This window comes from Clytia hemisphaerica, unplaced genomic scaffold, assembly GCF_902728285.1.
Source record: "Clytia hemisphaerica strain Z4C2 unplaced genomic scaffold, Clytia hemisphaerica genome assembly, whole genome shotgun sequence".
Lineage (NCBI taxonomy): Eukaryota > Metazoa > Cnidaria > Hydrozoa > Leptothecata > Clytiidae > Clytia > Clytia hemisphaerica.
In genome coordinates this window covers 384,564-456,244 of record NW_027104412.1, presented here as the reverse complement: position 1 = coordinate 456,244, position 71,681 = coordinate 384,564, and the positions used below count along the sequence as shown (strand labels likewise).

Here is a 71,681-nt window from a genome sequence, read left to right as displayed (position 1 = left end):
GCTTACATTAAACGTCAGGTGAACGCTGAAAAAATATTTTGTGACAGTTGGCAGAGCAACGAATACAAAGTGAAAAGGACACTAATTTCTTATTCGCCACTGGGATCCTTAGAATCCGGAGATTTTCCACCATTCTCAAGTGCCAATCTTTCACATTTTCTCAACTTGTTGGCGAAGTAATCCTCATCACGGCCGTGTTAGATATGAGTATCTAAAGCCATAATACTACAAACGCATATCATAAGATTTTTCTTCCGGAATTTAAAAATTTAGCAATTTAGCCAAAAAAACTCCGCTAAATCCATGTTCCACTTTTGTCACACAAAACGATTTACTTTCCGTTCAAAATAATACCACCGTTTTAAAAATATAAAATCGAAGAAGTTAACAGGAAGCTCAAATCGTTAAAATCCATTGCCTTTACTCAAAGAAAAAATAATGCTCTAAAAGTCATACCACAATATAAAATAAATCATCCATAATCAGTCAGCGCAGAAAGGAAAACTATTTTGCAACATTTCTTTATCAGTAGTTTGTTAAAAAAAAGATAAAACACTACAAAGGGACACGGACACTAGCGCAAAAAAAACTATAATAATTGAGTGAGTGAAAGAGAATTGAAAGAAAAAATATATAAGTTTGTAACAACTTAAACTCAGTAGATAATATATAGTAACAAATGACTTTTTAGTAAGTAGCGCTCGTCTCCAGCTGTAGTTAGAGGTAGGGTTCCATTTAACGTTAAAACATCTTCGCAGTCATTCCTCTATGTCTACTATATACTCTCTCTTTTACAAGTCAAGTTAAACCAGAAGACTTTGTCCAAATGTTTGTCTCTTTCCAATTTGAAATTTCTGAATGACAAGATCGCTATCATTTATATAATATGTACTTTTTAACGTCCATGAAGTATAGACAGTCTCTTGTAACCTCTCTTCCTATTAAAGATCAATTTGTAGTTAATTGCATTCCTTTTTAAAAGAATGCCTGACAGATTATGCATCAATACATTTTGAAGTGATTTCTGAGGCTCCCTAAGGGAGTATTTGATTTAATAAAGTAAACATTGAAATGCATCTTAATTTAATTAATCTGCTGCATCGAATTTCTTACACGCATGATTTGGTGGCATTAACAGTATTAACAGTAACTTCCAATTTTCAAATATTTCTTCTTTTTAAATGCGCGTACACACCCCAACTAAGAAAAGAATACCAATCTCGACTTAGTATTTTATTCGGGTGAGGTATAAAAAAGGGGACATTAATTGCGGCGCTCCCAAAGTCTGTGCGGATACTTTAATCTATGAACCATTTATGTTATGTTAACGATAAACACCGTTGGAAAGATATTCCCGTGGAGAATTATCTAATAGATTGAGATTTTTTAAAAGATCGAAAAATAAAAATGAAAAAAAAGAGGTTTTCCTACTGGTTCAAAAACCATGTCATAACACTTTTGAGAACATTTGAATCTCGCTGATTTCATGATCAGATTTTTCGTATTTCATAAAAACTCCATGTGATGACATCGCCAAAACAAACAAAAAAGACCAAAAATAATCAAAATACCTGCAGTTTAAGATTTAATATTTAATATTTGCGGGAACTTAATTTTGCGGATTTCTCACTTGAAAGAAAATTAGAGCCGTACTGTGAATTATTCGACCTTTGTTTTTCGTATTTGAAAAATTTTGCGGGAACTTAATTTTGCGGTTTGGGCCTAAATCCGCAAAAACCGCAAAATTTAGTTCCTGCAAAAATTAGTTCCCTTAAGGTAATCAAAATAGACCTAAGAATTTATTGAACAAATGGCAATGCTAAGGGACGATTACCTCTGTTACTCCGACCCTAATTTTTGTTTCTAATGCCACCCCTTTTTATATTAATAGAAAGACCAGCAGGCATGCTCGGTATACCTTTTAGAAGCTTATTCGTTCTTAAAAAAATACTGCTGTGTCAAACATAAGTTCATGCTGCGCTTAAAGTATTTTTTGATAGAAAAATCTTTGTGAAGGTATTTTTGTTGAGACACATGCATGCTTTGTCAATTGTCGAGCTTATGATGTCATCAAAGGCTTTTGTTGTGCGTCTAGAGCGAAAAGTTTTGTTTAGTAGTGTAGTTTAGATGTTGGTTCCTCTTTTAGGTTGTCACAGTCTTACGACAGGCTCTAAGCTAACTATAGCTATAGTTATACATGCTCTTTAGGATCATTAGGAACCAGCTTAGACGGTTCTGATTGAGCCTAGAATAAAGCTCTTGTACAGCAACCTAAGCTTATAGCTTAAGCCTAAATAGTCTTAAATGCAGACCTATACAAAACTACAGTTAGTATATCTAAGAGTAGCACAAATTTGCTAGAGGATACAAGAAACCTTAAACCTAGACGGCTCTGGAGAACTAAATGCCGGTTTACTTGCCAAACCACATACCAGCCGGTTCTAACTAGAACCTTGAAAGTGTCCAAGTGATTGATAAAGTACCCCTGTCTCTTTGGACATTTTTTGTTTCGAAGATTATAGATTTACATTTAAAGTTCCATAATATATCGTTGCAATGCAACAACTTGTGTTATAATCACTTAGCCGGGCCAGTCCACCTTCACATAGACAGCCTAACTGCTCCAGTAGTAAAACTTTGTATAACTTTTATATTCAACTATACCTTTTATCAGTCACCTGTATAACTTTTTAACCAAAATTCAAGTTATAAAATCTAGTTTAAGATATTATGGCATGCATAAAAGATCAAAACAAAATCTACGTATACCATTTAAAGAAAGTCTTACGTCATCAATTATCATAAGTAAGTGAGCAAATGCTCCTCCTAACTGGTCCGCCTCGCGCCAGCCCTTTCGCGCTTTGAACTTGACCTATAGCATAGCGTGATGACTTTTCCTCATTCATATCAACATTATAAACAGGAATACAAATTGAATGAATTATTATCAGGTAATAAAAAACGTGTATCCGCTAATAATAAAATAATTTTATTGAAATACGGTAGACTTCTATTATTCATATCTCGCTAGAATCGAACTAAAGGGTTGTTCCTCTCAGCTAGTTAAGTCTTGCGAAGGACGCTCTCTATAATTTGAATTTTCTCTCTACCTAGAAGAGGTTTACCATTCTTTCGAGGATCGAATTAGAGAGGGTCATCTTTAGTTTCACATAGTCTTCATACTTATACTTTATACTCGATATGAATATTTTGTCTAGAATTAACTTTGATTTGACTGAATTGGCTTATTTGTTATTAACTAAGGCAAATCGAAAACAAGCCATCGGACGGCTTCATTCGGCCTATGAAAAAGTAGTCTCTGGGCTCATTAATACCTTGTCTGTACACAGACCAAAATTTATTGCCGTAGAGGGTCTGTTGTCATTGTCTTTTCTCATTTGAGATTTTTCAAACCGACCGCTGCGATGGAGTGCTGGTTAGAGAGGGGAAACGATGAGAGAAATATAAACCATACTTCATCGCAGAGGTCTCCGTACGGGAATTTCTTTATCAAACAGACAATGCGCACAGAGTGTACTACGAAGCGATAAGATACACTCTGGTACAGAGTAATTAATACCATGATTGATATATCTCAGTATTTTCACCAATTCGGAAATCAACCATACTCGAAAGTATCAAGCTTTCGAAAGTTTTCGACTGATAACAGGGCCGAATTTCTTTCAAAATTACTGCGCATGACTTCAAATTGACAACCATTAGTAGTCATGACGAGTAACCCTTTGATATTGTTCGCACTATAATTTGATTTTCCCACCAAAAAGGTTTTCCGAGTGACTATTTTTGATTGAACTTAAACTGTTCCAAATTAAGATCGTTATTGCGATTAATTGCAATAAAATTGCTGAAAAATACCATTCAGAAATCAAGGAGGTTTAAAGACCTCCTAAATACGTGTATAAACGAATTCAAATTCTTTCAGTTAAATAATTAAAATGCTTTAGTTTTTATGTTTTGCTCGATTCAATATAAAAAAAACCAACGTTGAACAGGATTAGCATGCGTTTATTGCCCGAATGAATGCCGATGCATTAACTTTTCACGAAATATTGCGATTGTGATTCTAATTTCAATCCGGGGAAGCAACAAGTGGACTGTTTAACGGCTTCATTTCCTCATTCCCTGTTTATGCAAGATCCCTTTCAATGAAACACCGCGAAATAACAACATGATTTTCGCGGAAAACAAAAAAAAAACATTGTAATACCAGAAAAGCAGAAACAAGAAACATACAGTCCAAAAAATGGTCCACTACCATATTTTTCAGCTCGTCAAAAAAAAAACAATAATCAAAAACCCCAAAACAGAAGGGATCAAATTAATCAGGGGTCTAACATATTGTCATAACGAAACACAACAAGCGAACGAGAAAAGAGAAGTAATTTTAAGAAGAAACCTTGAGAAGAAAAACAAGAAGAATTAGACTCCTTTCGTGAAAAACCAACAATCCATCTACGATATATGATAAATTTTAATCATGATTCATGAAAACGAAAGTGATAAGGATCTTTATACAGGGCTATATACCGAAAAGAAAGAGGGCCCATTCAACACAATATATTCAGACCGTCCACGCACTATCTACTACAAAATATCATATTCATAAAAATAGAAAATTTGTGTAAACATTTGAACTTGAGTTTTCAAAATGATAATAAATATGAACATTTTTCCCGTGAGTGTTGATTTCAAATTTTGAAAGAAAGTTTGTTCATTTTTATTTAAAAATTCACGAAAAAATAATTTTATACTTACTGCTATATTTTTCCTCTTCTCAAAATCGCTGTTTAACTTTAATATGGGAGAGCTATAGCAGACAAAAAACCTAATTAAATCTTAATTTATATTCAAATGTAAGATACCAAATAATTCATACACTATAGAGTCTGCATTGACGTGTCTATCAGAAAGCTTACAAACTTTCGATGTATGTTTGAGGGACCCTCCTTGGACACCCTATTGAGTTAACCCACAAACTGTTACAAAAAGGGAATTTTTCATTCGTTGAAGCTATAAGAAACCATGTTTTATTGGGAATAAGGTTTTTAAGAACACATCTGTTTCTTGAACAATAGAAAGATACATTGTAACAAAAGAACAACAATCTGTTTCATTTCCACTGCGGCTACGGGTGCGGCTACTATTTCAATTCTCATAATAAGGAAACGTTTTTTCATAAGAACATATAAATTTTTGAAACTTTCTGATGTTCTTAGCTTTTTAAATTTTAAGCCTAAAGAGTTCTTAAAATGTCCTCTATCTTCACTACTTTGTGAGAATTGTTACGTGCAATTTTCTAAGAAATCAGGTGTTATAGAGTCTGGAAAGCCTTAAAATATTCTTAATTCATCGGCCATTGAAGTTTTATATTCTTATCTCGTTTGTTCTTATAAAAAATCGGTTAATCAAATACAGTCAACATTTTCTAATCCAGATTTCAATGATTCGAACTTTTCTGTGTTGTAGTTGAAATGACTTAAAACTTAGTCAACTCAGCTTGCAAATTCTCCGATAGGTAAAAACCCTTCTTTGGGCGTTTGGTTGTATGTACTAAATTTTAAAACAGTTTAAACCAATGCTTTAAATAATTGTCTTTCAATACGATTTTTAGAGTGGCTCAGTCACTTTATTGCTAAACATTTCATCAAAAGTCATCAAATTTGATCAAATTTCCATCTTCTATCCAACGAGGCAACCAAATTTTTTATTTCTCAAGCTTCTCAAGCAAAAACGCTCTGTGGGTTTTGAGACAAATTTCATATCCAATTCTTCTAAGACTTGTATTTTCGAAACATCCAATTGGTTTAAATCTAAGCAGTAATTTTTATTTTTTGCATTTTATTGTGAAAAGTGACATATGTTTTTACTTTACTATTGTCTATTTTTTCTTTTTATTGTTGTGATATTTTTTATTCTTGAAATATTTATTGAAGCGTACTGAGTAGAAAGTTTCGAAATAAGATTAAAATTTTGGAGAACAATGTATAATCCCTTTTTGAATGAGAACAAGTAGATTTAGGGTGATGCTCGTCTGTTCTTACTTTTTAGGCACTTTGAGCCTCAAATTGTTCTTATCGTGTTTCCATTTTCTAGTCAAAATTGAGTTATCGCGGCTTTATACCAAATTTTTACACTTTTTTATGCTTTAAAAGCTTAAACTCAGCAATTCCAGTCTCAGCATTGATCCTAAATTGTTCATATCTTGTGTTAATTTTGCGCCACACTATTGTTCTTATAAAATTGTTCTAAATAAAGAGTGTACAGTTGATAAGTCCTGAAAAAGTCAATTCGTTCGAAAAACAGAGAGATTCGCGTATTGTATTGCGGAGGTTTGACCTTAAATAATGAAACGTGAATTTCGAAATATAGAATGGGTCAAGTAATAGAAAATTAGAGTAACGTAGAAAGTCGGATTTGTAGATCACCCAAACTTGCGTCAAAGGTATCATATTCGAATTTGATTAAAAAACCTTTGAGATGGGAATGACCACTTAGCTCTTTCCACCTAGAAAGTTTGCTATTGAAAATGATTTTAGAGTCTGTTGTCGTGGTGCGCCAGCCGGTTACTAAGGCTGGGCCCACGGCAACAACATTTTTATTTAAAAGTTTTTCCCCGGATTTCGGCCTGACTGCCGTTAGAAGACAGGAGATGGAGTTCATGGAGTAGATCAAGGAAGTGGGAGACACAAAATGTTGAAGTCTAATTTCATTCGATAACTCATTATACAATATCCAAACATACAGTTCCATAAAGCATAAAAATTCAATAACGTTCAACACTTCGAGAAGACGGGAACGCACGATCGACTCTGCCTGGCCGGTGTCATTTCCGAACGAACTCTTTACTCCTCCTGGTACCTGGATCTCTTCTCTCATGTTGATACTCCCCGACGGGAGGACTTGCCTCGCCCGAGGCTAAAAGCGAAGTGTTTTTTCTCCTAATAGAATTCCTATCTAACGTACTCAAGGTGAGCTTCCATTCAATGGTTACCATAACTACGAACATAAACAATAAAATTGCGGAACTTTGTCCTCATGACAACACTCCCTCGACAATGGAGATTGGTCCCCAATCTTTCGAATAGTTTTCTTAAAATGGATCTATATCGTTTTCATTTTTTTTTGTTATATTTTTGCATTGCTCGTAATGTTCTTTTTGAAAAAGCGTTCTTTGAACCAACAGTTAATCGCTAAATGGCCAGGTTCTTGACAAACGTAACAAAGTTGGTCATTGCCCATGGTTTTGGACTGGTGTGCTTTATTTTCGGACATTTCTCGATCTCTCGTAAAGGGTTTTTTCGATTTTGACGATTTTCTCTTTTCGATTGACAACTTCAGCTTCAGTCTTCTAACAGCTTTTTCGTACGAATCAATCTCGTTCAGGAACAAATCATTTTGAGTGTTTTCGTCTAAACCAGCCATAAAGAAATCTAACTTTTCATCTGGTTTAACATTCAGCTCGGTAAACATTTGTTCCATTTTCTCAACATATTCATCTAACGTAGACTGTCCCTGTTTGATAGAATAGGGGTCCTTTTTCAAAAGAGATTCATTGTCAAACTCAGTAGTCAGACTTTCAATGGCTTTATCATACGTATTCTTTCGCTCGTTGCTTAGTCCTCGAAAATACCATTTTGGTCTTCGTCTCAAACGGGTTGGTAGTAGAGTCAGCTTCTGGTTGTCACTCAGTTCAGCAACGGAAGACAGTTCATTAAAATCAGCTAAGAAAGATCTAAAAGTCTTATCATACTCATCGAAAATCGGAAAGTCATCGTGGTCAACGTTTAGGTGATTCATATGATCTCAATACAAATAGTTTGTACGATAAACATCAATGTGATTGGCTCATAAACAAAAGAGGAGCAGTCGTGGACGTTTTCAATAGTCACATCGTATCCGACACAAGGTTGGTGGTTATCTGAAGAGCGGCCATCGGTTTAAAAATCGATTGAATCCATGTTGGACGCTGCTATAGACGTTTGGTTTCCACAAATAATCAAATCAGAGCATTAGTAATTAAGTTGCTTGGGTTTGATTTAACATGTGGTTTCTATACAACGTTTGTTCATTATTGTTCATGATTCGGGGCGTGGCTGACGGTAATTTGGGTATCAATAAATCATAAGTTATAGTTTGAAAAATGGGTAAGCAATCAAATTTTAATTTGATGAAAGGCTGCTCGCAAGCAGGTGTATCAAGTTTCAGTGAAAGGTGCATACATTTGAAGAGTTTGAAATCAGCTACAGTTTGTTTTCAATTCACAAAGATTGTTTGTTATTGTTATAATTTATGTCCATTGTACCGTCGATAGTGCGGCAACTAACTAAACGAGGAAATAATTGTCGTAGTTTTTCAAGTAAATCGTGGATTAATGCCTCAGCTGCCACTCGCCCAATGTCCGAACGTCCCGAGAGGAAAATTGATTCGATAAATACGGTCGAAATAGTTGGTTTCTTGTCGTACATCGCTGCCAGACGTTCATTTTAGATTCTTAAGGCGATAATTTGAACTTCTAGGTTTGTCTGAGCTTGGAATTGTGCGAAGGTAAACGCAACTAGGCAAGCTAAGACAAAATGCAGAGTTTGTATATCGCTGAAAGAACTTGTAAGTGGACTTGAGGTATTGAACTATGTCAAACTGTTCTAACAAGAACCACACCCACCATAGCGATTAAACAATTCTCCAACAATACAGAAAGTGTTTCATATTCTATTCAAGTACTCAGCATTCAAACAATTCGGTTCGATTTTCAGCTGTTGTATGTTGTAAATGTTGAAATTGTCGTTGTATTTTTTAAAAAGTTCGGTTTTTGAATTTTTCCATTTTTTCATAGTACCTCTCCCTTATAATCTATCTCTCCATCAGGCTCATCATCTAAAGTTGAGCCCCCAGATGTCGTGGTGCGCCAGCCGGTTACTAATGCTGGGCCCACGGCAACAACATTTTTATTTAAAAGTTTTTCCCCGGATTTCGGCCTGACTGCCGTTAGAAGACAGGAGATGGAGTTCATGGAGTAGATCAAGGAGGGAGACACAAAATGTTGAAGTCTAATTTCATTCGATAACTCATTATACAATATCCAAACATACAGTTCCATAAAGCATAAAAATTCAATAACGTTCAACACTTCGAGAAGACGGGAACGCACGATCGACTCTGCCTAGCCGGTGTCATTTCCGAACGAACTCTTTACTCTTCCTGGTACCTGGATCTCTTCTCTCATGTTGATAACTCCCCGACGGGAGGACTTGCCTCGCCCGAGGCTAAAAGCGAAGTGTTTTTTCTCCTAATAGAATTCCTATCTAACGTACTCAAGGTGAGCTTCCATTCAATGGTTACCATAACTACGAACATAAACAATAAAATTGCGGAACTATGTCCTCATGACACTGTTTTAGCCACTGCATATATTAATCCTTACAGCTTTCACCCTTCCCAAAGTTTTTCATTGTAGTTAGATATTCACCCAACTTAAAAATTTACAAAAGTTTAGTCTAAAGATAGTTAAAAAAAGTAATGTCTCTAGACAGAAGACCTGCATTAAAATTTGAAGTGAAAAAATGATTAAGAGCTGCATCCTATCTTATAAAAATGCAATTCACAAAAATATGGGTAAACGGACCCAAAAGATCGGATAGAGCTTTCTTTGCCTTTCTTCTTTATCGCACTGACATCTCTAAATGCTAAAAATCTTCCCTTAAGCTTTTTTCACATGCACGTAAAACTTTACTTAAGACCTTAGAGAATGGGAAATTCCCTAAAGCTTACGTAGTATTTTAAAATTCCAAAAAGACAAGCTTGCGCGCGATCTTTCGTAAGACTTTGTGTAAGATTTTACGTACATGTGAAAAAAGCTTTAGGGTTATTTTGAAGCAAAACCTAATATAAAAGTATGGAAAACATAACTTTTGCAAAAAATATCATACTTTAATAAACCATAGCCAAATTCTTGCTCTCAATTAATATTTGAATCTTTGATAATATTTTCTCTCCTTCCTATTCAGTCGTTAAAAATGGCTAACACTACAATTTGTCTGTTCCAAGATTTTCGAACACAAAAGAAAATACAGTATAAGTCGTATAATCTTATCTGATGGGATTTTTAATCATAATAAAATTTCGTACCCCTAATACGATAAAACCTCCCCTCTTTACTTCCTTTAAAAGCTTAAAACTTTTGTAATCTTATAATGTTTTTTTGCTATCACTGCAACACATGTTTCTGTCAAAAATCGAAAGCACTTTTATGAAGGCTGGATTTAGCCTTGGATATATATTCATCCTGATAAATTGTTACACTCCCTTCTCACAGACCCACTGGGACCCCTTCCCACTGGAACAGTTGTCCAAAATATCGTCCCTGGCGGAAAATTATCTTCCAATTTTTGTCCCCCACTGAAAATAATCAAATAAACCAATCCTCACTGCAAAATATTCTGCTATTTTCCCCACTAAATTTTCTGACTCAAAAATGAAATAATAGAGATCCTCAGCCATAAAATTATGGGAATATCGATCCCCATCGAGTTTCAGTCCGTTATTTTTACCCCCACTGGCTGAAAAAATCCTACCGGGTCTGAGAAGGGGGTGTATTGTTAGATCGGGGGACTTTTGAAATCTCGAAAATTAAATATAGAGACAGCCAAACAACCAAAGAACATGCTTTTAATAAGAACCAGATAATTTTGGCTCAACCTCTAGTTTTTTCCATATTTCTAACACCCCCTTCTCACAGAGCAAATAGTATTTTTTCAGCCGTAGGGCTAATAAATAACGGACCAAAACTCGCTTGGGATTGATATACCCAAGATTTTTATGGCTGGAGATTCGAATTCCATTGTTTGGAGCCAGAAATTCAGCGAGGATGGAAATAATAGCACAACATTTTACAGTGAGGATTGGCTTATCTGATTATTTTCATTGGGGATAAAAATTAGAGTATAATTTTTCATTGGGGACGATATTTTGGCCAATTTTCTCAGTGGGAAGGGGTCCCAATGGGTCTGTTTTCTTGGCTTACATTCTCTCAAGATCTGAATATGCTCAGCTCCTTTTGACAAAAATTATACGAAAGCTCATAATATTACTCATACAACTAAAAAGTCACAGAGATGATAATTCTATGAGGATCCTGAAACCCTTTCATAAAATCTCGAAACGATTTACCAGCTAAACGATGTGACTAGCCGTCGTGTAAAAAATTCAAAAGTTGGTGCATCTCTTGATTTACCCCAAATTTAAGATTATTTACGAATCCAGTCGCCTTTTGATTCAGAACTACAAAGTCTAGCTTTTTTTAAACAACAAGATTATCGTTGCTGACCCCTGTAAACTCTTACGAATTAGCAAGACAATTATGCTCTGACAAGGGGATCAGGTTAAACCGTAGCCCCCCTGTAATAAATCCTTTGTAATAAATCATGAACACCAAATCAAAAATTTCTCTACTATCCAAGTATTAACGCCACAAGTTCTGTTATTTTACAAAGAAAAGTTGCAAGTTCTTTGATTTAAACATATGATCAAAATCTGATTCACTTTATCTATCTATAACTCGTTCACTATCCATATTTTTTGTTCATCGATACCAAACGAACAATACCTTGTCTTCAATTAGTATGCTATTATAACCCAAAGCAGCTGAAAATTAAAGTGAAATTACGCTTATTGATACCACAACATAAAAGATATCTGATTAGCTTGTAATAGCCTGGTCATTAATCAGCATTAAGGGGTTTTTAATGATTTTGTTCGTTATTAAGAAGTCTTATATGAAGATTAATGAATCATACAGAATGAGAATATATTTAAGAATTTCGAAATAGAACTTAGAAAGCCTAGATAATATCCAGGTGGGTATAATGCAGGTCACCCCAAAAATATCTGTGTATGCTATGGTAATCACGTGACCTATTAGAATCAAACTATCCAATCTATCGTAATTTTTTTTCGAAAGGGAAAACAGGGGGACTCTTTTCTAATCAGAATGCTGAGTTGAGGGTTAGAGCCCCATTGCATTGCTGATTGCCTCGGGTCACATAGGAACCAACTATTAGGCACTTCCAGAAAAAATTTGGGGTGGAGGATATAACATTTTTTTAAAACTTACTCCCTCTGACATTGTGACTTTTGACCCCCGGACAAGCATTAGTTGACCCCCTGGACATTCTTAATTATCCCTAAACAGAGCAGTTTTGCCCCCCAAACAAGACAAATTTTGTAGATTTTTTACCATCCCCCGGACAATATATCCAATATATTCTCCACCCCCTACCCCCCATGTACAAAATTTTTCTGGAAGAGCCCATTTGAAAGTAATTAAGATCGTATTGTTTTTAATAAGATTTCCCAATATCAAAAGGTCCTTTCAAGACTTCGCACCAGAATTAAACCGATGAAAATGTGAAAAAACAAGTCGATTAAAGAAGAGCAATTTTCTGCCTAAAATTTGAAAATCAAGTCAACCAAACCAAAACTAAGTCTAAGAGCAATTTCATTTAAACTTTCGCTTCTCCATCCATTCATAAAAAGTCTTGACAAAACGTCAAAAACCAACTTCAACCCTTCTAAAACATATTAAATACATGCTAACTCTTTTAAATAAAAGTTCAACATTAAAACACTAAAACATCGCTATTAGATACTAAAAACTGAAAAATTTTCACATTTGTGTTTCATACTTAAAGCCCTATTGACCTTCGGTTAAAATTCTCCCATTGACATAATTTGACAGATCCATGACATTATCTCACTTTCAAACAAGAAAAAAGTCTATAGTGATCCTATCTTTAAATTATACACACACGTCCAAGATGACCTTTTTATGCAAATTCAGCAAATTTCACATACAAATCGACTTTAAAATAACCGATAATGTTTTTGATCACTACATGACTACTATCATTGACTTTTTGAATGTTTATCCTGAGTTTGAATCTCTAGAAATATTTTCATAAGAATGAGTGCGTTGAGTTTTAGAAAGAAAATGACGAATGCTTGATCTTATGAAACAAAAATTTAGTAGACTTCCGGGAAATTTGTGGCAAATTCTCAACGCTTCTATTCCATCTGAAACGTGGATTCAGTACTCTACGAATTCTAAAAATCCTAACCCATCTGACAAACCCCAAGGGACCAATTTCATTTAGACTAACGTCAATCACAGTTTTCTTATAACTTAAGGGTCGGGGAAGTTTAGTTGAACTCATAACAAACGAAATATTATTTTTGTATCAGCACTTCAAAAATCGTTCATTAAGTACGTCATTTTGTCAACATTTTTAAAGATCCTAAACATTACGTCATCAAATTGTGGTTTTAAAGTATGTTCAGAACTCGGTAGAAAATACAGTTAAAAACAGAAACTAGAGTTGGCGCATGGGCTCTGGCGAGCCGTTTGAAGTGAGGGGCCGAAATTCGTGGCAAAATTGCCGTCAACCGACGGTTTAGGATTTTTTTAACTTTTTGTTTGCACCAAACGCTAATTTATATGATTGATTTTAAAAAGAATTTAGACTGCAAAAACCCTGAGGGGGTATTGCCCCCGACACTCTTTTTAAGAATGAGGGGAAGTTTATTTCCCATGTGACGAATTTCCAACCTGATAAGATCACTATACCTACAAGTTCAAATTACAATTACATCAATTGAGGCTCCACATTAGACTCTGGTCCAACTGCCTGCTGAAAATTGATTCGCTGATGAATATTTTTTTGATGACCTCAATTGTTTTCAAAATTCAAATCGAACCCAGACAGCTTGGGCAAGACAAAATAAATCAGGTTCATCAAATACAAAAATAGTTTTTAATATTTTTCCTTTCTGATCTAAAATTTTGAACATTTGGTTCATTATCTTGCCGCCAGAAAGGTCGCGGTTTTTTTTTATTTTCCCCTAATGTTTGATTCTATTTCGTTTTATGTTAAGCGACTAAAATGGTCATCAAACTTTAACATTAACAAATGATAGAGTTGCATAATGCATCAAAGTCCCTCGTACATTGCAATAAGGGGTTGAATACTGTCCTGACTTAAATCAACGAGTGAAAAAAATTAATCATGGCGGGACGAGAATTTGTTCAGAAAACCTAAAATATTCGAAGCAGGGAAGATAGTTTAATAACCTTTCCTTAAGCTGAATTGAAGCTGTGTTCGAAAATATTGGAATTATAAAAACTTTATGAAACAACTAAAATGTTAATTTAGTAATTAATTAAAACAAATAAACCACCCACTATCCAAATCAGCACGAGTTAGCTTTTTAGTTCATCAAATATGATTGGGTATATTGGTTTTCAGGGGATATTTATTTAATGGACTTGATTAAGTAATTACAGATATTAAAATTTTAAGATTTAGTCAATATTCCAAATCTTACAAGAAAAAATTACGTATTTTCTACTACCAAGGACCAAATACTTGATTTTTTTCAAAGTCACAACCTATTCGGAAAAAAATTCTGCGAAAATTTTCCATCAATTAGAGCCAATCCTGGCCAATCAGAATTATTTATGTTATAAATTTTGTGCAAACCTAACAAAACAAAGAATAAAGTCAATAAAAAGTTATTTGAAATTCGTTATTTTGAAATTTAAATTTTTTTTAACTTTTCGGTATACCCTAGTTGGTTTCAAAGGAGTGCTTCCTTAGAATTTCAAATTTTTGGCAGTTATCGTTTGAAATCTTTTCGGTTAAATAAACCCTTTTTAAAAACGGCTGAGCACAGATGAATACTAAACGTTTTCAAGTCTATATAAGATGCTTAGCTGTACCTGGTTTAGGGAATTATATTTGACATATAGCGAAACATTAATTTTCGAGGATAAAACGTTTGGTCTGAAAATTCAAGTGAATACTCTTTCATATATAAAACTTACTTCTTAAGCAAACAGTTAAGTTTCGAATATCTTATTTCACGAATATTACTAGTCATTTTATTAACACGAATTGAAACATTTCGTGATGATATAAAACCAGCCGCTGTTTCCTTGAAAAAGTAGAAGAGTTCGTGTTAAGACTTGGGGACACTTTCTCCCGTCTCCGCCCCATTTTTCTTTAAATAACATTTCTGCTTTTCTCACTTTTGTTCCTATGACAATGGAGCAAAATTGATTCGAATCAATTTTGCTCCATTGTCCCAGGGACAAAATCAACGTGTCTTTTGGGTATTTCCCTCACTTTTTGTCCCATGAAACAAAAAAAAGAAACCACGAGACACGCAATTTTTTTTCTTATGTTGGTGGCATGGAGAATGTTGCATTGCACCAACGGGAAAAAACTTCTCGTTTCCCCAAGCCTTTACGAGTAGGATGAGAAAAAGCCATGTTGAATGCCACTGACAGTGCGGCAAAATTCTTGAAAAAAGATTTAAAATAATTTTTCGAAATGTCATCAATATACAACAGTAAAGCATCATTGGTATAAATTATTCGATTTCTTCGACAATAATACCAAAAAACATTTAAAATAGAGAAAAACTATTCGAAAATCTGCTTCTTCTACTTCTCCAACAACCTTTCGGTCAAATTCAATCATTTTTCCCGAAGAAGAATCAATTGATTCACCTTTTCCGACCAATTATATCATAAAATAAAGCAAAATATAAAATAGGAACGAATTTGTGTCTCCAAGTCGCCATACTTTTTTGAGGACCCTAATAAAATCGATATTGACCGACACAAAAACAAAAACACACATAAAACATATGCCATAATGAAGCAAACACAAAAGAAATCGTTCATAAAAATATACTCCTTAATTTTTTTTGCCTTTCTATAAATCTTTGTTTCTACTTTATATATAGTTATTTATTTTCCCCAAAACCCTTAAAAAAGAAGGGGTTTTTTAATAATTGATTTTTTATTTGTAAGTCCTAAAAAAAGTTCCCCTCCGTATATTTTTCTTCTTAAACCAAGTTAAGTTTCCAACATTAGAGAAAAATAGTCGAATATTTCTTTAACCTACCGAGAAAAAATTAGGACAAAAAAGGGTAAAGGGTTCCTAATAAAGAGCTCAGAAAAGGAAAAAAATCTTTCGTAACTCTGTGACTTGGAATATAAGGGATTCTTTTTTTCTCCGAAGCTCACGAAAAGTTGAAACGCTGTTATTTTCATGTAAAAAACTCCCCCTGATTTTGTTTATAAAATTCACTCCCAGTTTTAAAGGTTTTAAACCGAAATTGGGAGGGTCAAAAAAAATTGTTCTCCGTTCTTTTGATTTATGGCCTAGAGCGACTTGTAACCGCATCTTCGTATTATAAGAAAAATTAGAAAATGTTTTTCTGTACAGTTATCATTATATTCAATCATGGACATATAAACGACTGGACATCCATCTCCTTTGTATTTTTGTAGAAAAGGCTGCTAGCTTCGTTGCCGCCTCGTTAAAAGCATAAAATAAAACAATAGATTTTGATGATATACCACTTGGGAATAGCTTGCTAACAACGTCAAAACTTCGACAAAAGTCTCTGTTGTTCTATTCTTCTCAAAGTCGTTGTATGTATATCACAACAAAAATAACAGAGGCAAAATCCTCGTCAGCTTGTCAAAACTCCGACTAATATTTCTAAATTTTGACTTAAAAGTGTCTAATAATTTTAGAGAGTGTCACATTCTAATTTCGATATTCTTATGAAACAGGCTCTCAACTTTGGCAAGCTATTTTTTTCAAGTCATAAAAAAAATTATTGGAGTGACAAAAGGGATTCAAAAGTATACACGCAGTCGAAATTCTGCATTTTAGAGTTGAAAATGTTGATAAAATATATTGCAAACTTGTGAAAAAAATTCATAAATGATTTTTTTGTGCATTAGGAGTAATGTTCAAGCTCTATCAATCCTTTTACTTAAATAATTCAAAGAAATAAAATTGACGGAATATTGTCGGATTTTTCATACCAATTTTGAAATACAGGCGGCAACGAAGCTCGCTTCAAAGAGACAATAAAAGATAGACGTCCAGTCGTTTATATGTTCATGATTCAATCAAATGATGAGTTTTTCCAGTGTGCTAAAAACAAACAGGAATTTTTAAACGACCGTCACGAAAATGAAGCTGACTCATTCATTATTAGGCCATATAGACTCATGGGGAACTTTGCTTTTTTTACTTATTCATTCAACTAGAGCTCCCTGAGCTTGAAGTTGTAGTCGGCTCCGAGTCGGCCTGAAGATTTAAGAGTACAAACCTAAGACCTCTCCGGCTGGCAGAAGATTTCGCACTTTTGACTTAATTCATTCTTGAGTGATACATGACTATGAGTTGCTACAATTGTATTTTAAGTCAACAAAAATCTAAAAAATGTATTTGAAAAATATTAAATTTGCCGCACAAAAAATTTATCATTACGTACTTACAGTGTTGTTTTTAGGAACTGGATTTTCGGATACTTTAAATCTCGGACACAACTTAGGTTCGAAAAGCTGTCGTTATATAATATAAGCCAAGCTGAAAATGACTAAACTTTCGAAAAATATTAGCTTCCCCATTAAACTAGTCAGGTAACATCAGTGAAACGTGAAAAATCATTTAACAAATTCCGTGTAGAAACTCCTTGTTTCCGACAGAATATCAATTTCCAATCTCAAGAAAATTTAGAAATTATGAAATCCGTTTTACGTGAGTGAAATTTTTCTCACGTTGACATACCCTCTATGTGTTGAAAACATTCTTCTTTCATTCGAATACTTAAGCAGTCTTAAATTAAACAGTAATACTATGGGGAAAATTGAAAACTTAACGCTTGCATAACATTTACATCTTGAAACTTTCTTCGCCGATCAGAAAAAGAATTCCATTACCGGAAACTAATTTGCTATATCGATCTTAAAACTCAGAACTAGATTGAGCTAAAAACACCACCCAATACTTACACCAGCGGCCGCATAAAGGATGACTGGGTTTAATGTTGCCATGGGCAAATGGCATTAAAAGTCTGAAATTTTCAATTGACGCATTCTCATATACAAACTGTTCACCTCAATCAACCCTTGTCAATTCGGGCCCAACGAATATGACGTAATTTACCTTTGAACAGTTTTTATCTTCCTCTGTAGGCTTTAATGTTCTTGATACATAAATGAAGTACAGCAGCAAGCCTAAGAACTGTTTAAGTTTTAAGGAATTTCTTTATAAATAAGATTTCTGTATGTGATATCATCAACACCGCTAACATTCCAAAAACGTTTTACGAACGTCAGATCTATTCGCACAAAGTCTGTTACCATTGAGTATCATTTACAGTCTTACTGTGTGTGGATTCGTACCACTGTTTTAGCTGTCAGCATGTTTATAAGTTTTTACAATGTCTTGTTACCACTGACTTGTCACTGCACTGAAACACTTGTTTTGAACCTGTGAAGAGATAATCCATAGCTTAATCTCATCTGCATATAATTGGTGTCGATTGTGACAAATACATAACAAACTGAGCTTAAAAATGTAAAACATGCTCAGCTTATCGACTCAGGAAGCTTTTTATTAGAAATACTACCCTGAAGCTGGATCTTTTGTATCTTTTATAAATCTTTAAATAATACACCCCTTATTTCATAAACCCGTCATCGGTGATTTTAGACCATGTCGAACTTATGAGATGAAGTGATTTGTAATTGTAATTTCGTTGTCTTTTAACGAGCGTTGTATTTCCGACATACTTGCTCTATCGTCTTAAATCCGTCACTGCCCGAGGCAGGGAGACCAACCCTTAGGAATTGTAGCATCTATCGTGGGGCGCAACCATGCGAGGCCGGTTCAAAAAAGTGATTTGATTTTGAGACGTTACCGGCCAAACTGCTAACCCCAAAAATGAGTAAAATATTGGTAACTTTTCAAAAAAGTTAAAAAGAAATGATTGATTAACGATACCTTCTTGAATAGAACATGATTATTGGTGCTACAAAGTACAAGGGTCCTATGCTCAAACATACATAGAGAAACAATTAGATATTCTGATTGAACACCCCTTCCTCTGTAGCCCAGTGGGATCCATAAATTCTTTCAAAAATGGCCTATTTGAAAATGATAAATCTATATACATATTCTCTCATTCTAATGTTATGCTTACAGTGTCACCAAGAAATGTGTCAGATTTTCGACTATTTGGACCATTATCTTCATTATGGGGACCTGATTGACGGCATCTGAAAAAAACAACACACTATTTTCATCATTTTCCTTTTATGATCTTTTAGATGAAGCTGTTGCGAGAAAAATGTTTGAGAATACTTTTTGCATGTACTGAAAAATGACGTCATCATTAAAAGGTCGACCCAACGGGTTTTTTGATGGTTCCATTAGTATAACCTATGTGCCAAAATACAGCTGCGTATGATTCATTTCAAGATTGAGCTAGTTCTACCTGACTGAGTGATCTTTCTCCGCGGTGAGATGATCACCTTGTACGGGAAATTCGTAATTCTAAAGTTCACATTTTTGGGTAGGTGCGGGTTCTTGGGTATTTTCGCAAACAGATGCCAGTAACTTGGGTTGGAAGAAGGGCCAAATATTGTTTGAAATGTAACTGTCCATAAAATATTTTCATCTGTAATGCACAATTTTCTTCTTTGTTCTAGATAATTAAAAAGGGAAAAAGAAGTGCAAAAAATGGAGCTTTGTATCTTACCAAAAAATGGAGCTTTGTATCTTACCAAATGAATTATTGAAGCTGGTGATATCGTATACAGACATCCAAGATGCCAAAAACTTCTCACAAACATCGAAACGTATGTACCAGTTAACGCTATCAAGAATTTGGTCAAAACCATCATTTGCTTATTTCAAAACTCCAGCTTTTCTGAAGAAGATATCTAAATTCCCGGTGAAACGTTTAAGTACAAAAAACTTTAGCGATTGTTCTTTAATGATGTTGCAGAAATCTTTTCCTCAACTCGAACTGTTAACTGTGAACTCCCGTCAAACATTTGAAATAAAAGATTTTGGTAAGGTTAGAATTCCATTGATTCTTATGGAAGCCGAGAAGGGTCATCTGGCGATTTCTTTCAAAATCTGTCGAGATTTCTTTCAAGTTGTCGAGATTTCTTTCAAACTGTCGAGATTTCTTTCAAACTGTCGAGATTTCTTTCAAACTGTCGAGATTTCTTTCAAACTGTCGAGATTTCTTTCAAACTGTCGAGATTTCTTTCAAACTGTCGAGATTTCTTTCAAACTGTCGAGCTTCCTTTCAAACTGACGAGATTTCTTTCAAGTTGTCGAGAATTCTTTCAAACTGTCGAGCTTACAAAAAAGCGTCGAACATTACAATGGGGGGATCATCCTATTATTATCCACTTGTGAAAAGTCCAGGTGCCAAGCTTTTCTTTAACGATGTTTTGCCATAGATGTGGCAATGAAATTAGGGACACCTTTTGTGGCAATTGTGGCACACAAAAGCGGAACATTATCGTCAACACTCTTGAAACAGAAAGGGATATAATTGAGTACTATTTCAGAAGGGGCTTTCAATCCGAATCAATTTTATTGTTTTTGGCTCATAACCATGCGTTGAATATAAGATTGAGAGATTATGGGCTAAGTAAAGCTGGTGGTGAAGTCAGCGACGATCAACTTCGGCAAATCATAAGTAATGAGATTGAAGGGCCAGGTTCCCAACTTGGCTATCGAGGAATGTGGAATAAATTACGGACTACGTAATGGGATAACAACTCCTAGAGACACTGTAATGATAGACTCTTAAGAGAGATCGATCCTGATGAGGGCACCGAAATGAGGAAGGCTAGAAAGTTAAGAAGGCGTGTTTATTGATTTATGAAATCGCGATTCTTTTGGGAACGCGACACTTATTGGAAGCTCGACAGTTTAAAGGAAATCTCGACAGTTTAAAGGAAATCTCGACAGTTTGAAAGAAATCTCGACAGTTTGTAAGAAATCTCGACAGTTTGAAAGAATTCTCGACAACTTGAAAGAAATCTGGACAGTTTTTGAAAGAAATCGCCAAATGATCCTTCTCGGCTTCCATAGATTCTGGATACGTCATCAATAAAGTTTTCAAGGCGAACACATTACTTTGACCAAATAATGATAGTTTTAGGGTCAACTAATGTATTGCAATTAGATGTTAACCACGAAGTTGATTACATGAATGAAAGGAGAGGCCGACTTTCACTCGACCAGTTAAAAAAGCTCAACAGTATCGTTCCTATTACCCAATTGGCAGTAGATTGTGTTGATTTGAACAAAAACAACCTTGTTCAATTCATTAAGTTACTTAGTGAAGATGGCGTTAAAGATTGTCAAATTTCAATGACTTACATTACCAACAATGATCGCTACTTATTCACAATCCAAGACCTTGAGTTGATGATTGAACATGATATTAAAGTGACTTTTATTACGAGTGACGCTTTAAGGACTGACGGATTAAGTGAAAATCTTGGATTGTTCGCACCTGTTCTTAAGAGGATGAAACATCTTGGTAACTTCTATTTTACTCAAGGTCCTCTTCATGAAATGGATGGACCACCTCCGGTTCATTTGTTCACCGATATTCCAATGAACAGTATCTCGACTATTGAATTCCAGATGGTAAAAGGAAACATCAATAACATTGCTCACACTATCTCACAAATCAAATCGCTTCAAGGATTTGACATTTTTTATTTTGATAGCAATGATTATAAGTTGAGTCCAGTAGAACTGTCACTTTTTAAAGACCTTCCCATAACTCATATTGACGAAGATGCACTTGATTTGACGAAAGAAAACTTGGAAGAGTTTCGACAAATCCTGTTGACGCTGAAAGATTTTGATTGTAGGAGGCTGTTTGAGAGAATGAATGAGATATAATAGATTGATGTTGAGGAATAATATTTTCGTACCTTTATGTTCGTTTAACTGAAGGATTTTTGGAAATAATACTTTCGTAGTCATTTCACATCTTCCTGGACACATTGGTATTGAAAAGCTGCTGGTTGATATTTATTTGCTTTTAGATTTGTTACCCAGGGGGGGCAGTGGGTTTACTAACTGACGGTATGTGCGGCGAAAAAATTGGCTTATAGAATCGCACCCTTACAGTGCAGAAAAAAATCGGTGAAAATCATACCCTTACAGTGCATTTTTTTCAAATTTTCAACTTTTTTAGAGCAAAAAAATCAAGATTTTCGAGCAAAAATTTGGAATTTTTCCTGGATTCGCTGAAATTTATACCCATACAGTGCATTTATCAAAATTCCACCCTTACAGTGCATTTCTGATATTTTGAAAAGCATACCCTTAACCGCCGCACATACCCGTCGGTCAATTTGCCTGACTGCCCCCCCGGATTTGTTACTATTTTAAGAAAGTTATCAAACTTCCTTGTCTTACGAAAGTGTAATAGCATTTTTAATATCTTAAAATTTTATCATTGAGTATATATTGTATTTATCGTCACTTCATACAACATCAGTCACAATATTCCACATTCACTCAAGTTAACAACGTAAATAAAATGTAAACAGTTCTTCTTACAGCAGCATATCCACCACTGTAAAAAATGCAGCTATGTCCATCCATCACGAAACAAACTGGTATATACATGAAAAATACGTTCAACTGTTCCCAAATCATAGCATGTACGAGGACTTTCAAAAAGGGTGCAGAGATATGTAGCTTCAGAGTCGAACCATGCCAGAAGCACAAGAAGACAAAGTCCCTTGATCGATGGTTTGATCTTAATTTTCAATGATAGTCACAGGATTTTAAATTTAATCAAATCAATTTGTCCTACTGCTACTTCCTCAACATTATTTCATAAAATTCCAAATCAGTACAATATGATGCTCAGAACCAGACAGAGTCTTTCATTCATCGTAGAGTTACTTTTCACTTCATTTTATTTGGTTCGTGTAAAATCTCATGATACAGTGCTTTTATCGAGAAAATAATATCCACGTTCCATGAATAGACCGATTATATCGAAGTATTCTGAAGTTATGTAGACTACAGTCTCCAGAGTTGATTTTTCAAGTCATTGGATGAACAAAAATGTCCCATATTTTGAAGTACGAACCATGAAAATCTTCTTTGAACAAGGCTTTCTTGTCTTGATGAGTTTCATTCACTTCTCAGATCCATATATGCACACTTTCGAGAGATGAACAAGTCTTTCTTGTCTTGTTGATGAGTTTCATTTCACTTCTCAGATCCATATGCACACTTTCGCGAGAAAATAGAAATCTCTTTCTCCTCTTGAGTGTTCAAAATTGACTACATTGTTATTTAACTGAAAGAAGCAAGAGAAGAGATAGTTCTGTATAAATTGGTTAGCAAAAGAATTCAACCTTGATATTAGATATCTTCTTGTATCTTCAGCATCATAGAAAAATAAACATTGAAACTTTCCATAATGATAGTTCAATAATAATATGACCTATTTCAGTTAATATTAACACTGCTCAGCCACAAAATGATCAATGAAGATCTCGTAAAGATTGCAGTTTTTCTCAATAAAATTTTTCAGTCGCCATTTTCTTCTAGCTCGTTTTTTGAGCAAGACTAGAATCTCGTTCGGTTTTCTCGCGCCCGTGACGGGAAATACTCACTCGGGTAGTTTTACTTTTTGCGGGAAAAACATGAGCGAGTTTCTTTGCTGTCGAGTTCAACTGTAGCAATACACTATTCCTTTAAGTAGAAAGTTCAAAATTTGACAAAGAACATGATATGACTTTAGATTTAACGAAGAACAAAAGCAACACATTTAAGAACAATTTAAGAACATTGCTTTGACGAAAAAAATGATTGCTTGGTTCTTATATGGTTCTTATCAAAATGAAATCATTATATTTCTTCTGCATCCAGTACTGGTGGCAATATTATTATTACTATTAGTATTGGTCTACAGTATTTTCCTCGAGGAAAATAACAGGAAATGTTTCACTTTGAAGAATTTTTTGTAATTGTAATTTTGTAATGATCATAACAATAATTACAGCCGAACTGAAAACTGGTTTCTACAAAACATCACTGCTAGGGTAAAAAACTATAAACAGCGTACTTTCAACACAAAAAAAGCAAAAATTATTGCTGGTTAACTCTATAAAGTAGTAAAAAACGACAAAAAACAGCCTTTTATCAATCAACTAATGATAAACTTTGTTTGATATCTTTTGATTGAATAAATATTTTTGAAAAATCTTTTTACAGTGATGATGGTCAAAGATTGAAGAGTCACTCCTGTGAAAATGGTAATTATACCACATTTCTACAAAAAGTTGATTTTTTTCTTCTTCATTTTTCAGTTTCAGTTTTTTTTATTTTTCAATTTTTTTTGTTTGATAATATTCCACTCACAAATATCTTTTCAACAAGCACAAAATCGTAACTTGATTCGAATTCTATCAAAAGTTACAGCCATTTTTGTCTTAGCTGCAAATTATTTTGAGACAGACTTTTAGGAATCATATAGTAGAGGGCATTTTGTAAAACGGAGACCTGTTGTATATTTTTGGAAAGCTCTCAAAAATTAAGATAAGAGATATAATGCAAGTATAGATGATTTCTGTACCTAACTCTTGTAACTGTAACTTAACCCTTAAAAACAGTGTTTTCCAGCCAGAAACAGCTGTTTTGTCCAGTTTTTGCGCTTTTTGAAGCTCAATAACATCAATATCTCGAGTTAGGTACTGAAATTATATATACTCGCAATACATATATCTCTTATCTTAATTTTTCGAGAGGTTTCCAAAAATATACAACAGGTCTCCGTTTTCTCAAGTTAAAATAGTCATTAATTTCTAACCCTATGATTTTTGCCTGAGACCGAACCCCTTAGCTTTCCAAAAATGTATAACAAGTGCTTTGACCAAAACAATCGAGTGACCTCATAAAAACGAACAAATTTCCCCCTACTAATAATGCACTTTTTATCATACTATTAACTCTTGTTCCTTTTTTGTGGTTCCATTACCATATAGAATGTCCTTCCTTGATGAGGACTTCAAATGTGAAAAACATCCTCTTTAATGATATATTTGTCACCAAATCATCATTTTATTATGAAACAATTATCATTTATCATTTCCGAAAGAAATTTCAATTTCCGTTTATTTTAGGTATAAAACATGGAACTGGTCTACACTTTGTTTATTCGTACTGACCGTACCGAATAAATAAATTAAAAAATTAAATCTTGAAATCAAAATGAAAGCTTTTTATCTCGTTGTTGCTCTAATTTACATTGGTAAGAAGGAATTACATTTTCTACTACATCTGTCATTTTTCACCTAAGACTGTAAGAAAGAGAACTAGTCTGGAGTTTAGGTATAATATTTCGATTTTCTAACTTTCAGAATCTCTTTGCATGGAAAACGATGCTGCACCTTCACCCAAAGAACAATACAACATACAAACAGCTGAAATTCTCAATATAGGTCAAGGGAATTGTCGACATTCACTTTGCGATGACCGAACGAGTGGAATACATAGATTTGGCAGTATATTCATGTTTGAATGTGAGAAAAAGGGTGTGGCAAAAAGATGTTTCAAATGTAAACATTGTCCAAAAGGAGGCTTGATCAAGTTGTATGATCATGGCAAGACGCCACTGTGTGAAATCAAAGTATAAGATTCTGCTGGAACCCTATAGTAAAGTCATCAACTAACAAATTCATGTACCCAAGCTACTTTTATAGAGGTATGCGGTTAAGGCTACTGAAACCCTTGAAGTAATGATTGATGGAGGCTTTCTGAGCATGACGAATTTATAAAGAAGAGACATTTTGGAAGGCTTGATTTACTCGAACTCGCTATTAACAATAATTCAGTGCTAAAAAACTGGGCATAGTTTTGAACTATTGTAACACACGTTTTTTATAAGAACATCCAAAATTGTTGAGGCTTTCGGATATTCTTTATTTTTTGAGTTTCAAGCCTAAAAATTTTAATTTCACTAAAGTCCACAAAGCCTTAAAATGATCTTCACATCTTTTCAATAATTTAGCAATCAAAAGCCTTATGCTCTTATATGGTTTGTTCTTATAAAAAACGTTTACCGTACTACTTTAATGGGATAAATTTTCGCGGGGATCAAATTTCGCGGTTGAGACTATCCGCGAAATTAAAAAATTTCGCGGGGACTTAATTTCGCGGGTTGCACTATTGGGTGGCAATATTTTCACGATTTTGTGACTTTTACTCTCAGAACATGCATGTTGGTTGTTGAAATACACATTATTTGCGCCTCTTTGATGCAAGTAACCATTCAAATAGTATTTATTTGACATATTTTGAGTTTTGTTTAGAAATATTTCGCGGATGAGGCCCTTCCAAATTCCCATTGGGACTTAATTTCGCGGATGACACCCAAATCCGTGAAATTTAATCCCCGCGAAAGTTTATCCCATTAAAGTAGAAGCAGTTTTTTTATTTCAAAACATTAAATTTAACTCTGTAAGAAATATTTGTAGGACAAAATAAAAACGATTTCTAATTTCAAAAATATAGTTTTGAGGTCAGAAAAATTGAGGATATTTTCTTTCTTTTTATGGACGTTCTGTATTGTTCGTTTAAATTACTGCCACGTATTTTAGTCCTAGACTTATATTTTTGATACTTGTATGAATAAATTTTAACCCTTATTTTTAGAATTTATTTATGATTTTTAGTAAGTAGAATGATTTTCAACTATTTGATAAACACGATTATGATCAACCGTAACTCGATTGTCAAAAGTTACTGTTCTTTGTTTAGGTCTATTTTGCCCCATTTATGCCCATTTTAAAGGACTGCAACTTTTGAGCCAAACTAAATAGGAAAATTCTAATTAATTATTTGAATTCAGCGCGAAGTTTTCAAAACAAAGAGCGCAAAGAAAAGATTTTTGACCAAGAAAGATATTTTCTTTTCGAATTTTTAGAAAGTTAAAGGAATTAGTCACAACACTCAAGATTACCTTTCCAACGAGGTATTTTTTGGAACATACTTTAAAAGTACCTTTTTGTGAAATTATAAAAGGCCATCTTGCACATCTTATCGCTCTTCATACCCCCTTCTCACAGACCCACTGGGAACCCTTCCCTCTGGGAAAATTGGCCAAATTATCAACCCTGGTGGAAAATTATACTCCAATTACTGACCCCCTGAAAGTAATCAAATAAACCAATCCTCACTACCAAATATTATGCTATCTTTTCATCCCAATGAATTTTCTGACTTGAAAACAAAAGAATTTAAATCCCTATTCATAACATAAGAATTACAATCGAGTTTCAGTCCGATTTTTATCCCCAATGGCTAAAAGAATCCTACCGGGTCTGTGAGAAGAGGGTGTATCTTCAACTTGATTTTAATCTGACAAATTATTTTCTCAAAAATCTTTCTGTGAAATAATAGGTAGTGTTTACTTCCTTTTGAGACAAAATTGAAGTTCTTTTGGCTAGTAAAAGATTTGCCATACAATTAGTCTGAATCGCAGACCTCTATAGATATACTTCCTATATAAGAAACTTTTTCGCAGAAGCCTACCATACAATACCAAAATCAAAATGCTGATAGACCAAAGTTTAAATCCTACCATATTTGCAGTTTCCAGCAAAGACTTGTTAACAAAGGGCCCGTTAACAAACATTTTTGTCACATCAATCAGAAGAATTTCAAACAAAAACACATCCCATTGTTTGTCCTCGTGTGCGATCCCTTCTGAATTTCTTTCTCGAGTTTTTTGTGATGACAACTGCCTTTCTCCCATGGGAATGAATATATATTCTCGGGTACCTAATAAACGGGGAAGTTGAAATAAGCTGGCGGGAGTTGGAAAAAATCTCAAAACTTAATAAGCGGGGGGGGGGGATAAAAATGACCTTGTTGGAAAATTTTGGAAATGGAGATTATTATAGCAGAATTAGGGCAAAATAGGGAACTTTCAAAAAATGAATATAACCGGGGGGAGAGGGGTGTTGGATTAAGAATGTCCTGGGTGGAAAATTTTCGAAAAATTGATTAGCGGGGGGACGCTTATTAGGTACCCGAGAGTACTTTGTAATAAATTACAATCGCCACTTATGAGGGGTACACCTTGATCAGCACCAAACACACTAGAGCTATGTTCAGACCAGAAATATTAGGTATGTTTGTTTGGGAATCCATTTTAATCACTTTTCTTTCGTTCACCGATTGAAAGCCCTGAGGAATCCCCTTTTCAAACTCGAAACTTGAAAGGTCCCCTCTTGGGAAGAACATCAAATCCATTCATGATTAACAAATACGTACTGAATAATTACCTATCAGATTTCTGATTCCGTTTATCACAGATAATCTATTTGAAAATTACACTTTGAAACTGTCCGGTATTTGAAAGAGTGTCCGCTAAATAACGAGTGATCTTTTTTGTCTTTAGATTTACCCGGGAATTATTTTTTCCAAAAATCATTTTTTAGAAACAGCTCACAAGTGAAATTTAACAAAAATTTGAATTATTATTTAACTAATTTTCATCATTCTTTACAAAAATAATGATTCTGTTTAAAAATAAAAATATTATTGAAAATAAATTATAATACAAATAGTAGGAATAAGGAGTATAAAGATTACCAAAAAAGGGTATATCATTTTTAGAGTCGTTAAATTGTTCGATAAGAGAATGCCCTATCTCCACTGGTTCCGAGAAGAATTTTCACCCATTCTTGGAAATAAAGCGATATAAACATTATTTAGCGATAAGAGTTTCTCGAATATAGGTCCAAAATAAATGTAATTAAAATCAATTTCCCATAAACGATGGAAAGACCAAATATACCTGAATTTTATTAGCATGCATGAATGTGTGAATATGTGAGTTAATTTCCCATAGAGCAGTGAAAGTGCTAAGAGGTAAGTTATATACACAGGTCATACAGATAAAGCTGTATTGAATTGTTAGTTATACTCTCATAACATCAATACTTGAGATCAATCAAACTAAAAATCTCCATAAAATAAAGCAAAAATATACAATTCGAAATTTCCGACGAAATTTTAATCCTAAATCACAATATTCGAATATATTGTCATAAACATAGATAGAACCTGTGATAAGGCAGTCATGGCTTTGTTTATGTAACTTGATAACAGCTGGTCATAATTTTCTTACGAGCACGGTGAACCTCTGAAGGCGCTTGAAAATTAACTATCTAAGGAAAATAGTCATCGCGCGGAAAACTCTACAACAAGAAGATCTTGTTATGCGCCAGAAAATCAAGTAAATTTTCCTGATACGGCGCCCTATTTCAACTTTGTTTCGCTACTTTTTTGTCGTTCCCAGCTTACTCTTGGCGGTGCACGGACCTCAAGAAAATGAGATTGTATATTCGTCAGATTGCTTGTTTCCACCCATCCCCTTAGAGCTTTAGCGTGTTGGGCAGAAAACACTGATCTCAGGTTATATTTATACACTATTCACTCAGTATCTCGTGATTGAAAAACAATATTGTACAAGGACTAATTTTAGGGGTACTGACAATTTTCCAAGCTCAAAATTTTCCCCCATTATGAGGATAATAATAGAGAGGTTTTTGTTTGGCAAAGTTACGCAGTCTACAATATTACGGAAAGAAACATTAGAATTTATAGAGGTAATCTGTTGTGCATGTCAAATGTTTTCTTCCATAAGGCGAATGAGTTGCTACGCACTATACAATTTATACGGAAATGAAAATATTAAGAAGGAAAATTATATTGGCTGGTTGAGTCAAAGCTGTCTAAACCAGTGTTTAAATTCAGTCATCGAAAGTTTGATCGAACAACAGAATCTTGCATAATTCGACTCACTTCCGCCAAAATATCCACCAATCAATAGAGATCTTTAGCTGAAGATGCGGACGTACCGCTTGCTATGGAACCCTGTCGTCTGCGTTCTGAAAAGTGACGCTCCTCCTATTGAAAGAAAGAAATACCAAAATAAAAATACAGTACATTAACTCGAAAAAATAACATAACAAAATGAAAATACAGTATACTCTCCTTGACTCGAACTCCTATATCGCAAATGTCTCCTTAACTCGAAAGAGCTTTCTTGTCCCTTCTTTTAAAAGACCTTTGGAGGATATTTTTGGCCAAAATCATTATCAAATTAAAATTTTTTCCAGTCGATTTTCAAATTGAATTTTCCAATACTTTCGGCTTTCACTATTTTTTTAAAAACAAGCCATTGATAATTGTATCACTTACATTATGCCTTCTTAAACATTTCTTGAGCCATCTTCTGTACCCTTTGAAAACTTGTTGACTGAAGATCACTTGTAACAGACACACCAAAATACCCTGAAAATAGAAAGTTCGTTGTTGTCGTCAAATCTTCAAATTGTGGAAAGACCTGGGCAATGGTGACTCACGGTGGGATAAAATGAATGAGCTAAAATACCAATTCTCATACTTTTGATAGATGGGTTACCAGACCTCTAGACTACATTTGGATAGAGATTAAAAAGTTGAAAACTAGTATTTTTCCCATTGAATAAGAGGTCCAACCTAGTCTCTGAATCAGGGGTGCATTTGTTATTATATAAAGAAAGCCTGGTTAGGCGACTTTTTTCCACAGATATTTGAATAATGAAAGAGTAAATATTGGTATTCAAGTAAACAGAATACCCACCAGTAAGTCTGTGACCGCAGTCAGAGGAGACCCGAGGGCTCCTCTTTCGATAGCTATCCACCCGAAGGTAGGAGAGGGCGCCACTCTTTCTCTTTGGATTACTCCACTTACCCTTGATCTGTCTCTTAATTGCTGAACAAGCAGAGAGGCATCAAGTAGCATTTTGAGAATCTTTGGTATGACCCCACTGAGGGTTGAACCTACATCCTTGCGAACCATAGCCGGATGCTCTACCACTACACAACGGTCGCTAAGCCCACCAGTAAATCTCATGAAAATTAAGCGGAATTTCGGTAATTTATACCCTACAAAGCCCTCCATAGATAAAGCTTACCTGAAGTGGTTGTACAACAGCTTTGACGTATTGGTAAGGGTAATTATATTTTGGTCCCATCAAAGTGATCATGTAACCAAATCCCAATAAGACCACCAGAACCATAAAACCACGTGCTCCTTTCCTATAAGAAAGATGGTAAACGTTATTACTGATTTTGGTTTTAAGGGATGGTGTTTATTGATAAATTATTGTTACTATTTCAGAGCTGAAACATAATACTCTCGGGTAGCTAATAAGCGCGGGGGGGGGGGGTTGGTTGGTTGGAATAAGAATGTCCTGGGTGAAAAATCTTTAAAAAATTAATTAGCGGGGGGCTTATTATGTACCCGAGACGTTAATCATAGGGTTTGAGCTCTAGTTTACCAAGTTCGAACAACGTCAATAAATGCTTGCATCAGTGACTAAATTAACGGAATGACTTAAGAACACAATCCTCATTGAAGAAGAAACGAATACTTACTTTGCTTTATTGAATTCTGTGGTTTTTTCACCTCTCAACTTGGTGATGATCAAATTCATCATATAGATTGTAATCATCAAATTCAACTGAAATCAATGGAAAGAACAGATTCTTAAAATAAAATCCAGGATGATCAGTAAAACGAGGTCAAAAATCCAGGGTGGTCCAAAAAATGAGAATAAAAATCCAAGGAAGTCTTGAAAATTGAAAAAAATCTAGGAATCCACCTTTCCCAAAAAAGACCTCCTCAACATAGGGATTCCCAAAATAACAAATTTCAACCAGCATACTTACGAATAACAAGAGAAACATTGGTGTGTACATGATATAAGAATACTTCTGTCTTTCATAGTACGACCAGCATCTGGAAAGCAAAGAAGATATTCTATGAAAGTAAGTCTCGGTTATACTTATATGTAAATATCATAGAATTTTGTTTTGAAGGCTGAAATTCAAGTAGGGGAAAATTGACCTACTCTCAGGTACCTAATATACGGGGGTTAGGAATACGGGGTTTGGAATAAGCGGGGGTTAGGAAAAAATCTCAAAACTTAATAAGCGGAGGGGGGGGTTTGGAATAAAAAATGCCCTTGGTGGAATATTTTCGAAAAATTAATTAGCGGTCCCCGGCTATTAGGTACCCGAGAGTAGTTTAAAATTGGTCTTAACAAAGATCGAACTCTTGCATGTTTATATCTTAGCACCCGTTATTGGTTAAAGCTTATCTTTGCTGTCTCACTGCCAATCGGCTTAAATATTTAAAATAATAAACGAAGAGATGACTTACACTCGGAACGGATCTGCAAAGGAGATGGTAGAATGCATGATAGGGAAGTAGATACCAAACACAATGATGACTGGAAAGCCTACAGTGAGATTGTTGAAAATGGAAAAGTTATTCTGGGTAAAATATACCAGAGGAAAGAAGTGACTTTGAGCTATTCAAAGAGTAAATCATGGAGCTTTTCGAGCTCCCTCTAAATCCAGTGCAAGAAAAGTCAATCTTGTGGCTCCAATTTTGAAACCACCATTTCGTTGAAACTTGACCACAAACCCCTGATTACATTCAATTTCTTAACAACGACATTGCATCCAGCTAAAAATGCACAGTGCACTTTATCAAAAGCACACCCCTATGGGGCCCCTCGGGCCGAAAATGAGGTGTGGTTAGTAGCCCAGTAGAAGAAATTTACCCATCAGCTTTTACACTGAAATAGGAGGACATACCATAAGAGAATGCGATGTATTTGTAAACATTCGATTTGGTGATGAAGACGAAATAGAATTGTCTGAACTGATAGAATCCTTCACTGAACATCATAGAAATTTGAACCATAATGAGGTACATCTTGAACAACCAAACAATAGTACACGTTTTCTGAAATAGTGACAAATTTCGAAAATTACAGCCAATGCCGGCAGTTGAAAGCTCCATCGTATCTTCGGAAATTGCAAGAGTACGTCCAGTGTTTGAAATACTGTTTTCATTTAGATGGCAAGACAGAAATTTGGAAAAAAATCAACGGAATTTTGTTAGATAACTTTTTTTAAAGAGAGAGTGTGCCTCTTGGTAAGACTCAACTAACAAAGAGGTTTTAAAGTTATATTGTCCTTAAACAATAAGGTCATTCTTTAAAACAAAAAATTGAGCTTAGGTATGAATAAAAGTGTAAATCTTATAAAAATGAACAACACACACCTGTACATGGAGTTCATCATTGAGATACAGTTCATTGAAAAGGTACAGAGGCTCCATCAGGAAAAATGCTAGGATCAAATATTTGTGTAAGATGAAACGTTGGTCTTTTGAAGAACTATAAGAAAAAACGAAATATGGTTATCAGCACTTTTCTCTAATCGATCACTCCTTCAAAATATAAACTGAACAAATCACAGTGATTTTTCGGGCAAATTCACGGTGAAAGCGGCAATCTATTAGTAAATTTCACACCTTGAATTATTGGAAAAATCACGACAATCTTTATACTTTTTCCTGTATGCGCAAAAAACAAACTGGACCATTTGACCTATTTGTCAAGGCGTACTACTTACACTGTATCAAAAAAATTGCCCACTACTACAATCTCCCTCGAAATATATTGAGATTTTAGTGTATTTTAACGTTTTTCAGAATTCAAAGTTCGGGCGAGAATTGCTATTTTAGCACTTCCACTTTCTTCCATTGAATGTTTCGATTTTAGAGGGGTTTGCTGGCTTCTAGGCTATATTCCAAGCCTCATTCGAGCAAATTTGAGCTTTTAAATCCTGAGATCCTAAGCTCCTAAGTCTTATGTCTCATGTTAAAACTCAGAGTTAAAACTCTACTTTCCAACTCTAGTTTAAGGCGCCTAAAAATCAATTGTGGTGTTCAAAATTACACCGGGAACTCCCCTTTGTCTCAAATATTTCTTGAAGGATTGTAGCAAGTATTGTTAAAATTCAACAATTCTTTCAAACGTTGAAGAAAAAGCAATGTACATCAAGTTTCTTACAAAACTAGTGAAAGTAGGAAAATATACATGTGAGAAGAGTTAACTACTGATATTGAAAGTAGCCGAGATAAAAAACTGCCTCGATAGAGTTTCGAAGAAACACTCCACTTAACCGGCTGTAAACTCACTTGAAAGCAAAACTTGTTAACGAATTTTCACGAGCTTATTTATCCGATAAAGGTTTAGACAAAAACAAAGTCTATGTGAAAACTTACACGAAGCAAACGATGAGGATGAGACTGATGAAACAAATACCGAGATCAATATAACGCATGTAAACATCAATGGTTGTGAAGGTCTTGACATGTTTGGCTTGTTCGTCAACCCTCTTTAATTCCTACAAACGAAGAGTGTTCACGAATAACGTCCATATATGAACATAAAGTAACCTCAAATACTGTTGCTGTCAAAGATTCATCTTGATTTTGGGCAATACTTTTCGGCAAAATTCAATTTGAAATAAGGCTCCTAATTTTCTAAAAAATACCAATTTTCCTACTGTTGAAATAAAATGAAACTTAGAAATGCAGAAAACTAACAATGAGCTGATAATACACTTGGATTGATCGAACGTTGTATGCCAGCTTTTTCAAAAAATTGAACATTTCCCTTTACGCCACATCACTCAATTTTTGGGGCCTCTCTGCATTCAAAATTTATTCGTGGAAAAGACGTTTAAAACCCAAGCCTGGATTCTGTGTGGTAAGATGGAAAATGTTCTTCCCCCCCGTACTCTAGACTGTGTTTATTTCCTGTTCTTTTGAGCGTAAAAATTAATTTTCACATACAATTACCTTTTCAATAAACTGATGTTTGGATTGGTCGAAAGTACTGTACAGTAAATCGCTCTTTCGTTTTCTCATCTCATCAAATGACAGATATTTGCATGTGCTGATGATAGTTTTGGAGAGTCTATCCCATTTACCATTTGGTAAACATTTCCTTGTTATGTATCCTGAAAAATTAAAACGTAGGAATGAAGCGATCTCGCGTGCTAGAGAGAATCGTGAAAGTGGTGATTGCAAGACCATCAAACCTTCTTCCAAGGAAGTTGGGAAGTAAGTAAGTAAATTTCTTTCAAAGAAAAATGATTAAAAGGCGCCTTTTAAAATCTTCGAAAAATGAGTCAACAATTAGGTTAAGTACTCGCGACGTGAGAGTGACTTAATACAATCTCTTTTCAACTCTCCTCCCCTTTGGCAACCCTGTTTCACGACTTTTTGCCAGGGGTGAAATGAAAGATCTTAATACAAGCTGGGATGAAAAAAATATCTGGAAAGGTTACTGGGTTTCGCAATTTTTCCATAATAGTTTTCAAAAGATCCCAAATATGACGTTAGATGAATGTTGCAATGGTATTCTGTGTCAAGCGGGCATTAACAATATTTTCATTTAATTTATTATGACGTTTGTACTTAGCAAAACAAACGTGACCGGAAAATGTATGAAAAATTACTGCTTGTCCGGAAAATCAAGAGGAATCAAATTAAGTTAATTATGCCTCCTACACAATTAATAATTTCGTTCCTGTATTCAATGACACTTTTTACAATTCCTGGCGCTCTGCCAAATAGTTCTTCATATATCAATTTCGACTTATATGTGTTACATTAAAGGGATATTCATGACGTAATGTTTTGTATCGAAGCATCCAAAAAAGAGTAAGTTTCACGTCGGTAATATATTGCAAAAATTGATTTTCCCTTCGTCAGAACTTTTTGCGTATGATTAATGAGAAAGGAAATGAGAGGCGACCGCCAAAGTCAGTATTCTATCCTTTCACGACTTTCACGAGACTGGAATGGTGCTTACGAGGCTCTTATTAAAAAAAATTACCGCGGGAGATTTTAGCAAATAAAGTGAGCATGTGCTAGCGTATACATGCAGTGAAATACAACGATTTGGGGCTTTTGTCTTTGGGTGCTTCACCGAAAGGTTTGCCGCTTGGACAGTTCCCCTGCCGGCTGCCAACACACTACTCACTAATCTATAATCTACAAACTAACACTACTACCAATGACAAAATTGAATTTGGCATACCTGGTTTGAAGATGAGAGAGGAACATTGTATTCTGACTGTTTCGTTGATTGGAGTTGGTGGCCAGCATTGCCAGAGACCATCGAATTCAATTTTACATCCTGACAAATAGAAGTGACTGTTATGAGTAGAGTAAGCAGAGTAGAGATGGCAAAATAAATGACTTTAGTTTGCCAAATGCCAGAGCCATTACATTCAGAACAAACCGTCAAGTCATGCTTGGTGTAAATAGACTTATATCCCTTGAAATTTGAATACCCTCTTCATACCGAATGAGATACTGCGCAGCTATAGTTCAAACGTGTATTTTGTTCGATTTATAGTTTAAAATTTCAAGAAGAGGTCAAAAATCGCGTTTGAGTTATGGAGATACTCGAGTTAGGTTCGAATTGAGAAAAGTAGAACTTGTCTCGGGGAAAAAGTCTGGGGGCAAGTGACCAATTTTTTGTCCATATACTAAATTATTCTCTAACCAAAGTATTTTATCAAAATGATCAATAAAGTACAACACCCATCCTATTTTCCTGATAATGTATAAACATTGCACTTACCTCCGGGCGCTTTCTTGTTTTCGTATGCGCCATGACATTCGCTCTTTAAGCGTTCGCGCGCACCAAGGATGAGCTCGAGATTTAACGGTTTCCTGTGTCTTGATGAAGAAACCGCCTCGTCGACGGTAATCTAAAATCAAAGAGTGAAAATGTTATCGAAGATAAAAAATTAAAGTCAAGTTTGAAATTAAAATTGATGCATTTTCATGCCTTTTACACAATTTTTGTTTCTTTAATGGAAATAGGGATTGATTCCTCAATTAGTCGGGGGAAGGTTAGTTACTTTGCACCTTTGCAGAAATAATTAATAGATCAAATTCTTCATGACTTTTTCTGATAATGTGTTACTATGGCTTCATTCACATGGAAGAGCATTTCTAAATCCTACAAAAAAAACCACAACCAAATTAAATTTCCGCCAAAAATAGCCCTTTGGTGGACCACCAAATTAAGTAAACGTCAAAATTAATAAACTAAAATTAATTTGTGCAGCAACTGAACCACAATATGTGGGTATCGCGGCAGGAAATTGTGTGACTTTTTTTCATCCTACTTTAAATCGCCAAACAAAAGATCAAACTCGGAAGAAAGCAAGGGTAAGGTTCGCCCTTCTTTTTCAGCCCATACTTTTCAACAATGGAATATTACGAGTAATCTAGAGGTACAATTTCATACGACTTTTTAAAGCCTAAAAAAGGGACCCTGGACATCCGAGTAAATACTCCATTTTACCTGTTTGAACAAAAACTCTTTTGAAATGAGTTTTGATTGTCTCCCACTCAAATAAAACATAGTAATCTATATACCTTAAATCCGAACTCTTACATTATCGCATGAAACTTTTTCGCTAGCGATTCTTATTCGCGCCTTTTCTGTATCGATTTTTCAATTGGTCAATTTTCAGTCTTAAAATGAAAGCCGTGAAAACATTTTTTTTCCTTTTTTTCTAATCTTCTTTTTGAACATTCTTACGAGCGTTTTGAAATTGACAACTCGTTCACTTTTTCTTTTTTGATTTTTAGATATCTAATTTTCAAATTTTCAAAGCTATTCAAAGTCTTTCAAAGTCACCCTCGAACGTCTACGCCAATGGCTAGCCACAATGTCTAAACAACTCCTAGCATAAGAATAGTCTTACAAGCATGCTCTTGATTGTGGTAGATTTTAGCAATGCAAGATCTTCTTTCCTTGCGGCTAGATAAAAATAAATTGCAGTTTCGATTCGATTATTTTTCAAAATAATTCTTCTATCATTTTTTAGCTTTCTCGAAAAATCACCTTGGTAAAACTAGCGAAAATTATTTGAAATTTTTTTGGACATATTAAAACTTATGTATTTTTTTTTTCCTTGGAAAATACAAGAAATTGTATTGTCGATTTCCTTGAAAAATACAAGAATTTGCTTGGGATTTTTCCTTTGCCAAATACAAGATGTCTTTATTAGTTCCTGGAAACATTTTCTCTACAAAATTTTCCTTTGAAAATAAAGGAAAATGTTTTAATCATAATGTTCATTTTATACAAGAAAATATTGTTCTTCATTTTCTTGGAAAATACAAGAAATCATTTAACATTTCCGAGGGAACGAGTTTTTATTTTTATGGTAGAGGTCTCTATGATGTTTTTTTTCATCGGGTTCCGATTTATAGGCTACTTTCCGATAATGAATCTTCCTCTCTTTGCATTTTGCATTTGTTTATGTTTATATGCAAATCGCTGAATCGACAAAAAGTCGATTTCTAACTTGCGCACAATGCCAGAACAATTGGAATATATCCTCGACAAAATTACCCAAAGTCAAAATTTAAATGAACTTCCTCTGACAATGGGAACCAATATTTTTTGAAGAAGACGCTACTATTGATATCCGTTGACTTTTGCCGATTTCGGCTAAAATAGTCTAATTACCCTTATAGGCTAAAAAAATGAAGAACAATATTTTTTTTGTATATTGAATTTACGGACGACGCCGGGCACTAGAAATTAAAATATAAATTCTTTGTAGGAATTGGTTGATTTCCCTTTAAAGATTTTTACTCCCCCTAAAAAATCGTCAAGTTGATATACTATAAGTCAATTTTCTTACCATCAAATTAACCAAAACTCTTGGTAAAAACAATGATAATCAGACTGATAATAATTCAAGTAAGCTCTTTTATCAAATAGACGATTTCAAGAATTTCGCGTGAAGTTATTTCGAAAATCATCAATATCAGGTTGTTTCGTGAGATGATATCTTACGTAAAAAGGCAAAATTTGCGAGAAAAAAACTTAAAGCACTAAAGCACGGAAAAGTTAATAATTTCGACTAAAAAATTTCATTGTCAATCGCTTATATATGCTTCTTTTTATAACTCCCTGACTATCGCCCTTTCTGCAAAAAAACTCTAGAAAAATGCCCCTTTTCAAAATATGAACTTCATCATAATCCTCGACTAAGAGCAGCCAAGTAACACACTTACCGATAATATCAAAACTATTGATAAACCTCGAAAAAGTAACATTATTTTCAAATTGTAATAAATGAAACCACTTCTTAATCAGCTTGCAACAAGAACCCAAACTCTTAATGTTATGCTATTAAAAGTTTATTTGAGACTGCTGCACCAATCTAATAATATCAGTCGTAAACAGTCGTAAATAATTATGTAATTAAGGTTAGAAGAACTTCCGGTAAAAGGTTTAGTGTTTGGAATGTAATTAGAAATATTGATGTCGGCTAAAGGAAGAAAATGAATTTTCCTTTCAATGATGATTCGATTTATAAGAAAGATTTTCGTACGCTGTTTTGAAAGCATATTGTTCCCTTAAATGAGAAACTTTTAAAATTCAAAAATGTAAACTAGTGTTAAAAGTTGGGAGCAGACATCAGAATAGAATATCTTTATTCATCCCTGGGCGCAATGAACAAGAAAAATTTTTTCCTACAATAAGAATAACATCCCAACATAAATCTACTGGTTCTTATAAAAAAGTGCATGTATTGATTAACCAAAAAATATTTTTTGACATCTCGCCAGGAAACCAGAAATATCAGGAGCATCTTTTGTTTTCATTTTTCTTATTCCTTATAAATAGAAAATATATGACTTCCTTTTTGTCCTTCTATATCACAATTATCTCTATCTAGATTGTAATTCAAACGAGTCTCATTTCGATATCATGTTCCTACATGCATTCCACTAATTAAGGCTAGAGGTATTTAAACAACAGTCAAAGTGATTTACAAAAGTAAAAAATAAAATCAATGAAAGAAAACAATGAAAGAGTACCCAAAGGAAATTAAGGTCCTCAATTATATCACCAATTCATTATCATCGTTTTAATTTTTGACGGAAGTTTCACCAAAAGCCTTGTCTCCACAATTTCGCCATCATTTCATCAAAACCATCAATTTTACAATTAGAATCAAAATCAAATTTTAATCAAAAAACCATCATTTTACCATCAGAATCATCAAACCATCAGAATCAATCAAATTTAACCATCAGATTCACCAAAACCATCAAACCATCATCGAAAATCAATTTACCATCAGAATCATCGAAAACCACAATTTTACCATCAGAACATCGAACCATCAATTTTCATCAGAATCATCGAAATCATTAATTTTACCATCAGCCATTTTACATCAGAAATCAAAACCATCAATTTTACCATCAGAATCATCAAACCATCATTTTAAAACCATCAAGAATCATCAAAACCATCAATTTTACCATCAGAATCATCAAAAACCATCAATTTTACCATCAGAATCATCAAAACCATCAATTTTACCATCAGAATCATCGAAACCATCAATTTTATCATCAGAATCATCAAAATCATTAATTTTACCATCAGAATCATCGAAACCATCAATTTTAACATCAGAATCATCAAAACCATCAATTTTACCATCAGAATCACCAAAACCATCAATTTTACCATCAGAATCATCAAAACCATCAATTTTACCATCAGAATCATCAAAACCATCAATTTTACCATCAGAATCATTAAAACCATCAATCTTTACCATCAGAATCATTAAAACCATCAATCTTTACCATCAGAATCATCGAAACCATCAATTTTACCATCAGAATCATCAAAACCATCAATTTTACCATCAGAATCATCAAAACCATCAACTTTACCATTAAAATCATTGAAACCATCAATTTTACCATCAGAATCATCAAAATCATCAATTTTACCATCAGAATCACCAAAATCATTAATTTTACCATCTGATTCATCAAAACCATCAATTTTAACATCAGAATCATCGAAACCATCAATTTTACCATCCGAACCGTCAAAATCATTAATTTTACTATCAGAATCATCGAAACCATCAATTTTAACATCAGAATCATCGAAACCATCAATTTTACCATCCGAACCGTCAAAATCATTAATTTTACTATCAGAATCATCGAAACCATCAATTTTAACATCAGATTCACCAAAACCATCAATTTTACCATCAGATTCACCAAAACCATTAATTTTACAATCAACTTTTTCAAAACCATCAATTTTACTATCAGACTCGTCAGACTCATCAAATCCATCAATTTTACCATCAGATTCGTCAAAACCATCAATTCTACCATTAAATTCATTGAAACCATCCGTTTTACAATCAGCTTGTTCAAAATCATCAATTTTACCATCCGATTCATTGAAACTATCACTTTTACCATCAGATTCGTCAAAAGCATCAGAGTAGAGAGTTTTATGGTTTAAACTTTCCGAGAATAAACGATCTGTTCGTAGGAGCACTCGGCCTTAATGTTTTACAAAATAATCCTCATTGTTATATTCAACAGGAATTAACCAGGAATAGTGAAAAATGCTCCTCATTAAAAGACAATAGACTAACTTGTGTTACTTGTGTGGGTGTTTGAACAGAATGCTTAGGTAAAGTTCTTGGTGAACCACGCCCCTGTATCAATCTGTGGAGAGAAAAAAGGATATTTTTATGTCAATAATTATGCCACTAATTTGAACTATTTACAGTCCCTGTCAAGTATTATTTCCTCACGAAATACACTCTTCAATTTGAATCTCTCTGAAATTCAAACAAAATCAGATTTCCCGCATAACATCATTAACATTCACTGCTATTTGCCAATAAGGAGGGTGTTAGTATCACTTTTAGGAAATAAAAAAAGATGGAACAATCAGGAGCCATAAGAAAAGGAAACGCTTTCAAAACAATGTTGTTAAATATTTTTCATATCCTTGCCAAAATATTTCAATATTGTGACATAGCTTTGGACAAGATTTATTACCAAGAAACATAACGTTTGGTTCGAGAAACATATAGCATAAATCAGAATAGATAATAAAATAAAATAGAATGCTCTGGAATCTAATGATGCCATTTGGTAAAAATCATAATTATCCATTTGAAATTTTGGCATTGAAAAATAAATAGGAGGGGCAAAATATGACGGCTATTTCAAGCTTTTCCTATTTTTTATAACAATTTTTTATAAGAATGAGGCTCAAAGTCGCTTAAAATGGACAAATATAAACAGCCCCCTTCGCAATGTAACATTTTGCCTGGTTGTTCTCTAATTCTAATTTTGAGAAATAGGAAAGAGAACAAACTTTGCTACATTTTGTACAAATCTAAAAATTATTACCCATGTGTAACTAATCCTTTTATTAGAAAAAGGTGCGCGGACCTGACTGAATGACGGAAAGGTGCCCAGTAGTAAAACTTCAACTTAATTCGCTAGGGGACAGAATCAAGTAATTCAGGGACAAATTTGGAGATTCTTGCGTCAATCGTTAACCAAAAATTGTCAAAAACGGTCAAAATCTCAAAAAGTGGGTTTTTGTCAAATTTTTGCGAGCATTACAGGAGGGTTTCGCCCTCCTAAATACCGATATATCCGACATTGGCATTAAAAGGGTTAATTAGCCTTTAAGAGCCTTGCTGTCCTTATAAATAAATTTCCCTAACAATGAAAAATTATTATAATGTTCTATTGTTTTGCTTCGTTCTTAAAGCAGTGTAAAGGATATATCATAACATGACTATTGTGTTGACGACAATTAAAATAATTGGCAACCTACAATCTTTTGTCGTCATTGAATCTTGTTACATCCTTGTTCTAACAAGGTCATTAATCATAATTGAGAGATTTTAACTGTCAAAATATTACATGATATTAAATGAGAATAATTTGTTGGCATTTTTTAAAACACATTTTCTTTTTGGGAAAAGTCGCAGCAAAGATGAAGATTTCAAGAATTTTTGCAATATGGACGCTTGTAAATTCAATTATGTTTATTTTATCAATTTTTCAAAAAATAATTTTTTTTCGAGTTTGAAGGAACATCGTACCTTGAAAATTCTTAAGTTTTTAATACTTTAATTGTTTTTGACCAAAAAGCCAGCGGCATAAATGATATATGATAGAACATGAGTCAACTGGAAAAGATGGAATTTAACTTGCTATCTATCTAGAGATCGAAACTGTACACACATAAGGAAGAAAGCTAATTCGTTTGACCTTTCACTAACCTCGGAACCATATTTTTAGTTTTTTGCAGTTTATGGGTTATTTTACAAAGTAGATTTTCTGCTATAGTTTGAAGTAAAGTCGGGAAGTGAAATTCTCTCGTTGCTTCACTTTCAAAAAACTATGATCAAAGATGGCGGATATAGCTTAGCTTAGGGTTTCATATTCCGATCTAAAAGGAGGCGATCTTATATATCTCCTGCAAATATAATAAGCAGGTTTTTTGTTCTCTTGTTCTTATGAAATTTTGTATCATATCAGTAATTCCAGGTAATTCCTTAACGATTTTTGAAATTCGAGGTTTAAGATTGTTATTAATTTGTTCTAGTTTGACTAAATTTCATCATTTTTAGTTTTTGACTTGGTCACCACAGATGACAATGGGATACTTGCACGCTCACTTGGTACTTATGACCCAACAAAGTTTATTGCAAAAATGTTTGGAAACGTACCCGAATATCCAAGGAGGTAAAAAAGTTATTTTATAGGGAGTTGATTATGAATCGAACTAGATTTTTGCAGGAAAAAGGGGTCCAGTGGCGTATTTCGGCAAAGCCTACAGAGGGAACGTGTCTCTGAAAAGCTTAATCCCCCTAAGATACGATTTTTGGACAACGAAAATGAGGCAAGAATTAATTCCTTGAAGATAAGGGGCAATAGGTCGATTAAAACTATTTCCACAGCCATCCAAAAGGCTACACACCGTCAAAACAACAGTTATCTAATATTAAAACGACACTGTTAGCAATTTCTTTCCAGGCTGCCGAAGTGAAATTGATGGAAGTTGGAGATGCTGGCCTTCTACAGAAGCTAATACGACTATGAGCATTTCTTGTACTTCTATGCTTTATAAAGAAGGTTTGTAATCGCTGTCTATCTGTCTATCTGTCTGTCTGTCTGTCGAAAAAACCTCCATGTAAAACGTCATCACGATACAAACCCTATCAAATCGAAATTTTAACCACTGACGTTCCACATTTTGTGCTGATGCAGCACAAAATTTCAGGGTGTCCAGGAAAAAATCCCTTGATTTCGGGGACCTTATTTTACAATGGGTAAAGGGGTCTCATCGGGTCAAGGGCACGAGAGCAGTGACCGTTTTAGGAGATTAATAATTAGAACAGTAGGTCAAAAATTGTTATACGTATATTAAAGGTATAATGAGTCGAACTTGCGGACCAGATGGGGAGTGGATCAATGACTTAAAGTTTATCCAATCAGTTGGTTGTAAGAGCGTTCGATCTCCAACTCAATTTGTTCGCTATCGAAACGATTTGATACTGGACACGTTCAAATACAATGAAGATCACAAGGGAATAGTAAGAGTAAGTGAAATAAAAAACGATACACATTCAGTACACGTGTTTTTATAAGAACATCCAAATTTTATAAAGATAAAGAGGCTAAACAAGAACAATTTAAGAACAAACCCGAGCCTCAATTTTAAGTGCACACTCCGTAGCAGTAGTGAAAACAGGGTGTTAAACCTAAAGTACCTTTATTTGTCCTAGAAATAAGAGCAGAATAACAATAGCCATGGCTACAAAACTGTTATAAAAAAGAGTGTAACCCATTTTTTGGTTATAAGATTGAAAATAGTAATGTTTTTCTCTATGCCCGAAAGAATATTATAAGGAATTAATATTTCCAACAACCTTAGAAGCCTCTTGTACACCCATTTGGATTGACTGAAGACTTTTTCTTTAATAATTTGATTATATTTTCATTATAGAAGCTACAAGAAGACGCTCAAAAACATGATTTACAACAGACAGCAAGAGATGTCTCACTTTGTATACGCTATCTTAATCTTTTCACGTGTTGCCTGACGCTTGTTCTCATCTTCTGGCTGGTGTAAGTATAAAATACTGACCAATACCTTCCCATTATACAACCTCAGGTAGTCAATGTGTATCACCGATGAAAATTTCAAAAGTAGGCTAGCGTGTTGACCATGTGGGATAAAAGGAATCATTTTCAGCTAACTACGCTTAGCCAATCACTCAAAATCATCATTTAAACCTCAGACCCGCTATTCTAACGTTCGAATCTGCAAATACCAAGCATATATAATGTTAAGGGTGTTGAAACAACTTTGGTGTGAGACTGGACCCCAATTAGAACTCATATGTACTCATTCTAATTTATTCAACAGTCCTTTATCCGAGAAACGTTTCATCCTTCATCGATTTTTGATTTTGGGTTTGGCATTGCACGATGTCTTCTTCATTCTTCAAAGTCGATACATATTCGATCTCGAGAAACAGGTAAAAAGTGTTTTTGCTGTAAGCAAGAAAAATCCAAGGAAAAAACTTCTCAGATATTTTTTGAATAAATCTACATTACTAAATATGAAATTGCCAAAACGGTTCACTGGTTCACTAACACCTTTCTAGGACATTTCACTCTCTATTATTCGAGCTCTCCTTAGCCCGAACAATTGACAGTTTCTTTTGTAGTCCGAGTTATGGAGAACCGTTTTATGACCAAAAAGATTGATTGAACTCTTTTTGGTCGAATGGTGAAAAGCTACCACTTCTAAATAAGTCGCGTTGGAAAGATGAAGTTTCTCAATAGATTACAGTTTTTCAAAAAAAACACTACGACTTTTTTTAATGCCCTGTGTAAATTAAATAATATTTTTTCCTTTCATAGCAACACTGTTCACGAATGTTCATTCTGTCCACTTATTTCCACGTGGCAGTTCTTCTGGTGATGTTTAGTGAAGGCTTCTATCAATTCCGTCAATTCTATTTCATCATTGTGACAAAACATAGAGAACCTTATTACATTGTTTTCTCTTATGGTAAGTTAGCTCACACGTGCTCATAATACTTTCATTCCAACTGGGATTCTGATACTCTCGAAATCACTTTTTTTAAACACCGGCCATTAGGAGAGATCAATTCTTGTTGTAAGCTAAACAGGTGACCCTTAGATTGGAGAAACTCCGGGGTACTAGGATTACGAAATGACAGGAGGGGGTGCCGCCCGATTTTTGAGAATCGGAAATTCTAGGGTCTAAAACCGAGGGGAAAATCCGAAATTTTGTGACCCTTACTGGAACTTTTCTCCCCAAATTTTACCTTTTTAGAAATAAATATCAGTTTATTTTTCAAACGGCTAATAACAATACCATAATGTTAAAAATTTCCGCTCATATAGCATGAAAGTGTAGACAATACTTTAAACTTTTTTTGCAGTTGTGGCAGCATTGATTGTATTCGGTGTATTTTTGCCAGGAATGTATTATGATACAGATACTGAATAGTAAGTATTTATTAAATCTGAACTTTTTCAGGCCCGGAGAGCTGCTGGGAACTAAGAGCTTTCCAGAGCTCTCGTAGTAGACGATGCTATTGTCCGTCACAGGGAAGATATATATGTACAGTCGTAACTGGCGGCATACGGAAAAATAGCCTGTACCCTGCTTGTAGCAAGGAGCATTAAAGACTATCTGACTATGCCAGACAGCGTACATAAAGATATCACTCGATTCAATGAGGAGAAGGGTTTTTAGACGGGGGAGTTGGGGTGACCTTCTTCGGCTTATTATCAGAGGCAGCTGTGATTTGCGAATGTAGTTATACAAAACTTTTGTTCAAACTTTTTATTACAGTTGTTGGAGCCGATATTATTGGAACAAATATCGATGGGCGTTGAATTCTATTGTCATTATTGTCCTTTGTGTAAGTTTTGTTTTGTTTCATAAATGCTGAGAGTGAACTGGAAACACATTTTTCACATCCTTCACGTATGAATTGGATTTTGGCGAAAATATTTTTTGCAAGCAGAAAAAGCCCCGAAATAATTTTTAAATTTGGAGTGGAACTTATTTGGGCGGTGCATCAACTTTTTTGTTATTTTTGCAAGAACGTATTCGCTAAAAGTAAGTTCCCTTTATACAGTATTTCTTTTTTGACCGTCATTTCAGTTAAATTTCTTGATCATGATCTATATGATGAATTTAATCGCATCCAAATTGAGAGCTGACAAAAGACCTGGCGTCATCAAAGCCAAGTAAGTAAATGCATCATGGCATACAATCATTTGTACCTTTATTACAGTCAATGCCTTTCTGAAACGACCTTATAGGGACCAAGAATATTCTCCTAATTACATAATATTGATACTACCGAGAGCAAATTTTCAAATTTTCATAAAAAGTCAGAATGAATTTTAAGACCCATTTCTAACCAACAATTTTTTGATTTGGCTTAGAGATTTTCTGATGTATATGAAGAAGTTAAGTCCGCGCCACATTGAGTTGATTGAATATTTAGAGAATCTTTGTAGAGAATCTTTGTCAATTCAACTTTTTCGGAAAGAAAGCTAAATTGACCAGATAAGATAAAGCTTGTAAGGCTTATTTCAAATTAATTATTCTTGAGTTCATTTTCACTCATTTGAAATTGCAAGGAGTAAATTAGAAAGTGTGTTGACATCCTCTGTCATATGACCACTGACATTTCCCCTGGGAGTTTACTATGTGACCCTTATGGGTTACCCCTTTTATCCAGTATTACTATGAATTTATTCATATAATACCTAAATCTACCTTAACCTCTTATAGGCGTGGTGCAAAAGGATTTTTGGCATTGATCGTCATGTTAGGGTTTGGTTACACGATGACTTATTTCACTTTCTCAAACTATATTGCAGTACGATTCTTTGTGGCGATAGTGCAGCCTTCACAAGTAAGTCTTGGAATGACTCCATTGATATACATATGAAATGTTGCCTTTATCTCGCAGAGTATCTATCGTAAAGGCTGACTTACACTTACTCTTAGGTGCCAAATAAACGCCCCCCCCCCCGCTTGTTAATTTTTCGAAAATTTTCAGCTGTCAAAGAGAAGGACCCTTATTTTGCTCTAAATAGACTGATTTTAGCCTATATTTACCTTATTTTGGGTTTTCAGAAGTACAATTTCCAACCCCCCCGCAATTAGGTCCCCCCTGTTTATTAAAATCTCGAAAATTTTCGAACCCCCCCCCCCCCCGTTTATTTGGCACCTAAGAGTACATATAAATTAACAGTTTTTTAACCGGTACATTCCCATTACTTTTTCAAAAGCAATACATTAACTTCAGCTTTCAGATGTCATATGATTCGCAACCGATAGAATAGACACAAAATTTTGTTTTATTGCAGGGTATTTGGATATGCTTGCTACAAGTGATTTTGAGTCGACAAATCACCAAGAATGCGCGAAAGAGGCTTCAAAGATTCAGAGATTCTAAAAAGGTAAATAAAATTGTTTTTAGTGTATTATTTGTTATTGGTGGACTTTGTGATGAGAAGAGGATTAGAGCGGAGTTAATGGATTATTTTACCTATCATTCAATTTGAAAAGTTAAACCATTCAGCACCCTGACAAACTTGAAAATTGTTACCCCCAATGTAATAAAACTTAATTTTCAGGTGGGTGTCTGAAATATTCAAACGAATCCTTTTCAAAACTTATTTTCGAAATTTTCATTATTTAAGGTGGAACGCTCATTTTCAAACAATCGTGTCGTTATCCCATCAGTTACAAACTTTTAAGATCAAAATTGCACGTTGCACCAAAATAAAAGGCTCAAGCTTGGGATATACGGGAGTTTACGGGAAAAAGGTATTTTTATTGGAGATTTTAAGCAATTATTTAAAATGGAAGCTTTTATTTTATATTTTCATAATACTTTTATTTATTTATATATTTATATACTTATTTACAGATTTCTTTAAAATTATTTACAATTATAATTTATCCAAATATTTGATCCACACAGCTTTCAGACTACCTTTTGTAAAAATTGTTTTGGCGTTTTTTTGATGGCTTAAAAGTATGGCCCGTCTATTTTAATTCGAATAACCGTTAACGACTTTTAAAGTAAAGCCTTTTCCTTTTCACTTTTCAAAACGATGAATAAAGGTGCTAGTATAAAACTCCACCCGGATGATATATATTGGAAGGACCATAATTTCAGAATCCCTCAAAAAACTGTCAGGTATTTTTGCCAAAAATCTCATCCCACCAACAGTTCGTTCGAGCTCTTTTCAATCCTATCCACATTTGAAGCAAATACAAAACACGAGAAAACAATCTTACCTTTAAATAGCTCCACTCAAACTTCACCGACAAGCCAGTCTCACTCAAATTGAAAACATTATCTTAGAAATTCTTTTCATAGTCTATTACATGACTCCCAAGCACCGTGGGCCTGTTAGGGTCTTCAACGGCCGATTCATCAGATAGCCTATCCCACCAGGGCCTTTTCAAATCGTTTATAAATTCCACGTGTTGTTTACGAGCCGCTACCATGACGGGCGTCGAACGTGACGCCAGCTGCTCTAACGTCATTTCATTGGCTGAGCTCAAATTTGGCATTCGCGATAACGTTTCTGATTGGATGGTTAATTGACCAATCAGAGCGCGTCGATGGTCATCTCGTCTTCTCATTGATCGTAACCCTATCACGTGGTTATTGAGCATTTGATTGGCCTAGAAATAAGAGATTCCTTGTTTACAAAATTTCATTACAAAATTTAGACAAATTGTGTAAACTTCTCATAAAGGCCAGTTCCGAAGTACATCATATTTGTCTATGCTCTGTTAAATATACTTGAAAGAAAAAAGTAATGAAAGAGACGTTAAAAAAGCGTAGTTTGTGTCTTTGCGCTTTCAAAATTTAAAACTAATTCATCAAAACGCTTTATAGCCATTAAATAGATAAGATTCACAATCACAGAATTTCCTTTAGCTTCTTTGGAAATAAACTTGAGCTAAACAAATCAGAAAAATACACAAAAAGAGTTCAAACATACTTTAAGATGGCCTTGTATAAGTTCTTCGTCGCTGACATCAACTTTCTGTAAGAAAATGGTTGCAATGTAAGGAAAGGTTTAGTGATAAAATTATGAATGACCTTAACTTTAAAATGAAAATATTTCAAGCAGGATTTACTAAGGTTATTTTCTGCGAGCATGGAGGTATAAAGAAAAACAGGAGTTGAATTTGTCGGTAATTGGTCCTTAAAGTCTTTTGATTTCTTTTATAAAATGTATTAAAAGAAATTCTAAGCTCGCCCGATGAAATTAGACTTTTTAGTAGAACTCAAGTTTGCTCTGAACATTCTAACTATCAGTATTGAAAATATTAGCCTTCTAATATACGATAATTTAATAAAACTTAGCCCCACAAAATAAGTTTATGTTCCATTTCGTTATCCGTTAAATTTTGTTTCGAAAATATATTTTTTAAGGTAGAAAATGGAAAGTTATTTATAAAAGCAAACATGATTTCAGAATCAATTTTTAGACAAAAAGTCACTGGAGAATTTTGGAGGAGAATATCAAGCAATTGAGTTCACATTGAAGAAAACATTAATTGAAAAATCTTGTCATTTGATGAAGAATTGCCAAGTTTACAGGCCTTTTTTTAGTCCAAATATTTTCTTACATCGATGTCAGAAACAATGGACGATGTCCATCGAGGTCTCATATAATTTCTAAAACTGAAATAAGCCAATAAGATTTCACCAATTGACAAAAGAGCTCATTAAAAATACACGATATATGAGATTATGATCATGCAAACCTCGTAACTTTTTTAATCGTAGGGCGAGCTTGGTTATATTAACATATTTTCCTGTTTTTTTTGTACCTCCATGCTGCGAGGGAGTCGACCAATATTGAGCAACATCCCCGCTTTTAAGCTTCTAAGTAGCTTTATAGGCAGGGGGGGGTCATGCAGTTATTATATAAACACTATGACAATTACTACCGTGGTGGTATATAAACCAAAATTTGGGAAAACAGTTACTCCACCAGTGGACTAACTGCAACATGGGTGGTGCCTAAGCCCAAAATTGTCGACTTTGGTAGGATATGGTGTACTAAGTGAGCACATTTTTCAATTTTTCACTTAAAATTTTAGGTTTTTAAAAATTCCGGAAGCAAAAAAATTCAAAACATTTTTTTCAAAAGTCAAAAAAAAATCACAAAATTTTTTCTTCGATCAAGGCATGAAAGATATTTTAACAAACTTGGAAAATGATTGAGATATTTAACTCTTGAAAAGTCGTTAATAAGACGTACACAGTAAAATGGTATCAAAAATGAGGAATTCAGTGAAAAAATTGCCAAATTTGGCATTTTTGGGGGTGGTATACACCAATTTTGAGGGTAAAATCAGTTAGTACACTATGGAATAACTGCAAGGGTGGTGGTGTCTGTAGAAAATGTCCAAAATTGCAGTTACTCCACATAGTGTCAAGGAGTAACTGCAAGACCCCCCCTGTTATAGGTTCAGTCAGATTTCTTGAAAGGAATCTAGATAATTCAAACGGTGCTTTGATTGACCTCATCTTAAACCACCACCTGAAGTTTCTAACATCCTACCAGTTTCCTACCATCAGAACCATCACAAGATTTGTCCAAATTCTGAAAGTTGTCATCCCCAAGCCAAAAAAAAAAATTACATCCTAGGGGTGGCCAATAGGAGGCTACTTTCTATAAAAGGTCGAATTAAAATTATTAACAGCGTTAACTTAAATCGATAAATGATAGTTATACATACAGGGAATTTTTCTCGAATATTGACCAGAACATTCGAAAGTTCGATTCTTCTTTCATCGTTCAACCCATCAGGAATCATATCCAATCGAGCATCTTGTTTTACTTTTCGCACCTTCTCCAACCATCTCCGAATCTGGAAAATTTAAGTAAGTAAGTTTGTGAGCATAGTCAAGAGCGACCCGAAAACACCTCACCCTAACTGTCAAAAGGTATAAGAAGACGCCACTCCTTTCCCTGGATTTTCCAACTTATCCCTCGTTCCTTGACACCTTTTTTAGTTGCTGAGCAGTAAGCATTGAAGCAAGCATAAAATACCTTTTATCGAGTCTATGGTATCCGGATTGGGGTTGAACATAAGACCTTGTATATCGTAGTCGAATGCTCTACTCTTATCAGTAGCGTGGTGGGTCGACTAAAATTCGGGCAAACTGGGGAGGCAATTTTAGAAGATTTAGATTTTGGCGCCCCCTATGAAATGTAAATTTTTTTTTAAATAAAGCGAGCGAAGCGAGCACGAAAACTTTTGAGTATTCTCTCTCTTTTTGGCCGAAAACCATATCTAAGGTGTAAAAGAGCAAAGGGGCGCCGAAATTAGTAATGAGAAGCGTCTTTTTATACCCTTTGTATTTCGGCGCCCCTTTGAAAACCTCCGCTGCCACCACGCTACTGCTCTTATGGTAATATTGTCCTTGATTCACATCTGACAGAGTAGCATTGAACTATTAGAAATTTGGATAATATCTCAATATGTAGGAGACTACCGGGTGCGCCACAAAAAAGTTTCTCTCTTTGAAACTAATTTTCTCGAAATCTAAAAATTTTAAAAGAATCACTCCTATTTCATTGGAAAGAAGAAAGACGGACTTAAATTTTGATGGGTCATTTATTAAATTTGATTCATTAGATCAAAAGTTATGCTCAATTGAATAAAAAAGTTACTTTCAGAAAGTGCTCGAAAACGTTAAAAATCGACATATCAAATTTTTACTTTAAATTTGGCTATTGCAATAGCCTTTACATGATTAAGAGCATTTTTCAGTAACAAAACACATAAATTTTGAAACTGAAGGGTCGAAAGGGTTTAAAATCTTCATCGAAATCAATTTAATTTAGTTTTACCGAAATTTTCCTCAAATTTTTGGTTCTAGACTGGATAAAGTCTATGTAAGGCTGGATCTATACCTCAAAACCCATATTTGATGTATTTTTATGAATTTTAACAGATTATTTGGCCTTTTTCGACGAATTTTCCTCCTTTCGTTGAAATTCAACCTTCCTTTAAATAACAAAAGGTCATTTAGACAGCTAATTATCATTTTTAATGACTGAAACGAAAATACTGACATATCATGTAATTATGCTTCTGTTTAATTTGATAGGTCGATTTTTAACGTTTTTGAGCATTTTCCGACAGTAACATTTTTATTCAATTGAGCATAACTTTTGATCTAATGAATCGAATTCAATAATTGACCCATCGAAATTTAAGTTTATCTTTCTTCTTTCCAAGGAAATAAAAACGGTTCTTTTAAAACTTTTAGATTTCGAGAAAATTAGTTTTAAAGAGAGAAACTTTTTTGTGGCGCACCCGGTATATAAAACAAAACTGTCCCTCGTCAACTGGTGTACAAAGAAAGCAATCATTACCTGGCGCTGTAGTAATATTGCAGCCTTTTCTTTCACTAAATGAGGTGCAATTTCCCTCATAACCTTTCTCGTTTTCCAACCGCTCCAAGAAGCTTGGATTTTACGTGCAGATTCTTGTTGTAGATTGTCAAGAAATGTATCCACTGTTTTGGCTGGGATTCCTTCAATTGACTGGGAGTAGACAAAATGATAATAATAATAATCACTATAGTACCTCATGTCACACTTGTTTTGAACTGGGTTCGCAGATTCAGGACTGATCATGCACCGTAATGCTAGCCTATGCTAGATTTTGCGAATTTTCGAATGTTTTGAGCCCAGGTTTTCGGGCTCCAAACATTCGATTTTTTGACAGGGAAAAATCGAATTTGCGTTAGAACACTTGAAAGGCTTCTATTTTTAAAAAATCGTCAAAGTAGAACTCGCTAAGAAACGGGATGAAAAATCCCGGTTTTTAGTGAGGTGCTCACTATTTGAATGCTGGCATAGAAGCACATTCACAAATAATGGCCGTAATGGTCGTCATTTATATACAAAGATTTCGTTTGTTGATGTTAACAGGCCCCTAAATTTTCCTTCTCTTTTATGTAAGTCTTTGACTAAAAGAGAATCAATGAGTTAAATTTCTTTAATTTCTAGCGCTTTGATTTTCACCCTTGTTACTGACCTGTAGCTGTTTTGTTTTGGATTTGACGAAACCTTTACGACGTTGTCTCTCATCGTGGTCTTTCTTGACTTTATCCAATCGTTTCTTTTCATCTAACGTCTGTTTTGTTTCGATCTTCTTGCGATAACTTTGCTGAAATTTCGACATTGCAAGTGTAGCAGTTTTCAATTTATTCCTTGTTTTACAGCCACGATAGAAGGACTGGATGACTATGGCAGCATTATGATGTCTCTATAAATGAACAAAATTTGTGAATTCGGTTTAAAATAGAGATAGAGAAAATTAAAAGAGCTTTTTTGTTGCTATAGACACTTTATGTGTAGAGAGCTTGAAAGACTATGATAGTATGATGATGTCCCTATAAGTGAAGAGTTTAGAAAAATGAATGTAAAGAACCATTCGAAAAATTCCAGTTACATAAATAACTCTTTGTCAAACTCAAACATTTTCTTTCATAATTTATAGCAACCTTAGCCTAATATTTGTCATGGAACTCATTAGCCTGGACGTAGCCTGAAGAGAAATTTGTCAATATAGGAATCTCACTTCAGAGGCCATGTCAATAAAAAATTGCATTTGTTTAAAAAAAACTTACTTGAGAGGATTTCATTTTCTCAGCTTTTTCTTCTAACATACCCATGATGTATTCGATGTTTTCGTCGAAACCGTTTCCTTTCCACTTGTTCAAATACATTTTAAAACCTCTAAAATATACAGAAAGTTCTATCAAAATTGCATTAAAACATACCATTTTCTACGCTCAGATCTTTAATAGCATCATAATCTAATTTGATCCCTTGGAAACTAAAATCCAAAAGTTTTTCATTTAAAATCCCTGGCTATAATAATAGTTTAGTTCTTCAAAAATCTTTTCAAACCCCTTTGTCAGGCATCCCATTCCCAGCCCAAAAACTACCAGTAGATAATCAAATTTTCAACAAGTAAAGAATTCTCAAACTGTAGAACTAAAATACAATCCCCCCATCATGAAAAGTTTTTCAATGGTCTTTGAAAAGTGTTACATCACTTTTGTTTTTCAGTGTATTTCAAGGCAGTTTTTTTTAAAACAGACATAAATTGGCCATGTCAGTAGTTTAGTGTTTCAAGATTTGTCGGCCTCAATCAACTGTATTTTAAGCATCCAAACACTTATATTTTTAAGGCAGGATGACCTTCTCCTCAGACCTGTTTTAAAGAAAGTAGAAGCTCGGTAGAAATTTTCCAACTGACTTGCAATAATTTCGAAAAAAAATGGAATTTAAGAGGAATACTAAGTTAGTTTTACCTGTATCTTTTAGTGACAAAAAGGTCCAGTAAGGAGCTGTATAATCTCAACAAGTTCAATAGAATTGAAACGGTCATTCTGAAGAAAGAAGATGAAAGAAAGAAAATGGTTTAATCTATTAGAACACGATTTAAAAGAATTTCAATGACAATTGTACACCTATTTATTCGAATGAACGTCCCCTTTTAATGAACGACTTTCCTTGAAAGAAAGTTCATTTTCAGAGAACTTTCAGAAAAGAATCATATAGAGAAAGAATTAGATGTATGTTAATAAAGTGTGTTTCACAATTATCTGCAGCGGACAAAAAAGGCTAGAACTTTTGATATAATTATATAACTTCTGGTAGAAATAAATTCAAATGACAGTTTTTTCTCTTTCAGTTTTCAAACTAATTTTGACCCATGTCGTGTCTCTAAAACGGCACTCAAAGAAAACGATAAGCGTAAACAAGGCTCTTACCGTCAACTGCTCTAACTTGGGACTATCTGACAAAACATGTAATTCGACCACCATTTCACCGAGCCTCCAAAGTCATTTGATTTGAGTTAATGAACGTATTAAAAAATACACGATTTCTCTTTCGCACCGAGTAGGCTTTTAAATCGAAATATGAAAACAAATCCGTAGTGGGGAACACACGAAGAAGACCTAATTATGATTGATAAACTTGGTGGAGTTATCAAAACAAATTTGTTGTCAAAGAGATTTAACAGTAAGTGAAAATACAGGCCAGATATCAACAGTCCCATGTTTCAACCAATCGTCCCAAGTTAGAGCAGTATTCACGGTATTCACTTTATCCAATGGACTAAGTTTGAAATTATTTAAAGGCCCCTTCTTTTAAAATGTCCTCCCCCTGTCGCATGAATAAACACCCCTACTTATAAAATCTCATAAACTCCCCGCACAAAAAGTATTGCATTGTCATCACTCGAATTTTTAAAAACTCTTGAAATCGTTTTTCTAAGCCTGTGCTTTTCTAAGCTTTTCTCTTCTGGAAAGCTGATGTTGAAAATAAAAAGAATATTATTCAACATATATAAAATATCATATTAATCATAAAGATTAAAAAGTAGAGTCTCCAATATACCTTGCTACTTTTTTATCCTTGGTACTTGAGATTTTGTAAGCCAGTTCATCTGCAACATTGTGCATTCGACTTTCAGCCGCATGATAAAATACATCACTATAAATGAAAAATAAATGTGAAAAGGAAAGAAGCAAATCAGCATTCAAAATGACCGACCAGTATAATAATCATCAGGAGTGATTTATCATTCATTTCAGGGCTTTAACCCTGCCCACAGGGAAAAAATTGAAAAAATGGCAAAAAAAATTGACAAAAATTTTCAAGCCGATGCAGTCGGGCGAAAATGAAACAAGCAATATGCTGAATGGACCTACCTGATGATGAAACTTAGATAGCAATAAGGAGAAAAACAATCATTTAGAAAATATAGCAGTTAGCGAAAATGCATTAAATTTTATCATTGATATTTGATGGGGGGGGGGGGGGGGTTAGGGAAAAAAGAAATAGAAAGTTCCGGTTGCAAATTTGCAAAGGTTTTGTTGACAATTGAATCATGCTTGATGGTGTCATTGTTATCAATAATTTTTTTAAGTGAAAAAACAAAGAAATATATGGAAAAAGCCCAATTCAAATCTGCAAAAACGGCGATTTCCGGCACACTTCCGGCATGACAAGATTTTCAAAAATCCGAATCGGCCACACTTAGGGCATTGCTGATACACATCTTCATGCAAAAATCGGGAAAAACGATTAATGAAATCTCGAGAAAATGGCAACAAACCGGTTTTGACGGCATATTATCGGCATTTTTGGCCGAAATTGTTTTACTTCAAAAATCAGGCTCCGTCACATTTTAGGTATTGTCATTTTGCATCAATGTGCAAAATTTCATAAAAAAATATAAAGTACAGCTCGAGAAATTCAAGAAATATTGTATTTCCGGCGAAAATAGGTTGTTCCGGCGATTTTTAAATAGTTCCGGCTTCAAAAATCAATTTTATTGAAAATTAAAACATGCTTGATGGTGGGCATTGCTATTAATAATGTTTTTGAATGAAAAAACAATCAATTATAAGGAAAAAGGCCAATGAAAATCTGCAAAAACAGCGATTTCCGGCATATTTCCGGCATTTTAAGCCGGAAAAAATTTTTTCTCAAAAATCGGACTCGGCCATGTTTTGTACATTGTTAATACGCATCTTTGAGCAAAAAATCAGAAAAAACTAATGATAAAATCTCGAGAAAATGCCAAAAACCCAGTTTTTCCGGCATATTTCCGGCATTTTCGGCCGGAGAAAATTTTTTTTCCAAAATCGGGCTCCGTCACATTTTGGGCATTGCCATTTTGCATCATTGTGCCAAAAATCAGAAAAAACTAATGAGCCAATCCTGAGAAAAGCTGGCAACAGACGAACGAACAGACGAACGAACGAACGAACGAACGGACAAGAGTTAATTTAAAGGACTACCTTAAGTAGGTCCAAAAAGTATTTTAAAGCAGCCGATGGCATGTATATTTGTCCTCGCCAGTTGTTAGCCGTCAGGCCTAATGTCAAAGATACTGGACATGAATTAGAAATTTTTCCCAGTTCTTTTTGTGCGGCTGCTCAATTGATTCAAATATCAATGTCAAATATACTTGTCATGGGCCTGTCAAAAAAATAAAAACCAAACCAATACATTATAATGATGCCGTTTGGTACCTGTTTGTTTCAATGATGTTTTTGAGGAGAGAAAGTGACAGCAATGAGATTCTATCATCCTCTGACATTAAGAATTGAAGGAAATGTTTGGAAGCTACGACTAAAAATAAAAACAGAATTTATTTAATTACAAAAAAAACAGAAGAACATAATGAAACCATTCGTCTCAAATGTAACCAAATTAGAGTTTTCAATTTGAATCATACTGTTATTGAACTTCTTGTTTTAAAAAATATTCAGTATTTCGACCTACATGGTGCAGGATATACATGACAAAATATTTACCATATTCAAAATAGGACAAGAAAGGGATTAAAACAAAATATAGTAATTTTAAAATTAATTCTTTGGCATTTTTAAATAAGATTGGCGTTGTCTAGAAGACAAGAGCCATAAATAACAACCTTTTGAATTTACAAGATACTAGAATTTTAAAGGAAAATTGCTCCATTGAAGTTTTGAAAATTGAAACAAAGAATCATTTAATGTTTAGAAAACAAACTTAGCATACCAAGAACACTGACAAACACGAAGCTCTTCATCAAAGTAGTGATGGAAGTGATAATCCATGAGAGATTAGCACACAAATTGATCTTGAACATCTGAATATAAAGAAAACAGTATATAATCATGAAATATGTTTCGCAGCACACCTCTTTCTTGATCAAATAGGATAGTCTGAAACATTTGCATATTTTTATTAAAATGCAAAGTTTTTAGCTCTGATTCTGGGAGACAGAAAGAGGGAAACAGCTTACGTCACTCGATGTTTGATATTCTTTGACAATGCTTCGACAGATATTCAAGGATTCTTGTATGAGAGCTGGAATATATTCTTTCTTTATTTCTTGGAGATATCTTGGGTTGAAGAAACAACATTCTACAGCAGTATTGATCAGCTGGCAAGCAGTAAGCCACATACCAGAAACTTTTGTAAAATCAAGCCGTAAAGCTAAAAAAAAATTAACATTGACCTCTTTTAGATGTGTTACAAATTCAAAAAGATTTGGTTTCGAGTTTAATTTATAAACTATTTCTCTCTCTCATTGGAAATGCCCGATGAAATAAAATCAGATACTTTAATCGGATTAATTTTCGCGAGATTAAATTTCCCGATTTCGCGAATTTTTCCCATTTTCGCAAAATTAAAACTCGCGAACACGCGTGAGATTCCTGATTCGCGAAATTAAATCCACCACAAAACTTTTACAATTGTATTTTTGGCGGAGAAACTAGTTCCAAGTCTCCATTTATGGCAAAAAATGGCTATTTTCAGTTGTTTTCTGGCTTATTCGCGAAATTAAATCCACGCGAAATATTTCAAAACTCTGACTCGCGAATTTAAATCCAGACAATTTCGCGATTATTTCAGCTCGCGAAATTTAATCTCGCAAAATTTAATCTCGCGAAATTTAATCTCGTGAAATTTAATCCGGTTAAAGTATATTTGGATGTCAGTCAGTCCTGGAGAACTTGCACCCTTTTTTAAGCAATGTTTGGATAGATGTACAGCCAACTCGTTTCTAAACATTGCAAGTATGTCCCTTATACGTTACTAGTAGGAATTGATGAAAAAAGATAACAACAACAGTAGACATAAAGAGAAGATAAATTTCAGACAGAACAACCATAGCACTACGTTTACCTTGAATGACTGCATTTGGGAGTCTACATCTCCAGATCTCTATTAAAGTTATTTCCTGATCTTGTGATTGACTTGAGGTGATTTCTAGAAATAGGAAAACAAGAAAGTATAATTGCACCTTCACACTCTTAACAACAGAAATGAGTCATAACCATTTGAACTCAAGTGAAGATATTGTTGTGGCATAGCTTTGCTTGAGTTTCCTTGAAAATCTAGCAAAATCAACCAACATAATTCTGGTTCTTAAGAACAGCTTTAGACAAACCTTTTAATTTCAATAACAGTGAGGGCTTGGCGAAGTCATCAGCATCCAATATGTCTCTTGCAAGATTAGCTATTTGACTATTTATTGGTATTATATTATTCATAATACACACATGAATTTGATTACCCATTACTTTGTTAAGTTTATTTTTTTTATCTAAAATTTAAGTTAGTATGAGATAAAAAGGTGCAATGATAGAGGGTAAGGAAAAGTGAAAAGTAAAAGGACATTTTAAGGGTGATTTTCAGCTTAATTGCTAAATAAAATAATTTTGAAATATTTTGTTCACAAGCCTTTGCAAAAGTAAATGTACTGTAAAAATATACCGTCAACTGCTCTAACTTGGGACTATCTGATAAAACATGGAACGGCAATTCGGCCACCATTTCACCAAACCTCCAAAGACAATTGATTTGAGTTAATGGGCCATTCCAGAAAATTTTTGTTACCCCCCGTCGAACGACGTGCATTTTAATTTTTTCAAGCCTCTGATATAATTTTTCTTTTTCAGTGGAAGTTGGAAATTCTGATAAAATCTATGTTTTTTGCAAAATGCATAAAAAATTCCACTCCTTTTTGCCTTTTTTAATTCAATTGCCTTGGAAATTCATACATTTTCTTCTCTCGCCTTGGAAATTTCGAATTTGGGTGAAAACTTTTGCTCTTGGAAATCCTGTGTTGTCTGCCCCCTGTTACAGACAAATTCTGGAATGGCCCAATGAACCGGCGTATTAAAAAATACACGATTTCTCTTTCGCATCGAGTAGGCTTCTAAATCGAAATATGAAAAAATCCGTAGTGGACCACAAGCAAATGTCTGGAACAAAGAAGACCAAATTAGTGGCAAAATGATGGAGCGTTTGACGTCACTCACGCGGCAAGTTAAAGTTACAAGTTTCTAACTCTCCAATCCGCATTCAGTTATTTTGAATGAAAACAAAAAAGTTAAAAAGGGCGTGCTATCAGTGAAAGTTATCGTGACATGTTATGACAGAAAGTATGATTGATAAACTTGGTGGAGTTATCAAAACCGATTTGTTGTCAAAGAGATTTAACAGTAAGTGAAAATACAGGCCAGATATCAACAGTCCCATGTTTAGATTAGATGGGGCCCCGTCCTACTCACGATTTTTTCTGAACTCGATAGTAGACGGGTAGTTTTGGACAAAAATTTCTACAATTTTTTGTAGAAACGCTTCATGATTGGCCGATTATGTCTATTGTTCTCCCGAAAAATTTAAGCAATAAAATTCTGATTGGCCAGTTTTCAAACGGTTTTTTTTCTGGTGGCAAATTCAAAATCTCCAATTCTACCATACTAATTTTATTTTTATCTCATGTGAGCTTTGTGAAATGGAGTAAAAATTTGTATGGGTCCAGACTATCCCATGTTTCGACCAATCGTCGCAAAGTTTTAGAGCAGTTGATATGGTAAGATTTTTTTGATTGCACTTTTTCGGGCTAGCTCTAAAGCTCTAAAACAACATTTAATAACATGAAAACCAGATTATGATTCTTCAATGGAAATCAAAACTATAAAGTGCACTTACAAACATCAATATGTAAGATCTAACAAAATTAATAACGACACTGTCTACACCTTTCCCGTAATTCGTAAAACTTATGCGAGCGCATTATTTTGATGCTCTCCACCGTTTGGTCTCTGGAGGTAAACAAACCCGTTTTTGCCTGCGTTCCCTTAGGGAAAGTTGGTTTTCTGAGCTTTTCTTAAGTTCTGTCAAACAAAATCCCCTCAAATTTTAGTATGTTCAATCTATTCATGATATTATACCACCCTGAAAATATTTTGCCAAAAGAAGGTCGCTGTCAAAAGTTAGAGGCTCAAATCCCACTTTCCCTAACCCCTCGCAGGCAAAAACGCGTTTTTTACCTCCCAAACAATTTTATACACAACGGTGGAGCGCACATTTTCCCGGGCCATTTCTGAGAAATTTGAATTACGGGAAAGGTGTATTGAATACTATACATGGTCGGGAAAGTCCCAGCTCCGAGGTTGAGATTTTTTTTATTTTGGTCACGTGATCGTTTCGTATGTGCAGATTTCGGCGGGAAACGAGTTTGCTACTTCAGGACTGAGTAGAAAATAAAAACAAACTTCATTCTGTCCTTGGAGATAAATCAAACCATAGTCATTATAAAAAAACACTGGTCTGGCAATGTATTGTTTTAGCTTTATTGTCGAATTTTCTTTTGTTATAAATAAAAGGCAAGTTGCGATTTGCATACTTTTTGATCACGTTACCAAATTCTCCTTTTGGGATTGGTCTAAATTTCAATCACATGATCAAAAAGTATGCAAAATAAAGTCGATTTGCGAACACAAGCTCTAACTGTTAACAATAGAAAGAAACAAAAGCCTTCCAGACCGGGTTTTTTTATAATGACTATGATCAAACAAGATGGCTGAACACTTTGAAACTGCTGAGATAGTCGAAACTGACTTTTTTCCATATTTTTTGAGGTAGTAGACGAAGCTTCAGCATCTAGTGAGGTTGTTGGAGGGCATGGTGGATGAGATCTCAACGAGTGAAGTCGTAGGTAGAGAATGAAAAACCACCAGAATTTGTGTGTCAGTATTGTGAGAAGGTCACAAAATCCAAAGGGGGGTTGACAAGGCATATGCCAAGCATGCATGCACAATATCACTATGATAACTACTACAGCTCAAAGTTAGATGCTAGCTCTTTGCATGACTTGGTCTAGAAGGCTATATCTGGCTGGGTCCCGCTCCCGGTCACCAATCCGTCCCAAGAAAATCTGAAATTTTTCTGAAAAAAAAAACTTAAAATTTTGAAATAACTTTTGTATTAAAATGATCCCCTACCTATGGGTTATCAATGTCTAAGTTTGTCGGGCAATTGCTCAAACAGTGTAAAAGTCCTATGGAGTTTGAAGGCCGGCTTACTTTTTTAAACCGTACGAAACACCGGCCATACCCTTATAACTTTATAAAAAAGAAGATTGGAAACTTTTTTTTGTTGCAGATATAAACCATACCATTAGTACCATCATATATAACTGTAAAATTTATGATTTAATTGCTAGTTCAGAAATATTTCTTGAATTTAATTCATAAAAATTGGAAAAATTGAAATTACAAGTCTCGTAAATTTATTTAGTCTAACAAAACTAAAGATAACCGTACGAAACATTTTTTTTGTAAAACGCGCCAAAGGCAATGAAGATGAAAGAAGCTCTTCAGTCTTGATGTTTTCTGGGAAAATGAAAAGAATTTACAGAAGGTGGAAAACTAGATTCAAATTCTAATAAATGAAATTATTTTTTATAGCTAAAATAAAAGAGATAATAATCATGCTGCTAAAATATATTGCTGAAAAGAAATATGATTCCAAAATTTTTAAATTAAATCGAAAAAATTAAAATTCATCACAGTCAAATTCAAATTAACAGGAATGAATTGTTGTTTACAGTATTCAAATTTTATAGTTAATCAAGATCATAAAAAAAGTCAATAGTTTTTTCCTAGCTTTTAGCTGAGGAGGTAGCCGGTTCGACCATGCCCACAACAACCTCACCCAATTCGAGATCCTCATCTAAAACCTCAAAGAATGCAGAAATATCCTCATTGGGGTGCAGTAAGTCAAATTCTGTATCAGATTCAACCATTTCTTCAAAGATTTCAGTTCCAAGGTGCTCAGCCATCTTGTTTCCATGAAAAACAAAAGGTAATGTTTACTTTTTTGAACAGTCCTAAGGTAGCGCCGAATTCTGCACATACGAATCGATCACGTGACCAAAATAAAAAAAAATCCAACCTCGAGTTCCGAACCAAGCCGACTTCCTGACCATGTATATTTCTAGTGACTATGAGTCAATGGTCGAGAGGAGCTCACTCAGGTCAGGTAAAAACCCAAAAGACCTCCAAAGATATTGCGGACTATCAAGGAGCCACTGAGCCCGCCATTTATTTATATTCGTATCGGCTCCGGCAAAAGAATTTTTGGCGCCTTAAATTTCACTTTCGTTTTTTCCACAACCAGTTCACTTTTTTTCTCGTCACGCGCAAAGTCTAGCAAAGTATAACTTTTATAACCTCTCTTTTGATACTTTTGATGGGATTTTTGAGTCTCCCAATCATCCAATTTGGAAATCAAGTTGTCTTTTAAATTTAATTGTTGTACAGTTTGTGATGTTACAAATGTAGAATGGGAGCTTTTTGAAGAATCTTTATTTAGTGAATTTGGGTTAGTTCGGTTAGTTCTAGGTTTGGAATTTGGAAAGTTAAGAATTTTCATTTGGCATGATGATGTTCATATGTAACAGACAGACAGACACCTGGCTGGGCTGGAATGTTGAATATGGGAAATCTCTTTGTTTTCATTTATTGAGTTTATACTTTTGAGATAGGCCAGGCCCAATTGATTGTTTGGTTCGTGTTCTACTAGAAGCTTTGAAAAATGGGTCGGTCGGTCGGTCAGTAACTAAAATTGGAACCTTTTTTTCACTTTCCCACACCAAAAACCTCAATTTTTGAAATTCCTCAAGCAGTTCTTGGGAGGGCGGTCAATGAAAAATCTTGTATAGTAAAGATTACATCATTAATAGCATAATTAGTATAATTATGCTATTGTTTGGGTCTCCAACCCTAACCCTAACTGGAAAGATCGATATTCTTATAAAAAGTGTTTCTTATAAAACATCGATATTCCTATAAAAAATGTTTCTTATAAGGAACCACCACTTCCCCGACCGTTAAGAGTGACCACCCCATAGTCTTCATTTCAACCTATATAATCGCGTTTAATAATCGCTTGTGGTTGTAATTTACGCATGCGCATTATATGTGATGTAGAACAATTATATAACATTACGCAATGGTTTCTTCCAAATATGGTAATACGAGATTTTGCATTGAACTGACTGTTGGAATCCAACCGCAAATGTAAAGAAATAGCAAAGCCTGGATCCATAAAGGCACGCGTTGCGATCGCAAGATAACTTCTAGTTGGAGATTAAGGTGTTCGCGGCGTGTGCTTAAAGGAATACTGCTGTGACTCCCTGCCAGCCTAAAGCCCGGATCCACAAAGGCACGCGCCGCGATCTGCTGCGATCGCAAGATAACTTCTAGTTGGAGATTAAGGCATTCGCGGCGTGTGCTTAAAGTAATACAGCTGTGACTCTCTGTTTTTAGGTGCTTAAGAGCCATTTTCTGTAAGAATCAGACAGGTCGAGGAAGTGATATCCTCAGATTTTGCCAATTTTTGGATATTTTGCTCAAATACATGAAAATAACATCCTGTGAAATTTTTTTTGAAAAATCTTTTTTCGTTCCCAAGATATGGACCTTTAAAATTTGGGCCAATTTGCCCAAAAAAGTGCACTTTTGATAAATCTTTGACTTCAAGAGCAATTTTAGACATGATCAAGCTTAAGATTCATTTCAAAACATATTTTCCTGGAAGAAATCCATGGGTACTTTGAAAAAACGGCATTTTGAGAAATTTTTTTTGACCCTATGGCTAGAAATCATTGCCTGAAATCACAACATTTCTAATTTTGAATAGATTTTGAGAGCAATTAGCTGGCTTGGCTACAAGTGTCACATTGATATTTTTGTATATTTCTGAAGTTATTATGCTCATCTTTAACTTTCAATTAAAATTGTCATGTGACACTTAAGGCCACGCCCTAAAATGGCGGTTAAACATAGTTTTTCGCTCAATTTTTACTATTTTCAATGAGCTTTTAAAGCCATGGCCCTAAGTTCCACCACTGAAACAAACCATTTTTAGTTAGTGTTTTGGCCATATTACCCAATCCTAAAATCAAACCCATGTGTTCTAATAAGATTTTTGCACAATTTATCTTGGAAAATCTTTTTAAGTCATCAAGACTTAGCCAATTTTTCCCTTAGCAACGCATTGTTTTTCCCTAGCAACCAGGCATCCAGCTTTATCAAAATTTTCCAAACTGTTTCCTAGTGGTTCCAGACCATGGTAAATGTCTTAGATTACAATATCAAAGTCTTGGACACTATTTTCACTGAATTTTAGGGCAAATTAGGGTAGCAGAGACAGAAATAGCAGACCCCAACAGGTAACGAGGAAGCAACTTTGGCTGATGCTTGTTGCAAAACCCTAAATCAAATCAAATTGATTCTAATGTTTTTTAACATTATTGCAGAGGAAATACTAAGAGAAAATTAAGTGGGGGGTACTTAGCATAGAAGTTGAAGGTTCTTTTAACAGGTGAAATGAGGCTTTTGACAAGAAATTTCACCACTAAGGAAAAACGCTAAGTCTCTTGTTTTTCTTTGTTTTCAAATGCTAAAAAATTATTTGCAATTGATCTTTGAAGGGAAGTCTCTTCTTGCATTTCATACCTTTGTACTGTTTTATCATTATAGATACTACACAGACCTAGAAAAGAACTTTGAAGAAAGTTATACTGCCTTACAGATGAACTCTAAGAGGAGGAGAGGATACAGAATTTCAGTGCAACACTGAGTTTTTAGAACCACTTTAATCGAGTTTCATCAAGCATGATTGATCATTTCAAGTCAAATTATTTCAATATTTTGATCAAAACTAATATCAAAGAGTCAAAATTCAACTAATGAAATTGGGTGGAATCTAGCATAAATGGTTCTAAAAAATAAATGTTGCACTGAAATTCTGTACGATCCTATGTAAAGTACTGTAGTTAGAGTTCATCTGTAAGGCAGCATAACTTTCTTCAAAGTTCTTTTCTAGATCTGTGTAGTGTCCATAATGATAAAACAGTAAAAAGGTATGAAATGCAAGAAGAGAATTCCCTTCAAAGATCAATTGCAAATAATTTTTTAGAAATTGAAAACAAAGAAAAACAAGAGACTTAGCGTTTTTCCTTAGTGGTGAAATTTCTTGTCAAAAGCCTCATTTCACCTGTTAAAAGAACCTTCAACTTCTATGCTAAGTACCCTCATTTAACTTTCTCTTAGTATTTCCTCTGCAATAATGTTAAAAACATTAGAATCAATTTGATTTGATTTAAGGTTTTGCAACAGGCATCAGCCAAAGTTGCTTCCTCGTTACCTGTTGGGGTCTGCTATTTCTGTCTCTGCGACCCTAATTTGCCCTAAAATTCAGTGAAATAGTGTCCAAGACTTTGATATTGTAATCTAAGACATTTACCATGGTCTGGAACCACTAGGAAACAGTTTGGAAAATTTTGATAAAGCTGGATGCCTGGTTGCTAGGGAAAAACAATGCGTTGCTAAGGGAAAAATTGGCTAAGTCTTGATGACTTAAAAAGATTTTCCAAGATAAATTGTGCAAAAATGTTATTAGAACACATGGGTTTGATTTTAGGATTGGGTAATATGGCCAAAACACTAACTAAAAATGGTTTGTTTCAGTGGTGGAACTTAGGGCCATGGCTTTAAAAGCTCATTGAAAATACTAAAAATTGAGCGAAAAGCTATGTTTAACCGCCATTTTAGGGCGTGGCCTTAAGTGTCACATGACAATTTTAATTGAAAGTTAAAGATGACCATAGAGATTTCAGAAATATACAAAAATATCAATGTGACACTTGTGGCCAAGCCAGCTAATTGCTCTCAAAATCTATTCAAAATTAGAAATGTTGTGATTTCAGGCAATGATTTCTAGCCATAGGGTCAAAAAGATTTTCTCAAAATGCCATTTTTTCAAAGTACCCATGCATTTCTTCCAGGAAAATATGTTTTGAAATGAATCTTAAGCTTGATCATGTCTAAAATTGCTCTTGAAGTCAAAGATTTATCAAAAGTGCACTTTTTTGGGCAAATTGGCCCAAATTTTAAAGGCCCATATCTTGGGAACGAAAAAAGATTTTTCAAAAAAATTTTCACAGGATGTTATTTTCATGTATTTGAGCAAAATATCCAAAAATTGGCAAAATCTGAGGATATCACTTCCTCGACCTGCCTGATTTTGTCTGATTTTTACAGAAAATGGCTCTTAATATTTGTTTTTAAGTACGGGTTACACCGGGAGATTTTCTGTGTGCGAACTCAATGAAAATAAGGGGTTTGAAACATCTTTTTTTCGCTCGAGTTTTTGAAATTTTTTTGAAAAAACCGTGGATTGTTTCACTAAAATACATTCACGTGGAATCATACAGCCGCGTAAGGTTTGCGTAAGGCCACACTCAGATTTTGGTAATTCTCCGAACGATTTCCAAAATCTTTTTGAAAATACTCCTAGCTAAAAAATAATCCTTCTCCACTTCTCAAAGATAAAAAAACTTCACCTTGCTGCCTTCTTTCTAGTCCTCTTGGTCAAAAATATAGAGACAACAGTAGTCAAACCTAAAACAAATTTTCTATGTACTCTTGCTAGTATATCTGTGCTTTTAATCTGGAGCTAAACAGAATCAAAGCAATTCACTTTTCAGATGCCTTTGTAGAAAAATGAATTGCTTGACCTATTTATCTGCAGTTGAACGAAGTTTAAGACATTTGCTTTCATAGGGGTTTGACCAGATAATCATCAAGTGTTAGTTAGTCTCCCTATCTATCGTTTGTCAGAAAAGACTCCCCCTTCACCAAAACCTACAAAGGAGAAAGACCACCTATCTACGGCTAGCTAAGTACCCCAAAGATTGTGCAAATAATAAGAATCACTCTCAATACAGCTTAAAATTTCCAATAAATAATGTGTGACAAACCTTTTTGAAGAACCTTGTGTCATAAGAAAATACCAAAGTCTTCTGCTTTGCATGATAGCTTTCTGTTGAGTGCTGCTGCTGCTGGATTAGAAAACCATCGCTTGATGAGGTGTTAAACGAGTTAAAATATTCAATACTTGTAAAAAGACTACTGAAGTTACATTCCAAGATTCCACTTGAAGCCCAAAAACTTCTGATAAATTTCATTGAAAAGCTGAAACACTATCAAACTTTCTAAACTTCAATTTTTCTGACAGAAAACTCTCTTTCTCCTTCCTCTACTACTGAGTTTGTTTATTTTTCAAAGATTTCGAATCTTTTCGTTCGACGTTCGAAAAAAAGACGAGACGTTCGAAATTAAAGACCGATATCGTGCAAGGCTTTCAAATTGGTCTGTAAATTGTTCTTAAAACTTGTGCGCGCGCATATCTGGTCTGCAGATCTTTGTAAATAAAAACAAAATTATTTAGAAAACAAAATTACAGAATAAGTCATACCAGGGGGTTGTTTTTTTACTTTCGCATGATGGGGACACAATAAAAGTATGTTAAAAGTATAACCGATGGAAAGCTAGATAAATTGTGCATATGCCTCTGATCTTACTTTTTGTTCAATTTGTCCAAGTCAATTTTTATGACTATTTGAAGGAGAAAGAAGACAAATTTTTGGTAGATTCGAGGCTATTGTACCCCCTGAAAAGACTAAACTAAAATATCATTTTTCTCACTAAATGGACAAAATGGATGGTTTTAAAAGCAAGAAACATGTTTATTGTCCTTGAGAAGGTAAATCTTCCTTTTTGAACACTTAGTCAATAAAACTAGAAAGAGTTTTGGTGTCAGAAGGATTTAGATAATGTAAAATTTGATTTTGCAATGGCTTATGAGGTATTGTCCCCATAAACTCCGGAAAAAAGATTCGCGGCCCTTATTGTGATTGAGAATTGGATGTTGTTTATAGAACCAGACGATCTCAATCGAACGGAATCGACAATCGAACCAAATCGAACGCAATCGACCGATTGAAATTCGATTGTCGAACGCAATCGAATCTCAATCGAACATCAAAGTTCTGGGTAATATTCGATTGGTTCGATTGTTGTTCGACTGGTTCGATTGTCATTCGACTGCATTCGATTGTCTTCCTTAAAATACAACGAACCATACAACCTGCGTTTTGGTTTTGAATAGGTCCACGAATCAGACTAGAGCTTTAACGAGTATTGTGAGATTGGGTAACTTGCATCCAGAGGAGGTGCGACACCCCTGCGCATGCGCCTGCATGGTAAGCCAACCATAGAGTGATTTGTCGCAAATAAAAAACAGGGGTGGAAGATGTATGCGACGTCTTACTGAATTTTTTTTACTGTAGATAGAGCCTTAAGTAAATATGCTCCGTCTATGTTATTATCCGGAGTCAAACTTTACGGGATTTAATCATCATTCCTTAGGGTCTTGAAATTTATTTTACTGACTTAAAGTTTGTGCGGAAAATAATGAAGCCGTAGGAGACGTCGTGTTAGTGGGTCTGTGAATTCCAGTCTTTGTTTTTAATTTTGTGGTGCTAAGAGTTTGCGTACCATGCAACATGCAAACTTTTGCAAAAGTGAGCTCACCAAGGTCGATTTGCATGTTTCCCGGGATTTTTGAAGAAATTAGCCACTAAAGATCTAAAAGCAAGACTCGAAAAATAGGCTTGTTCTGTTTCACAACATTTTCAGTTTTAGTCAGTCCTGATTTTAGATTTTTATGTCATAAGAAACTTGTGAGTACGACCGGTTGCTTTGGCTTGCTTTTTGCAAACAAACATAAAGAAGCAAAATTGTTTTGCTCGCGTCACCACCCGCCCCTGAATTACTGGCGTGATTAAAAGAAACCCAGGAATTTTTTTGACCGCCCGTCCGCCCGCATGCATTTTTAACACCCATTGCGACGCGAACAGAGCATTTTTTCAATGACCGCCTTACCTGGTCAGCTGCACATGGGAATATCAGATTCACTGTCATGTGCAGCTGTTCCTCAGGATTTGGCAAAATGCCTGGGTGACCAGCCACAAGACCCTTGTTGTTGACTTGAAAGTAAAAATATAAAGGTATACCTCTATGATCCAGGGCTAACCTGGTGTGTTAAAGTAATGTGGTTTTTAGTAGTCTCTTTTTGCAGAAAGTTATGGTGCCACAACTGGTCCAGTAGCGATTGATATTGGCCAGAGATCCAATAAATGGCCAGTGTTTGTCTCTGAAGTGACATTCATTCTGTAAAATATTTTACTACTGTACTGTGATTAAAGTCAATTGTACTTCTGATGATGTTGAATAACCTTCGACACTTCTAAAAGTAAAAAAAAAGTGACAAAGCCTGATTTTCCAACTGAAGCTGTTTTTTTTCGAAAAAACTTTTTTTGGCCGTAAAAATCTAATTTTCTTATTTGGGGAAATTCCCTTTTATCATTTTTAGGGAAAATTAGCATTTCTTGTGATTGCCTTGGTATTTTCTGATTTTTTGCACGATGATGTAAAATCGTTATGTTTGAAATCTGAGGGAGTCCAATATTTGAAAAAATAATTTTTGGTCAGATTTGCGACAAAAAGGGCCTAAAAAAGTGTTTTTGGGGACTTTGTGTGAAATTGCATTATTTGTTTTTCTAAATTTTTGCATAAAGATAAAGGGCAACGTTCTCCAAGAACTGAAGCTGTTTTTTTTTGGAAATCTATTTTTGACTGTAAAAATTGGATTTTCTTATTTGGGGAAATTCCCTATTGTCATTTCTAGGCAAAATGAGCATTTCTATCGATCAACTTGGTATTTTTTTCTGATTTTTTGCACACTGATGTAAAATGGCATTGTTTAAAATCTGATAGAGCCCGATTTTTTTCGCAAATTAGAGCCAAAAAGTGCCTAAAATGGGGTTGTTCGGACTTTGTGTGAAATTCCTTCTTTAGTTTTTCCTGATTTTTTATACAGTGATGCGAAATTGTAATCCTTAAAATGTAAGACTTCAAGATTTTTTTAAAGAAAAAGTTTTAGCCGAATTTGAGCCAAATTTTGGATTTGTGGAAGTTGTTTCATTAGATTTTATCTTTAGAGCTAGAGTTATCTTTACTTGAAAGAAAGGATTGTTTTTTATTTGTGCCCAAAACTTAGTATGGTTCCTTACCTCTAAAACATCGAAAAGCCAGTGTCAAACAAGCTTCATCATCTTTTGGACCTAC

General features: G+C 34.4%; 4 protein-coding genes across 4 annotated transcripts; 2 read left to right on the top strand and 2 right to left on the bottom strand.

Annotated features, from left to right (window-relative positions):
* Positions 1 to 28,678: 28,678 nt before the first annotated feature.
* Positions 28,679 to 43,006, bottom strand: LOC136820228 (corticotropin-releasing factor receptor 1-like). The gene is made up of 14 exons (XM_067076415.1): positions 42,996 to 43,006; positions 41,340 to 41,412; positions 36,464 to 36,593; positions 35,915 to 36,013; positions 34,669 to 34,829; positions 34,090 to 34,211; positions 33,082 to 33,196; positions 32,610 to 32,760; positions 32,170 to 32,248; positions 31,677 to 31,746; positions 31,383 to 31,468; positions 30,920 to 31,043; positions 30,162 to 30,254; positions 28,679 to 29,867 (listed from the first exon to the last, which is right to left on the bottom strand). The coding sequence occupies exons 1-14, from the start codon at positions 43,004 to 43,006 to the stop codon at positions 29,784 to 29,786; spliced, it is 1,398 nt and encodes a 465-aa protein (XP_066932516.1). The 3' UTR covers positions 28,679 to 29,783.
* Positions 43,007 to 44,153: 1,147 nt separating this feature from the next.
* On the top strand, positions 44,154 to 46,712 carry LOC136820227 (uncharacterized). The gene is made up of 6 exons (XM_067076413.1): positions 44,154 to 44,318; positions 44,726 to 44,847; positions 45,149 to 45,260; positions 45,649 to 45,799; positions 46,197 to 46,263; positions 46,613 to 46,712. Exons 1-6 carry the CDS (start codon positions 44,154 to 44,156, stop codon positions 46,710 to 46,712), a joined length of 717 nt encoding a protein of 238 aa, XP_066932514.1.
* A 221-nt stretch (positions 46,713 to 46,933) lies between these two features.
* LOC136820246 (uncharacterized) lies at positions 46,934 to 48,803 on the top strand. The gene is made up of 4 exons (XM_067076440.1): positions 46,934 to 47,013; positions 47,567 to 47,690; positions 48,148 to 48,240; positions 48,484 to 48,803. Exons 1-4 carry the CDS (start codon positions 46,943 to 46,945, stop codon positions 48,538 to 48,540), a joined length of 345 nt encoding a protein of 114 aa, XP_066932541.1. The 5' UTR covers positions 46,934 to 46,942; the 3' UTR covers positions 48,541 to 48,803.
* On the bottom strand, positions 48,803 to 59,952 carry LOC136820245 (IQ calmodulin-binding motif-containing protein 1-like). The gene is made up of 13 exons (XM_067076439.1): positions 59,801 to 59,952; positions 59,536 to 59,619; positions 58,649 to 58,842; positions 58,402 to 58,492; positions 57,891 to 57,990; positions 56,248 to 56,343; positions 55,155 to 55,232; positions 54,465 to 54,573; positions 53,870 to 54,100; positions 53,203 to 53,373; positions 51,557 to 51,688; positions 49,804 to 49,848; positions 48,803 to 49,480 (listed from the first exon to the last, which is right to left on the bottom strand). The coding sequence occupies exons 1-13, from the start codon at positions 59,928 to 59,930 to the stop codon at positions 49,151 to 49,153; spliced, it is 1,791 nt and encodes a 596-aa protein (XP_066932540.1). The 5' UTR covers positions 59,931 to 59,952; the 3' UTR covers positions 48,803 to 49,150.
* Between the last annotated feature and the right edge of the window lie 11,729 nt (positions 59,953 to 71,681).

What these genes read in the sequence shown, in the direction of transcription:
- LOC136820228 (XM_067076415.1), bottom strand. An exon ending in ATGATGAACTCCATGTACAG is followed by an intron (nt 32,761 to 33,081) that starts GTGTGTGTTGTT and finishes TCACTATTTCAG; the next exon opens with AAAACGTGTACTATTGTTTG. An exon ending in ACAGAATTCAATAAAGCAAA is followed by an intron (nt 31,044 to 31,382) that starts GTAAGTATTCGT and finishes TCTTTCTTATAG; the next exon opens with GAAAGGAGCACGTGGTTTTA.
- LOC136820227 (XM_067076413.1), top strand. Translation starts at nt 44,154, where the DNA reads ATGAGTCGAACTTGCGGACCAGATGGGGAGTGGATCAATGACTTAAAG. An exon ending in GTTCTCATCTTCTGGCTGGT is followed by an intron (nt 44,848 to 45,148) that starts GTAAGTATAAAA and finishes TTTATTCAACAG; the next exon opens with TCCTTTATCCGAGAAACGTT. An exon ending in TATTCGATCTCGAGAAACAG is followed by an intron (nt 45,261 to 45,648) that starts GTAAAAAGTGTT and finishes TTCCTTTCATAG; the next exon opens with CAACACTGTTCACGAATGTT.
- LOC136820246 (XM_067076440.1), top strand. Translation starts at nt 46,943, where the DNA reads ATGATCTATATGATGAATTTAATCGCATCCAAATTGAGAGCTGACAAA. An exon ending in CCTGGCGTCATCAAAGCCAA is followed by an intron (nt 47,014 to 47,566) that starts GTAAGTAAATGC and finishes AACCTCTTATAG; the next exon opens with GCGTGGTGCAAAAGGATTTT. An exon ending in GATTCAGAGATTCTAAAAAG is followed by an intron (nt 48,241 to 48,483) that starts GTAAATAAAATT and finishes TCATTATTTAAG; the next exon opens with GTGGAACGCTCATTTTCAAA.
- LOC136820245 (XM_067076439.1), bottom strand. Translation starts at nt 59,930, where the DNA reads ATGGGTAATCAAATTCATGTGTGTATTATGAATAATATAATACCAATA. An exon ending in AACATCATTGAAACAAACAG is followed by an intron (nt 56,344 to 57,890) that starts GTACCAAACGGC and finishes TTTCATTTATAG; the next exon opens with TGATGTATTTTATCATGCGG. An exon ending in AAGGATAAAAAAGTAGCAAG is followed by an intron (nt 55,233 to 56,247) that starts GTATATTGGAGA and finishes TTCTTTCTTCAG; the next exon opens with AATGACCGTTTCAATTCTAT.